The sequence below is a fragment of the Marmota monax genome, unplaced genomic scaffold, assembly GCF_021218885.2.
Source record: "Marmota monax isolate L192 unplaced genomic scaffold, Marmota_monax_Labrador192_F-V1.1 WCK01_AAM20220418_F8-fsc00215, whole genome shotgun sequence".
NCBI lineage: Eukaryota > Metazoa > Chordata > Mammalia > Rodentia > Sciuridae > Marmota > Marmota monax.
In genome coordinates, this window is record NW_026695214.1 from 2,481,078 (window position 1) to 2,548,204 (window position 67,127).

The window sequence follows — 67,127 nt, forward strand, 5'->3', positions numbered from 1 at the left end:
GCTCGGACCAGAGCTCCCCTCTGCGGTAGAAGCAGTGGTATTGCCCTGCTGTGCTGGAGGCCATGGTGGGGATGAAGAACTTGACTTTGTCCACGAGTCCAGGTGGTCTTGGTCTCTTCAGGGCAGCAACCCCTCCCTCAAAATGCAGCCGGTACTCCTCAGCCTCCCGGGTGCCCCAGCACCACAGGGTCACCGACTGTCCCTTTGGAACCATGAAGCTGGGCCTGGCTTGGATGACGGGTCTCGGGAGGCCCTCTGGAAGGGAAGCGAGGCTGTGGTGCAGGGGAGCCTCCGGCCTGCCCCCCGCTCCCGCCCACCTGCTGGCCCAAGCCCTCCCAGCACCGCGGAGCCTGCCTCCCCCGTGTTCTAGGTGGACGGCTGAACCCTGGGCGACTCTGGGCCTTAGGGGAGGACTCACCACTCTGGATGCTGGTCCTCAGGCTCAGGTGCAGCCCTGGAACGCAGGCAGTATGAGGACAGTGCCCACCACACCTGGCCCGGGGCCCTTCCACCAGAGACTCACCGAGGCACAGCAGGGCCACCGGTGTGGGTGGCATGGCACGATGCTGCAGGCCGATGCGGGGCAGCCAGACGGGGACTGGGCAGCCGGATGGGGACTGAGCCGGCAGTCCAGGGACAGGCACAGGATGTGGTAGGTGTGGCCGGCGCCCGTGCCCCGGGACTTCCACACCAAGGTTTGACCAGATGTTCACAGCTCTTCCTCCCCCTCTGGGCCTGGGCCTGGTTTTCTTTTTCTCTATTTTCTTCCCCACAGTGTCTAGACAATTTTGAAAGTGAGGTGTTCTGCCCTTGGGTTCCACCCCACGTGTCCTGGGAGACGCCCCTTTCTCCAGCCTGTGCCCTTTGTCTAATTTACCACCCTCTTCCTTACAGGGGAATGCTCACGGGGCGCTCCACTCCAGCAGCTCCGGTCAGTGCACGTGGTCATGGACCACGGTCCGGTCAAACGCAGAACGGCTCCAACCCAGACCATGGGAAAGTCCGTGCAGCGGTTTTGGGTGAGTGACAGGCACATGAGGGTGCTGCCTAGACGTAGCCACCTCTGGGGTGTCGGGGATGGGTCAGGGAGTTTCACACCCCGCCCAAGCTCAGGGTGGCCTGGGTGCTCTCTGTGGGCAGAGGGAGGGAGCTTCCCCAGACCCAGACGTGGTGCTGCTGGGTCCCCAGGGGTTCCCGCGCTGGCCAGCCTGGGAGAAGGGAAGGCAGGTTCCCCTGTTCCCCTCCTGAGTGTCCCATGGCCTGTGGGGACAACAGCCTGTGTCTCTGCTGTTTAAGGAGCCTTTTGTCCCCACGAGGGCAACTCGAGACTGGCTCTGTCTTCTTTGGGCCAACGCTGTGTTAACTCACACCGTGAGCAGCGTGCAGCTGGGCGTGCAGGCCTGAGGTGCTGGGTCTCCTGCCACCATCGCCTTTGGGCCACGGCAATGACCAGCACAGGGGACAGGACCCTCCCCAGGTGGAAGAGGTGTCTGCCCTCGCCCACCAGGTCCTGAAGAGGCGGCGTGCTCAGCCTGGGTCACCCCCCTAGGGTTGGCTTCTGGAAGGTGGAGCAGGAAGCCAGGCAGGGCTCACATTCAAGGACCAGGCGGAGTCCATCTGTGGGTGTGAAGGGCCCTGAGGGACAGGAGCAGAGTGTGCGTCCAGGATATGGGATCTTATGCGACCTGGCAGGGCTTCTCTCCCTCTGCTCCAGTGACATCGGGGTGGATGGTCCCTGGGCTGCCCTGTGGTTGGGTGGCTAGCGGCACCTGGGCTCCGCCCTGCTGCCCGGCTCCCCACGCACCCGGCTCTGTGTGTGGTGAGGGTCCCGTCCTCCCTGATTCCCAGCGCGGCCAGGGCCTCTGCGGCTGTGGCTGAACCTATGGGGTCTGGGGTCCTACACTGCTTACGAGTGGCCTTCCTCTTCTCGTGTCTTGGTTTTGTTATTGTCACATGACACACAACCGTGGGACTCGCTGTGCTCTTCACACACGTAACTGAACTGGCTGCGTCTCATGCCCCGGACGCGGTCTTCTCCCCATCTCCCCGTAGCTCACAGCAAACCCACCCGACGCTCGTCTTCCTGAAGGTCACTCTGATCTCCTTTCCACCTGAGCTCTGGTGTCACCTTGGGGACATGGCTCCCCAGGTGGCTGCTGTCCCTCCCTCTCCCTTCCTCCTATCAGCGATTTGGGGGTGTGGGGGTGGATTCCCCCAGTTCAGAGCCCCGACCCTCTATTCTGATCAAGACCCTGCCCAGGGCAGCTTCAGAGAGCGGCGCAGCCTGCTCCTCCCTGCCCTGACACACACAGGCGCAGAGCGCTTTACCAGATACGCTTATGTTCACTCTTTCTCCTTTTTTTTTTAATGGAGATGATACAAAAAGCCTATTCCGTAGTCGGACGCAGGAGGAGGAAAGAACAACCACTGTTGCATTCCTCCACGCTCCTCATCTGGGACCCCCTCCGTCTGGCCAGGGGTGCCCAGGTTTGTCCTCACTGGTCCCCTCCCCTGGGGTCACAGCCTGGACCAGCTCTTGTCAGGCCGACTCTTCCGCCCTCCTCTGGAGCTCCCCAGTGCTGACCTGGTGCTGGAGGACCCTCGTGGTGGGCGGGGGTGGGGGAGCTGGCTCCAGCACCGGGCAGAGACCTGGGCAGAGCTGCCTCGGGGCGGCTTGTGCTCACCAGACCTGAAAGACGCCTCCTATCGTCCAGCCCAGCTCTGAGCAGCTTCCAGTGGTGACCTTGAGTCCTCATGGTGACCCAGAGAGGTTGGCCACATTATTCTGCACTTCGCAAATAAGGGAACTGAGGCACTAAAAGGTGAGCCCATGCGGAGGTGTACCCGGCTACTGAGAGGCGTCTGGGGACCTCGGGATCCAGACAGTGCCTGCAGATGGGGCAGGAGGTGTACCCGGCTACTGAGAGGCGTCTGGGGACCTGGGATCCAGACGGTGCCTGCAGTTGGAGCAGGAGGTGTACCCAGCTACTGAGAGGCGTCTGGGGACCTCGGGATCCAGATGGTGCCTGCAGATGGGGCAGGAGGTGTACCCGGCTACTGAGAGGCGTCTGGGGACCTGGGATCCAGACGGTGCCTGCAGATGGGGCAGGAGGTGTACCCGGCTACTGAGAGGCGTCTGGGGACCTGGGATCCAGACGGTGCCTGCAGATGGGGCAGGAGGTGTACCCGGCTACTGAGAGGCGTCTGGGGACCTGGGATCCAGACGGTGCCTGCAGATGGAGCAGGAGGTGTACCCGGCTACTGAGAGGCGTCTGGGGACCTGGGATCCAGACGGTGCCTGCAGATGGGGCAGGAGGTGTACCCGGCTACTGAGAGGCGTCTGGGGACCTCGGGATCCAGATGGTGCCTGCAGATGGGGCAGGAGGTGTACCCGGCTACTGAGAGGCGTCTGGGGACCTGGGATCCAGACGGTGCCTGCAGATGGGGCAGGAGGTGTACCCGGCTACTGAGAGGCGTCTGGGGACCTGGGATCCAGACGGTGCCTGCAGATGGGGCAGGAGGTGTACCCGGCTACTGAGAGGCGTCTGGGGACCTGGGATCCAGACGGTGCCTGCAGATGGGAAGCATCTTCCCAGGACGCCGGGTGCTGAGGTGGAATGAACCCTCCCCTCCCCTCTGAGCTCCTCTCTGGGTCTTTCTGGGTCTCTGTATCTACTTAGTTCAGCTCCAGTTCTACCTCAGAGCACACCTGTACCCTAGGGAGGTCCAGAAGCAGGCTGCAAGGGACGGATTTCACGTCCTGAGTGACCACTTCAATCACAACTGACACAGGAGGTGGCTTTAGTGATTTCATTTTTTTTTTCTGTTCATTTCTGCCATTTATTTTTTCTAGTGCATTATGACCACACACAGTAGTGGGCTTCATCGTGACAGGTTTGTACGTACAGCATGATTTGGTCCATTTCATTAACCATGTCCCCTGTCCTTTCTACCCTGCTGTTGTGGTTTAGATGTGAGGTGTCCCCCAGAAGTTCATGTGACAAAGTGGGAAGGTTTAGAGGGGAATAATTGGGTGTGGGAGCCTCGACCTAATCAGGGCATTAACCGACTGTGGGTGGGTGGGGAGTGGCTGGAGGAGGGGCCGCGGGGGCGGCTGGGGTTGACATTCTGTCCTTGATGACCAGAGCTCTGTCTCTGCTTGCTGACTGTCATGTCCTGAGCGATTTTCCTCCAGCAAAAAAGCCGACTAAAATAACTGCTCTCCCTTCTGTTTTAGTGAGCTCTCCTCTCTCCCTTTTTAAAACTTTCTCTGACTTCCACATATGAGAGAAAACGCAGGACCCTTGACCTTCTTTTGACTTAACACGATGGTCTCTAGTTCCATCCATTATCCTGCAGATTTCCACAGTTTTGTTCTTGATGGGTGAATATAGCTCCGTGTGTGTAGACGGCATCCTCTTTATCTGGACACCTAGGCTGGCTCCGAGTCTGGTGGCTGTGAGCTGTGAACACGGCGTGTGTGACTCGCTGTAGTTGGACGACGTCCCATCCTCAGGGTAGATACCGAGCAGTGGTCCAGCTCCCATCCTCCTCCTCTCCTGAAAAACATAAAATGCCAGGAACAAGAAAAGCCAGTTAGGCGATTTACCTTGTGTGCCCTCAAACACCAAATTTGTGGCATCAGAGGGAGTTCACCCACCTGCCTCTTTCTGCAAGGACTCCTCCAGGTCTCGCAGCATGGTGTGCTCCATTGTGAGCCCCTGGGCATCCTCTGTAACACACAGAAGAAGCTGGACTGCGGGGCCATGGGTTCTCCTGCACCAACAGTCAAAGGAGGCAAAGAAGGCCTCCGGGACGGGGGTCTGCTTTATTGTGGCAAAATGCACAAGGACTGACCACTTTCAGGTTGGAGGGACAGCTCAGCAGGGGACTTGGGGTTCAGTCCCCAGCACCACGAAAGATGGAAACGTGTACAATTGGTACTTCCACAGTGTCGAGACCATCACCACCGTCTGTTCCCAAACTCCTTCCGATCCCTCACACCTAGAACCACCCATCACCCCTCCCCAGTTCCTGGTACATACTGACCCTCATCTCGTCTCTGGATTTATTTGGGGAGTTTTATATAAACAGGCTCCTGAGGGAATGGCCTTCTGTGACTCCCTTCCCTGAACAGCGCTGGCTGCCCTTCCAAGCTGCAGTGTCCTGCCCTCTGTGGCGGGGAATGCCCATGGCATGGACAGGGATTTCATTCGTCCACTCACCCACGGGGGACATCTGGTTGTGCCTACCTTCTGGGAATTGTGACTCATGCTGCCAACGTACACTCTCACATTTTCTTGTTTCAATACCCATCTTCAACCCTTTTGCACATATACCTAGGAGAATTGCCGAGTTAGACGTGATTCTATTCTTGTAGAACCACCGAACTGCCGGAAAACATGCTAATTAACCAGGAGAAAAATCAGAAGTCTACAGCAGGCACCACGGACTGAACTCTGTGCACCAGGGGTTGACCCTGAAGCCCTAACCCCAACACTCTGAAGACGAGAAGCCGTGGAGGACAAATGAGGCCGACGGGACGTGTGTCCTGGTAACAAGGGGCCCAGGAGGCACACAGAGAAGGCAGCTCTCCTGCAAGACGAGGAGAGGCCAGCCCGCAGACCTTGATCTGGCACATCCAGCCCCCAGAATGGTGAGAAAATAGCTTTTGCAGAAGGCACCGGGTCCGCGGTGTTCGGCGCTGGCAGCCCGCGCAGAGGAGACCAGCACCTCAGTAGCCACCAGAAGCACAGGCTCGGCACTGCTGGGCTTCCAGGAGGCTGGGTTCCCGCTCTCATGAGGCCTCTTGGTTTGATGAGGAACCAAGCCCCATGACACACAGGGGACACCATCAACTGTGGACGGTGGCGGCAGAGAGCACCGGAGCCTGGGCTGTCACTTATCACGCCGCCCCAGCCCCCGGTAACATGATCCCAGCCCATTGCTCCCTGGAGTCATCTTTGTTCTCCTGCAGAGGTTTCCAGAGTCTGGGGCCCAGGGAGCTCTGAAAGTGAGGGCAGTGGGGCTTTTTGTCACAGGACCCCTGAAACGCACACCAGGAAGACATCTTGAATCCGGCTCTGGGGGTCCGATCCCCTCCTGTTGCTGTGCCATGATACCCGAGGCTCAGTGATTGATACAGAATGGGACCTTCTCAGTTCTGGAGGCCAGAAAGTCCAAGAGGGAGGTGCTGGGAGGTCCCCTCACCTGGCGCCGGCTTCTGATGCTTCACCATGGCGCAAACGGGAGGACCAAAGCTGCTCCCTCCAGCCTTTATACAGCAGCTAATCCAGGCTCCAGGGACACCTGATACACAGTTGGGGGCAGTGTCACTGTGGCACCAGAGCCCATCACTGAGCCCCCAGCACGGGGTTCATGACTGCTGAAGATCAGAGCCGGAGGAACCCCGTTTCAGGGTTCCGTGGCGCCCTACTCTAGAGGGAGCCAGGAGGGAATGCACATGCCACTCAACACCAGGCTCGGCGCAAGGAGAAAAGGCCTCAGGGGTCCTCTCCACTTTCACAGAGAGGGACTGTGACCTGGGCCTGGGGAGGTGCAGGCGGCTGAGCACAGAGGGCAGAGGAGGCACACACCAGCGGGGTTTGATGGGGAAGAGTTGAACTTACCCTGGGACTGAGAGAATCACAGGAGCGGCCCCCTGCGAGAGAGGCCGCCTGCAGGGCCTGGGGAGGCATCAGGTAGCTCAATGAGAGATGGACTGGGACAAGGGCAGCAAAGCAGCCCGCTGGCCACCGTGCAAAGAACCTGCACGTCTGGAGATTAGGGAGCGTTCTACAGGGAGGAAGAGAACCAGGGGGCGGGGGGGGGGGAGGGGGAAGAGAAGGGGGGAGAAGGGGGGCGGGAGAGAAGCAGGGGGCGGGACTGGAAGAGAAACAGGGGGTGGGGGGAGAGAAGGGGGGTTGGGGGGGGTCGGGAAGAGAACCAGGGGGTGGGGGGAAGAGAACCAGGGGGCGGGACTGGAAGAGAACCAGGGGGGCGGGACTGGAAGAGAAGGGGGGGGAGAGAACCAGGGGGCAGGGGTGGGAAGAGAAGGGGGGGAAGGGGGGGAGAAAACCAGGGGGCGGGACTGGAAGAGAACCAGGTGAGGGGTGGTGGGGAACCAGGAGGTGGGAGGAGAGGGCAGGGGAGGGACTGGAAACAAACTGGCGGGTTGTGGTAGGTGCACCTACAAATGTCACAACGTATCCCACTATTGTGTAATTATAATGCCCCCATTTAAATAATTTAAATAATTTTTATATGATTTACATGTTGAAATGATCATATTTGGAACATTCTAACTTTTAAAAGTGTTCTATAGAAAGAATGAAGACAGGGTAATGGAGACAAAGTAGAAATAAAGATTAAGGGAAGAGGAAAAGACCAGCTGGTACCAAGTATCTGCTCAGCGGAAGCCCCAGGCCCTACAGAATGTCACATGGGAAATTGAGACTTCCCATTGGCTGGAAGAGGTCTTCCTGCTAAACAGGAGCAGGGAGCTGACGGTGTCCCAGCCCTAGGTAAGACGCACCTACCTGGAGCTGAGATTCCGTCTCACCCACACGTCAGCCCCACACAGGAGCTTTTAGCACTCAAATTCCCGGACTCCCCAGAATCTCTCTGGGTAGGACCAGAACAGTATTTAGGATTCTCTGATAGCCTGTGCAGATCAGCTGCCCGAGAGCGCGATTGGAAAACTGGCCACAGTCCAGGTGTGGTCTGCCTCTCGTTTTTACAGATAACATCTTATTGGTACAACGTTGCACCCATTTATCACCAAACGCAACAGCAGGGCCAGGGCAGCTCAGTGGTGGAGCACTTGCCTCACCCGGGAAGTCCCTAGGCTCCAACCCCAGCACCACAGAAGACAGAATCGTGCAGCGACTGCAACCCATAAGTGGTACAAGAATTAAGTTGTGCAGTTCTGTCATAGACCACACGGTCTGAGGCCTGAAATAATTTACTACTGGAACTTTACAGAAGAAATTCCCCTCCTACCCTGGAGGAGATGCTGAGTGGACTTTTTTCTTTCGAAGAAATAGAATTGGGTGGGTTTCTTCTATGTGGGAACTGGAAGATCCACAGAATGCCGATTTAAATGGAAGCTAATTAGGAACTCATTTTTCAAGGACGCTGAACACACAACTTGAAGGGCTGGGGTCAGCTCAGTGGTAGGTGCTTGCCTAGCATGCATGAGGCCCTGGGTCTGGTCCCCAGTACTGAAAAACAAAATAACAAACCCTAAAACCCCGCATAACTCGTGAAAGAGAGAAAGTGAGTACTCATGGCTGGGGAGACATCCTCTTCTAAATGCGCGGGGAGTTCCTGGTTTGGACCTGGAAACCAACACGATGTTATAGTTAAAGCTTCGTCACGGGGTTTCCTAAACTGACATCCAGACCACTCATGTATAATGGAATCAAGCCTTTATTGAAGCACACCAGTGGTGACTGACCAGAACAGAAAGCTGTTCCCCTGATCAGCCCCCAACAATTGCAAGGGCCCTCCTTATAAGCCTGAAAACCGCAATAGGGATGTTCGGGGGGTCCAGCCAATGCAAGCCAGCCAGGTTACAGAAGCAGGAGAGTGCAGTCAGGCGGAGGGAAGCCTAAGCAATCACAGTTAGCCCAGTCACCCCAGTTACAGAAACAGAGCCTGTTACCCTAGTTACAGAAACAATGCCCCATTAGGTAGTCCCGTGTTCTTAAAGGTTTCTATAGCAAAAGGAAAAGAACATCTTGCCCCAGTCACGACCCTTCTCCTTGGCCTGGTTGTTTTACAGGATGGAGTCACAAAACAAAATGGAGTCACCTTTGCTTTTACTCTCACAACGTTATTAGGGAGAGGCCAATGAATCTCTGTCTAGAGTTTCATTAACAGCACCATGAAGTTTACTTAGTTTGTGTGTTTCTTTAATTTTTGTTTTTAGTTGTTGACAGATCCTTATTTTATTTATGTATTTATATGTGGTGCTGAGAACTGAACCCAGTGCCTCACACATGCCAGACAAGTGCCTACTGCTGAGCCCCAGCCCCATACTTCTTAGTTTTGACCAAGGGGAGCTGCAGACATTAGGGGGCGCTGGGTGAAGGGTGCATGGGATCTCTTGGTACCGTCTTGGCAACTTTTCTATAAATATAAAATTATTCCCAAACAAAAAGGTTTAAAAATGTGGAACATGCCATCAAAGGAGGTAAAATAAAATCACAAATACTGGTGCAATACAGCCGCAATCATCAAGTTACCACAACAGGGAGAGCGGAGTGGGGAAAAGCCTGGGGTAGTCAGAAGAGGAGAGAAACACGTGTGGCAGGATCCCCCAGCGAGGTGGCCCTCACACCTCCTGACATCAGAGCAGGGGCTGCAAGTTGCAGCAACACTCCAGGCATCTCTGAACCCCCTGGGGACGACTGCTCTGGGTTACAAAAGCCCAGTGTCCTTACCTGGGATTGGAGACGATTCTGTGCAACTCATCTTTTCCAAGACGTGCAGGTCGCGTTCTGTAGCCAATTGTCTGGGAATCTGTGGATCAGAATTTGTCAGTTTTTTGCTGGTGGCCTCTTCCACTCACACCACAAGGGCCTCTGTAGGTCGTCCTCCGGCTCGGGAGGATCCTTAATGGAGATTAAAACTCCTTCATTCATCCTCGTTCAGGTCAGCTTCTGCAGAAGGGCCTGCAGGTTAAACTCTGGCTGCAAAGACGCAGGAAGCAACCTGGTTGCTCTAGCCTGGGATGGCAGGGCCCCTGGACAACACCTGGTTGCTCAGCCTTCCCCTTCCTGCAAGCACAGACCCGCAGGTGTGGGGCGTGGGACACAGACCTGTGACCTTCCTGAGCACAGGTCACCGCCCCCAGCCTCTGTGACACTCTACCCAAGTCCTGGGGGATCAAGATCTCACCATCCAAGTTGTAGACAGGGCACCAGCTCAAAACTACAGGCACAGGCCTCTGCCGCAGTGGCGGGGCCAAGGGACCTTCTCTGGGAGGTGCAAATGCTGCCCAATGAGGGGGGAGTTGAAGGGTATAGAAAATAAGTTTGAGGCCATTTTCCTAAGCTTTTGTCATTTAAAATCCCAGGCCTCAGCCCGAGCAAAGGAACACAGAGGAACGTCACCTGACTGGCACCAGACCCTCCACCCTAATGGGTCACTTGATGCTGCCAAGCCGCAGGGAACTCCCTATTCACATTCCTGTTCCACCCTAAAGGAAGCCTAGATAACCCAGACCCTGGCTTCAGCTGGCCGCCATTTTCTGCCCTGAAAATGAGCCATGCCAGGGTCCACGGTTGACTCTGCCACTAAATACAGAATAGAGAAAAGCCTGCTGACCCGAGGTTCGCTTCCCACCTCTGTCAGGAGTGCGCCCTTTGTCCTAACTCAGGTGGTATTTGCTTCACTGCATAAACCCAATCAAAGCTACTCTTCATCTAAAGTGGGTAAACTTAATGGGATAGAAATTTCACTTTACGGCTGTGGCTGAATGATAGAGTGATTGCCTAGCATGTGTGAGGCCCTGGGTTCGATTCTCAGCACCGCATATAAATAAATGAAATAGAGGTCCATCAATAACTAAAAATATTAGAAGAAAGTGCATTTTATAAAACTCAGACAAAACCAATGTTAGGAAAAACTACAGAATCACTGGGGGCTCTTCTCTCCAAATCTGTACTCACCAGGGGAGAGCTCAGCTCGAGGGCCCTCGCGAATCCTCCAAGGCTCACAGCAATGCTCCAGACTCAGAAGTTCGAGGGTGGAATCCCACCGGGAACTGCCGCTCCCCAGAGGAGATGAGGAGTTGACTCCCCAGGGCCAGGACCTGCTCCCACGTGCACCAGGGAGAGGATGGGTCTATATGAGGCGCTCCACCAGCCTGGCTCTGCGATTGGCCCTTGGGCGGGGTGGGCAGGATTCCTTCCCACCCCAGGCCTTGCTGCTGGGTGGTCCTCACCTCTGATGGGGACTCACAGGAGGCACCTGGCCTGCCCTGGGCCCATCTAACTTAATTGGCCTGGGGGACTGGGAATCAGGATCCTTGGTCCAAGCCCTTTTCTGGATCCCCTGGGTCCGGTGGGCGAGCAGGAGGAATTGGAGACATACACTTTGAGCTCTGTGCAGGGCCCCTGGCTCTCTCAAAAGCCCTTTTAGGATTTTTCTAATAGGTGTGTCTTTTGTTAAATATTTGACCTTTTGTCTCCCCCCTCCCAGAAACAGCTCCCGAGGTTGAACACAGTGAAAGAAGCTGGCCACAGGGGCACACGCCTATAATCCCAGCTACGCTGAGGCAGAGGCAGAGCTGAGGCAGGGGAATTGCAGGTTCAAGGCCAGCCTGAGCAACTCAGAGAGACCTGTAGCAAAGATCGAAAGGCCTGGGGAGCTGGGCGTGGTGGCGCTCTCCTGTAATCCCAGTGGCTTGAGAGGCTGAGGCAGGAGGATCACCAGTTCAAAGCCAGCCTCAGCAAAGGCGAGGTACTAAGCAACTCAGTGAGACCCTCTCTCTAAATTAAATACAAAATAGTGCTGGGGATGTGGCTCAGTGGTCGAGTGTCCCTGGGTTCAATCCCCAGTACCAAAAAAAAGGCCCGGGGATGTGGCTCAGCAGAAGAGCACTTGTCTAGTGTGCAGAGGGCCCTGGGTTGATCCCTGGTCAGTCACACACACAAAGTGGAGATGTCTGTTGCTCTTCGTGAACACGCTCTATCAAGCGCACCTGAGTTTGTGTTAATGGGTGCTATTTGGAAAGCCCCTAGATACACGTGCCACGGGAGGTGGGGTTATTACCAGGGAACCAGTGGTAGAAATTGGGAAATTCTGATGACCAATAATGTGGTTAACCAGGCCCACCTGAGGAAGCTCCCAAAACAGGCCTCCTTGCTGGAGAAAACACTCACATGTGTCCAGGAGCACGCAGCCCCCCAACTCCCTGAGCGCAGGGGAGCTCCAGGGAGCCCCTCCCAAGCACCTCGGCCTCCAGCTGTCCACCTGGACCTTAAAACAGCTTTGTAAGAAGTGGGTCTACGTGAGAACGTGTCCCGGAGCTCTGCGAGCCCATCCAGCCACTTAACTGAACACCAGGAAGTGTCACGGAAGCCCCCAGTTCAGAGGCAGGTGGTCAGATCCAGGGCAGAGCCTGGGGCACTCGACTGGCATCTGAACTGAGAAGGGGGATGGGAGGGTGGCAAAGATTCTCTGACCAAATTGTCAACCTTCCCCTAGGAACCTTCCCCTAGGCCCGTGTGTGCCTCCCGGGAAATCCAGTTGTAGCAACTCAGTATAGCCAGAACCCCACCGCCATACCTGCTCACACTCCATGTCCCATCCTCCACCCCCAGGTGACCGCTGGTCACCCCTGCCTTCAGCAAGAACCCCCAGCCCCACTTAGTGAGGACCCCATCCCTAATGCTGCTTCCTATTTTCCATCCATGCCCACCCCCTGGCTGGCTCTAACTGCCCCCTGCCCGGGCTGTGGTTAACCAGGCAGTGAACCTGGCAGTGGTCCCAGTGAAGGTCTTCCCATATTTTGTTTTTTCGTGCTGGGGATCAAACCAGGGCCTTGCACATGCTGGGCAAGTGCTCTACCACTGAGCTACACCCCAGCCCTTTTTAATTTTTGCTTTGACAGAGTTGCCCAGGCTGACCTAAAACTTGGGATCTCCTGTCTCAGCGTCCTTTGTCCCTAGGATCACAGATGCACTGGCAAAATTAGCCTTTTTAAAAAGACATTTTTATCTGTTACACTTTGTGGTGCTAGCAACCCGACCCAGGGCCTCGGCATGCTGGGCAGGCGCTCCACCGCTGAGCCCACCCCAGCCTGTGGAGGTTTTAAAATATACAAATGCGTGGAGATTGAGAAGTTATCTTTTGCTTCTTTCTGACTTCTGTTCTTCCCAGGAATCAGGACTGAAATGTCGGGTAGCATTCCCATGGTTACGTAATTCCCTGGGGAGGATGACAGATTGAAACAGACGTCTGTTGGGATGAGTGACCTGGGGTGGGTAGACAGAGCCTGCAAAGGTGACCGGCTGTGTGGAAGAGGAAGAGTGTGGCCTGAACAGAGCCCTTGAGGAACTGGTAAGAAGCCACAATCCAAAGCCATCCACGGGGCCGAGGGTGCTCAGCGGCAAAGGCTGGGTTTCCACGCCCGGGGGAGAGCAGGTCAGCAGAGTGCCCAGGCCACCAAGTTCCGCAAGCTCGGGGCTCCCAGCGCAGGCAGGGGGATGTCTGCCTCGGAGGACCCTGTCTGAACTGGCTGCCTCTAGACAGACTCCGGAAGCCAGGAGCCAGCTCACGGGGCCCCAGGAAAAGGCAGCAGCCGAGTGGGAGCCCCAAGCACAGCGTTCGGGTGAGACGAAGCTGTCCCCACTGCGTGCAGACAGGAGAGGTGTGGGCCGTGCCTGCCTCGTGGGTGACATGGCCCCCTGGTGACCGGTGTGGCAGTCGCTCTTCACTTGCGTGGCACTACTCTCTAGGACAAAGCGATGTCCTCGTGTCCTTAACTGTGTCCAAGCGCGTAGCAGGTGTGACGTGTTTGGGGGTAAACAATCAGGAGCACAGAGTCCTGAGGTTTTCTTTCCATGCTCTTCTTTGGGGTCTGGAAAGAGCCACTGAGAAGGTCAGAGCAGAACAGAGGACACCTGAGGAGACCTGCATCAGCAAGAGGAGGAAGCTGGCCGCGTGTCCCCTGGCTCAGAGCTTCTGGAGGGCAGAGCCGGTGCCTCAGCACGAGAGGTGTGCCACAGGCAGAAATGGACCTCAAGAGTGGCCACGTCATGATGTGGAACTGCCTCCTGGGGACCCCCAGTGCAGACCTTTGTTGTCCGGGATGTTTGTTTTATTTTGTGGGGCTGAGGATGGAACCCAGAGCCTCATGCATGCTAGGAAGGCACTCAGCCACTGAGCCACACCCCAGTCCTGTTTAGTTTTTTTTTTTTTTCCTTTTGAGATAGAGTCTCACTAAGTTGCTGAGGCTGGCCTTGAACTTGAAATCCTCCTGCTTCAGCCTCCTGAGTACCTGCGGTTACAGATGCACTCCACCACGCCCAGCTCCAGATCTTTAAAGAGCCACACAAATGCACACCTAAGACAAACACATGCACACACAAATAACACACACACCAAAGTGTACAAAAGTAGGCCTTGGAGATGATAGACGGTCATGTACTTGAGCAAACAGAAAACTTCCCTGAAATCGTGCATGTGGTGCGACTGTCACTCACGACTGCACACTTGTGTTCTGTGTCCATCTGTATATGGCGTTGTATATCCATACCTGCTAGACTAGGTGACACACAGCTGTGGACGGAGGACACATTCCTCACATGCAGGACCGAGGTGACTAGTTTTCACGTAATCCTATGCACGTCTCATGTCCGCGCTGTGTGTGGTCTTCCTGCCTTGAAGGTGGTTCTCACGTCACTCTCCCATGAGGACTTCCCTGCCCACTACTGAAGCCAGACAGGCAGTCAGTGTAGTGAGGTAAATAGGGTCAAATTGAGAAAACAGAGGCCAGTTTGAGTCTGGGAAGTTGGAAATCACCTCTGGGAGGCTGGACCATTTATGTCTCCGAAACCCTTTGCTATTCCGCCTGCCACTAAGGTAGTTAGTTAAGCATCTCGGAGCAGAGCGCTGCTGATCTATGCCCCCTGGGCTGCCCACCTGCTCCCCCAGGCCATCCCACACCTCCCCCAGTCACGGTGCAGGCTGAGGGGAAACGGACGAGGTAACAGACAAGAATCAGGAGAAGAGGGGGAACTGGGACGTGCCAAAGGGACAGGACTTCCTCACCCCACGGACTCCGCCTTGGGTCCTCGTCTTCCACTGGGAGAAGTCCGTTCACGATCTCTCCGAGCGTCTCACTTTCTACTCGACGCTTGCCTGGGTGAGCTCCTCTGGTGTTAAACTTCAACACTGGAGGAAGCAGGACTCGTCATGGTCACCGGCAACCGGCGGTCTCAGTGTAAGTAACACCGGTGGCCCTCTCTGGCCCACTCACCTGTTTTGTTCCAAGACCGTCCACGTCACCCCCCCACCCCAACCACGGAGCTGATCACCTGCCCCATTTGCTCCCGGCTGGATCCCAGGACAGCGTGTGCACCGGGCGGCACACTGGGTTCTGGTGGTGAGCAGCTCTCTGCCCTCCACAGGCTCTGGGGGTGCTCCCTCACCCCTCTGCACTGTCCGGAGCTGGCATCTGCCCTCGTGAGCAACCAGACGCTGGAGACTCTGGACCTGGGCCAGAACGCCTTGGGACTGAGCGGAGTGACCGTGCTCCTGGAGGCCCTGAGGGCCAGCAGCGGGCCCCTGAGGACGCTCAGGTATGGTCTTCCTGCTCCACACGCGGGCTTCCCTCGAAGAGATCAGTGCTGCCCAGGAAGGGGAGGCGGGGGTGACACCCCTTTCCCAGCAGCCCCTCGCCTGGGGGATTCCGTCCACTGCCCCCTTCTCCTAAGCGCTTCTCTTGGATTCGAGTGTTGTGCAGTGTTGTCCAGCACACGCGGTACTGGGCACGCGGATGCTCAGACCCCCTGGGGCACAGGCTGGAGCTTGCCTGTGGGTGCGCAGGACTGGCGTGGGCGCACCGCACACCCAGCCAGGACTCGTGGTTCCTGCTTTTGCCGTCTCCGGGGTCCCAGGGTTGCCTGGGTCCCCGCTGAGCGAAGCTGGTTCTCCAGGGGTTTCCCTGACGGGGAAACATCTGCAGCCCTCCAGTACCTTGACCCGTCTTTGGCTTCCTCGGGCCTTTCCCCAAAGCCCTCGCAGACGGCTCCTCCCTTCCAGCAGAGCAGACCCACGTTTCCTGCTCTCGGGCCACAGGTGTGCACACTGTATCCAGAGGCCCAGGGAGAGGAGAGCGGGCCGTCCCCACCTGCCAGGTGGAGCAAGGCAGAGGAGGAGGGCTTTATTTAAGATACAGGCAGGACAGGATCTGGCCGGGAGCTGGCCCACCCTGCTCTGGTCCTCTGTGCACCGTCCCCACCTCCACTGCCATCTCTTTTCGGGGAGGATTGGGGTAGGGACCAGGAAGCGGTGTTCCTATTTCTCACCCCTTGTAAAAGTTGTGGAACCTGTGACATCCCCGGTGGCCAGCCCACTGTCATTCGCTCCAGGAATGCAACTCCTGCTTCCACAGGAATGTCCAAGCTGGCCTCATTCCGGGGCTGTGAGTTGTAGACATGGCGACCACTCAACCTGGTTTGCAGTGCAGGGGTGTGTCCGGGGCTGGAGCAAGCCATAATGCCACCAAGAAGTATGGTGGGACCTCGAGCCCTGTGGCCTCCCGCCTCATGTTGTGGTCTGGACCTATTTCTGTCCCCTGTTATCCCTCAGCGACACCCTCCGCCATCCCACCTCACATGAGCGGGGCTGGACATGGCGGCCACGTGGATCCAAGTTGATGTTTCACCCTGGGGTTCGCTTTGGCATTCTTGGTTCTATGAGCGTCCCCCCACCACTGGGACTCGGGACCAGGGCCCTTGTCCACGAGCCACACCCCCTGCCCTGTTCATTTCCTATTTTGAGACAAGTTCTCACTAAGTTGCTTAGGGCCTGGCTAAGTTGCCCAGGCTGGCCTTGAACTTGTGATTCTCCTGCTTCCGCCTCCCCAGCTGCTGGGATTAGAAGCATGCCCCAGCGTGTCCGGCTCTACTGAATGTTTGACTATCCAATATCTTCTTGGCTTTAGAAAAAATGTATTCATTCACTCAAATATTTTGTATTTTAGTAGCACGTGGGTATGGGGCACAGTATGATAACTGGATATATGTATAGAGTGTGTGCTGATCACATCAGGGTCTTTAATAATTCTATCTCCTTGAACATTTAAAAATGATTTTAATTGACCTGTAATAATTGCATGTATTTATGGGGTACAGTGATCATATTTTTTGAGGTGCTGGGGATCAGACCCAGAGGTGCTCTACCACTGAGCTGCACCCCAGCCCTTTGTCTTTTATTTTGAAGCGGGGTCTTCCCAAGTTTCCCCGGTTGGCCGTGTGAGTAGCTGGGATCGCAGGTGCGCCCGCCCTGGCTGGCATGACGCTGCACTACACGTATACAGTGAGTGCTGACCCAGTGGGCACGGTTCACGTTTCCGTCTCCTTATTACCTTGTGGAGCCTTTGGGCTCCTCTTCTAGTGACTCAGGATGTACACTAGCCGCTGTGAACCACGGTGCCCTCCCTGTGCCGTGGAACCCCAGGGCTGTGCCTTCTGTTTGGTGCTGTTCAGTCTCCTCTGTCCTCCTGCACCTTCCCACCCTCTGGGAATCTCTACTCTGCATCCAGATGGACTTCCAGCCTCTGCGCTGGGGAGACGCGTGGACTTGTCTGTCTTAGCCATCTTTCTTGGGAGGTCATCTGGCTGGGGTGAGCGCCTGTCTCTCCAGTGGGCAGCACCTGGGCTGCTCCCACCTGGCTGGACAGGAAGGTCAGTGGGAGGGGCTGCCTGAGGACAGGTGTGCCAGCAGAGGGGACGGGAGCGAGGCTCTGTGTGGTGATTACAGAAACGACTGCGGCTGGGGGAGCCCGTGGCTGGGTTCTTGAGGTCTTTGCAGGACGTGTGTCTGCACTTGGACGTTTCTCAGGATCACTATTTTGTGGATCCAAAAATGTCTCCCGCCGCAAATGTCCTGAAACCTTCCTGGGCACTTGGGCTGTTTGCAGTGAATTTGGGGACAACAGAACTAGCTTTTCTGTTAGTGCCGATGTCCTCTGGTCCCCCAGGTTGAAGATGGACAAGTGGAACGCGAAGGTCCAGGAGGTGCTGAGGGAGGTGAAGGAGAGCAACCCTGGCCTGACCCTGGACAGTGCCGTGGGGACGAAGGCTCCCTCCTGCTGCCAGTTCTTTTTCTCGACACCCTGAGTCTCTCTCCCTCCTGGCTGTGTGTCCCAGGGGGGTCTGGTCTTGCTCTCATGGTGGAGGTCAAGGGGCCAGGTGGTGGTGGTCCCTGGGCTGGGGGTCAAACGTAGGCTTGAGCATCGATTTCTTTCTTCACAGTGAGTTCTGATCACGGGCACCTCGGGGGGTAATAAAGGGAAGGTCCTGAGCTTGGAGCTGCCTTTGTCCATGTGCTTGGGGGGGGGGGGGTCACAGGGGCGTGGGTGGCGTATTAGCTGGGAAAAGGGTGGCCTGGGAGTGTGCTCAGGACAGTCCATTCCTCTGTCCTTGGCCTGATTCAGTCGCTGCCTGGTGACTACAGGATTGGTGTATGTATGTATTGTTTTGGTTGTAGATGGACACAATACCTTTCTTTTTGTGTGGTGCTGAGGATCGAACCCAGTGCCCCACGTGTGCCAGGCAAGCGCTCCACCCCTGAGCGGCAGCCACAGGGTCAGTATTGTTTTTATATCCTAACTTGGGATTTGGCAGATTTTTTCCCCAAAGGGCCAGATAGTCACTTTTAGGCACTGAAGGCCACGTAGACCCCGCCACGCTGCTCAGCCCTGCGCTCAGAGCAGGGAAGTGGCCACATGGGTCAACAGGTGGGCAGGACTCTGTGCCAACAGGGGCTTGGCCCTGGGCCACAGTGCTCCAAACCCCCCGTGCACTTGGGTGACATATCTACATATCGTGCAGTGCTGGGGATCACACCCAGGGTCTCGTGTGCGGGGCGAACCTCTACCACTGAGCTGCATCCCTAGCCCTTTAAATATATTTTAGTGAAACTTGGCAGAGATTTCCCCAAAGAGATTTATTTATTTCATAAGCAAAGGAGGACCAGCACAGAGCCCCTTTGAGGCGGGTGTCCTTGGAGTGTGAACTGATGCCCTCTGGACCGTGGGCAGTGCTGAGAGAACTTGCTGTTTGTCACCTGAGGAGGAGCTGCTGGCGTCTTGCAAAGATCAGAAAGGCATGCCCACCCCCAGCCCAGAGAGGTCCTGCCCTGCTGTCCTGGTGCTGAGGAGGCACAGGATGTGGGACAGGGGCTCTGGACATCCTGGGGCTGAGGTTTTAACAGCTCCTCTCTTGTAGGTGAGAAAAACCTCCTGCCCGGTCTTTATTTACCCAGTGGGGAGACTGGGGGAGGGGACCTTACCCTGGGGACTGTTCAGGCAAGACCCCCTCACAGGCTTCAGCCCCAGAATGGCTGACACCTAGGGTCAGACCCTCTCAAGGTGGGGTCCCCTGTGCACCGGGGGTACAGCTGTATCCCTGTTTCCTGCCCACTGGGGCCAGCAAGACCAGTGAGATTTAAAAAGAGAATAGAAAATAGTGAAATGCGTAGGGACAGATGGGTGTTTCCGGGGCCGGGGGAGGGGACGCAGAGTGACTTGCTCCGTGGCTGCGGAATGTCCCTCGGTGACTTAAGCTCTGAAAGTCGCTGCCTGTGATTGTGAGGGTCAGGTCCCAGCCCCGTTCCTCCCCTGAGAAGGTCACAGTGGGAAGTGGGATGTGTGTGTGTTGCCACCGCAGCGAGGGCTCAGGCATCCCAGGTGTGCCCAGGGGCAGAACCCCCAGTGCTTACTGCACCTGTGAAAGTGGACTTTGAAGTAGGAGTGACTCCTACAGGTGTAGAGGTCGCAGCAGGAGAGGAGGTGGCACGGAAAGAGGAGGGTGCAGAGTGGGAGAGATGGGGTTCAGACTGGGGAGGCAGGGGCCACAGCACCACGACAGAGGGAGGGGCCATCCTCGGGTGTCACTGCGGGGGCTTCGCTTACCTCAGCCAGGAGGGAGGTGGGTGGTGGGGTGAGGTTGGAAGCACCCCTTCTTTTCCTGAACAGGTGAGAGCACAGTAACTGGGTGAATGTCTGCATTTACAGCCATCCCAAGCCCCAGTGTGGCATGAAGTGTGGCTGCTACCCATCCCCATGTGGTCTCCCTGTGCCTGCAGCTCTAGAGAAAGCTGAGTTTATACGTCGGGCCCAGTAGGACTGGCAACCATAAAGCAATCCTGAGGCATGCTGGGTGAGTGCAACGGCCTCAAACCGCCGTTGCACCATAGTGATATTGTGGTTGCCTGCAGGTAACTTGGACCCTGGGAATGAAGCCGAGGACCAGGGTGCTGTGATTATCTGAGGGCCACACTGGCCTTCATCTACGGGGGACAGGGTGGTTTATGGAACAGCTTGTGTTTCCATAGCTGGTTTTCTTTTTCTTTCTTTTATTTTTTTGTGGGGGGACCAGGTATTGAACTCAGGGGCACCTGACCACTGAGCCCCATCCCCAGCCCTATTTTGTATTTGATTTAGAGACAGGGTCTCACTGAGTTGCTTAGCACCTTGCTGTTGCTGAGGCTGGCTTTGAACTTGAGATCCTCCTGCCTCAGCCTCCTGGGGTGCAGGGATTACAGGCGTGTGCACCTTATGCCCGGCCATAATTGGTTTTCCCTATGGAAGAAAATGAAACAACTTCTAAACATGAACTCACGATAAAATAGGCAGAGAGCACCCAGTTAAACAGGAGGGATGAAGATGCCGCTGGGTTGGAGAGAGGTTTTAAAGGATATGAGGGAACTCAGAAGCCTAAAGTGCTTGGTGGGGCCGGGGAGCTGCTCCTCCGTGGAGCCTCACATGGCACATGTGGGCCCTGGTTTCCAGCCCCGGCACCGGGAAAAAACGTGTTCACCAATGACTGCGCACAGAACGTGAGTTGGTATTCCTACCATCTACAAAAGATGCACGGAAGTTACCCGTGTCTGTCTGCCCGTCACGTAAGAGTCAAACAAGCCGTGAAAATCTTTACCTAGAAGACATTTGCCCAGGTTGGAGTTTCAAGGTCCCAGCAGACATGACTTGTCAGGAAACAGACACCTGTGTCCCTCTGTAAAGTCCTGTGATCGGTGCATCATGATCAGTGGGGTTCACGGCAGGTCATGTGACGACACACGCACACTGTGGTCAGTTTCATTTCCCTGTCCCCCTTTCCCTCTCATCCTACCCACTGTGCTATTTTATGAAAACCACTTCCCTCCTCGTTTCCAACTTCCACAGATGAGAGAGCACGATCGACCCTGACTTTCTGCTTCACATTTCACTCAGCATGATGTTCCCCAATTCCCGCCACGTACCAACAGGGATATGGTTTCACTCTCCTATGTAGCTGAGTGGAACCACTAATGCACACACACATGCACACACACGCACATGCATGCACATGCACACACGCACACGCACACACATGCACACACGCACACACATGCACATGCACACACGCACACGCACATGCACACATGCACACCCACGCACACCACATCTTCTTCATCCGCTCATCTGCTGAAGGACGCCTGGGCTGGTTCCATGACTTGGCTGTGTGACTTGTGTCACTACAGGATGTGGATTTGGGTAAGTACCCAGGAGTGCACGTGGGTCACCTGGAGTCCCACTCCCTATGCACACGACGTGCCACCTGGCCTCTGGTTCGTGTGGCTGGTTTGTGTGGGACCTCCCAGCAGTGGTGTGAGCAGGTGGGTGGTGGAGAGAGCAGGTGTCACGAGCAGGTGTGGCATCGTCCCGCTGGTGAGTCCAGTTGAACGAGGGAAGTGGACGAAGGGCTCTGAGGGCTCAGAGAGCAGCTCGGGGCTTCAGTCTTAGAGAAGCGGAAGGCCGGGCGTTGGGTGCCGCGAGCCCATCCCGGGCGGCTGGACTCAGAACCCCGAAGACCTGCAGTGCACCTGTGGCCACCATAGAGCCCAGGCAGCGGGAGGGCTGAGAGCCCGCGAGGTGTCCGCGAGGAGGAAGTGGTCAGAGGGCGGATCTGCTGATGGAGGGGGTGGTGACAGCGGAGGAGGCTGCTGCGCCTTCCAGGAAACCCTGCGGTGCTGGCCACAGGAAGGGCACCAAGGAAGCAAGTGCAGGGCCAAGACCCAGGCTGGGGTGGGCACGGGTGGGCACAGGGGTCAGCCAGGGCGGGCGACCCCGGGCAGGGTGGGGTGGGGCGAGGTGGGCCTTCTTCCCAGAGTGCCTCCTGGTCTGGAATCCCAGCCCCTCTCAGCCTGCGGTGGATCACCTGCTCATCTCAGTTGACGCCAGGATGGCCCAGCGGGAGGTGGAGGTTGGGGTGTCTGACCCCGGGAAGGCAGCTGTCCCAGGGCGGACTTTGGGTCTTGGTCCTTACCTCCTGCCTCTGTGGTGGACCTGTGGCGTGGAACGGGAAGATTTCCTGTCCTGGTCTCCCCTGCGGCATGGCTCAGGACCACCAAGACTCAGAGGCAACCTGTGGCCCGTCAGCGGGCCAGTGAAGAGAGAGCGGCGGCGTGTCCCTGCAAGGGGTGCAATCAGCTAAGGCGGAGCGTTCGCCGCAGCACTGCTGGGCTGGAGATGACGGCCGGGTGGACAAGCCACTCGAGGACCCTGCAGCTGTCCGCCTTCACCCAGGAACAGGCTTGTGTCAGATTCACCCACGGGGTCCCTGAGCTCCAGACCCCCCATCCCAGGTCCCCACCACCCCAAGAACTTTCAAAACTAGGAGAAGAATAAGGGAGGAATGTTCTATGAGCCTGTGACAGGCAGTGCGCACGTTCCTGTGCACAGAGGCTGCGTGATCTCGCACGGGGGATCCGAGCAGCCAAGCTCACAGAGCAGAGTGGGGTGGTGGCAGGGGACTGGGGCTGGGTGGGTCACGGGCACAACTTCAGTTGTAAGAGGAACAAGTCCTGGGACCGCAAGTATAGCCTGGCGGCTGATGAGCAGCACCACGCAGTTCCCTTGGACCGTGCAGAGCCGATTCCTGGTGTGCCCTCCTCTCCCAGTCCGACGGTCACCTGTGAGGTGCCGGCATGCTGATTGGTGGTATCACTAGAGTGTGTGTGTGTATCCAGTCACCTCATCGCACACCTTGAGAAGGTACAGTTGCTTTCCCGTCCTGGGGGTCCAGTCCAGGGCCTTCATGTGCCCGGCGAGTGCCCTCCACTGAGCCGCCCAGCCTGACACAATTTGCACTTGTCCATCATTCTCCACTCAGCTGGGGTGAAGCTCAAGGGCAGTGTGTGAAGAGGGGCCGCTAGCTGTGCTCTCTGCCGGCAGGTCCCCTTCTGCGCCTGTCAGGGTTCCTCACGACATCCACACCAATGGGCAGCAGGAGGGGAGGTCAGGTCCCCTTTGTCTGCCCAGAGGTCCACTCTGTTAGCTCCAGGGACCCTGCCACCTCCTCAGCCGTCCCTCCAAACAATAAAATATGGTTTCTGTGCCTAAACAGTGTCAAAGGTAACACTTCTCTGTGCGGTCCCCAACTTCTCCTGGAATAACGCAGGAGCCTCCTAACAGTCTCAGCGAATTTGTCCTCCTCTTCCAAGTGTCCCACGTCACCTGAGGGATCACCCCCCCCATGCCTACATGCAAACATGTGTGACCCTATCTGTCCCTAGAGCCCCTGGTGGCCCCTGTCTGCCCTCAGGAGGAGGCCTAGGCCTTGCCGAGGTCTCGCTGCCCTGGGTGATCTGCTCTCCACGCATGGTCACACTCCTCCTGCCCGTGGTAACCTCCTGGTGGTGGCTGCGTGAGTCCCCTCTCATCTCCACAGGATCACGAGCACACTGTTCTTTCATGTGCCCACAGAACTAGCTCCGGATACGTTCCTTCCTCACTCTTCCGCTCGTTTTGAAAGTTCACGGGTGGCGGGACCTGGGATGGGGGGCTCTGGAGCTCAGGAACCCGCCGGCTTCAGAGGTGAATGTGACACAAGCCCGTTCCTGGGTGAAGGCAGAGAGCTTTGGGGTCCTTAATTCCCTGAAAGAGCTGTGTCTCTCACCCCCGTTCTGTGACTTTTCAGGATGCTGTGACCTGGGGGCAGCCCCCAGCCCATGACTTGGGCACCCAGCCTGGTGTCCGGCCAGCAGGAGTGGGGCAGCTACTCTTCCTCACAGGGCCAGGGCTGGGGAGGGCCGGTGGGTCAAGGCCAGGCAGGTTCAGGGTCAGGTCCTCTGACGGCTGAGTTGTGGCCCCTCCCCACCCCAATGTGGCCCCCCAGGTTACTTGGAAAAGTGATTAAGGTTAATGAGGCTGCTGAAGAGGCCTGCTGCTATGTATGTCCTCATGTCCTCAAGAGATCAGGACAAGGGACGAACTTGTGAGGCCACAGGGAGCCCCAGAGGGGCCTTGGGAGGAGCCAGCCCTGCCTGACCTTGACTTTGGACTTTGGTCCTCGGAGCTGAGAGCTAAGGTGTTGCTGACCGGCCACCTCCCTGCCGTGACAACCCTAACAGACTAACGCGCATCGTCATTTACAGTTCTGAGATTTTGTTCATCATGGACATTGTCGGCATTCATTTTGAATTTTAATTTAATTTTATTGAATATTATCTAGCTTGGCAACAGAGGTTTTTGGTGCTCTTCCTCCTCACCCTTCATTTTCTGCTGGGATATAGAATATGTTCAGGATTTCAAAATGCGTCACGCAACTGTGGCAATTGGGCTCACCCTGTGAGGTTTGGGGAGAGATTTTGGTGGGACTGGAGGGGACACAGGCCTTGGTGGTCAGGGCCCACATGTAAGCCTCGGGACATAAAACTTGTACCTTATTTTCCCAAGAGTCTCTCCCTGCCGTAAATTAGGATATGAAACATCCGAGTCTCACAAACTCACTCCAACAAGTCCCTCTCAGCTCGGGATGAAGTTGGTGTGGGGAGACTGCAGTTTGATAAGAATTTAGAAATTCTTGGACCTTAGGACACCTGGTCAACAGGGATGGAGGAGCGGAGGTTCAGAATGGGGACCTAGGAGTGAAGAGAGCGGGTCCCAGCCCCATCTCCATGGTACAGAGAATAGCATCGTGGCCACCGGGGGTAATGTGACGCCGGAGCTCCGGCTGGGCTGTCTGTCAGCCCGGACTTGACATCTCCTGATATTCCACAGAAAACTCAGATTTAAAAATTCCCTGGGTCCTCTCGAGGTGCCTGAACATCTGCCTGCGGAGAGCTCCGGGTGGTCTAGGGGGGCGTCCAGCGTCTCCGCCCCACTGCCTGCCTCCCCTGGGATGCCTTGCCAAACCCTGTGCAGTCACCTCCTTGGTGCCCAATTCCCGCCATGACCTGTCCTCTAGGGGTCAGGCAGAGCTCACATGGCTTGAGGCCGAGGAGCCAGCTTCAGTGCCACCTGTGGGCAGTGTCCCTCGGCCCCTCTTCCAGGAGCTCTGCGTTCTCGGCCTCCGGCCTTCCCAGCTGCAGCCCTCCTCCTGCCCAGCCAGTCTTCAGCCAGGAGCCACGCCAGAGCCACCAGCACCAGGAACGCCAGGCCCATCCGGAGGAGGTTCTGGGCTGTGTGGTCCCAGCGGGTGGGGTCTGGGGGAGAAGAGCAGCGGCTGCTGGAGCAGTGCAGGCCCCTCCCTTCCTCCCTCCTCCTCCTCCTCCTCCTCCTCCTCCAGGGCGTGGCCGTGCCCCTCCCTCCTCCTCCTCCTCCTCCAGGGCGTGGCCGTGCCCCTCCCTCCTCCTCCTCCTCCAGGGCGTGGCCGTGCCCCTCCCTCCTCCTCCTCCTCCAGGGCGTGGCCGTGCCCCTCCCTCCTCCTCCTCCTCCTCCAGGGCGTGGCCGTGCCCCTTCCCCCTCCTCCTCCTCCTCCTCCTCCTCCTCCTCCTCCTCCTCCTCCTCCAGGGCGTGGCCGTGCCCCTCCCTCCTCCTCCTCCAGGGCGTGGCCGTGCCCCTCCCTCCTCCTCCTCCTCCAGGGCGTGGCCGTGCCCCTCCCTCCTCCTCCTCCTCCAGGGCGTGGCCGTGCCCCTCCCTCCTCCTCCTCCAGGGCGTGGCTGTGCCCCTCCCTCCTCCTCCTCCTCCTCCAGGGCGTGGCCGTGCCCCTCCCTCCTCCTCCTCCAGGGCGTGGCTGTGCCCCTCCCCCCTCCTCCTCCTCCTCCAGGGCGTGGCCGTGCCCCTCCCTCCTCCTCCTTCTCCTCCTCCAGGGCGTGGCCGTGCCCCTCCCTCCTCCTCCTCCAGGGCGTGGCTGTGCCCCTCCCCCCTCCTCCTCCTCCTCCAGGGCGTGGCCGTGCCCCTCCCTCCTCCTCCTCCTCCTCCAGGGCGTGGCCGTGCCCCTCCCTCCTCCTCCTCCTCCTCCTCCAGGGCGTGGCCGTGCCCCTCCCTCCTCCTTCTCCAGGGTGTGGCTGTGCCCCTCCCCCTCCAGGGCATGGCCGTGTCCCTCCCTCCTCCTCCTCCAGGGCGTGGCTGTGCCCCCCCCCCCCCTTTGATCACCTTTCTGGGACCCCGACTCTGTGGTCACCAGGTAGGGGTCACAGGAATCTGTAGGTGACAGGCAAGGGGAGGCGTGAGGTTGGTGGCTGTGCAGGTCCTTTGCTTCCCAGGCCCCTCCCTGCTGGAGACCCAGTGGCTTCATCTGGCAGGTGGAGCGGAGGAGGACGGACACCCCTGGACGAGTTCAGCCGTCCTCTGCCAGGAGCTCCTCCGGGGTGCCTGGCCTCCTGGTGAAGGCAACGTCACCTCGCCGCACACAGGCAGGTGCCAACCCACCCTTTCTGCCCCTGGTGAGTGAGCTGCCCGTCCCTGTCCCCCGCGCCTCCTTAGGTCCTTCCCAATCCTGACCCCATTGCACTTCCTCCATCACCCTGGCCACCTTCCAGCCCGGAGCTGCGGCCATCCCCTCTCCCTCCACAGAGCTCGCGACCCTCTCCGTCCACTCTTTGGGCATTTCCTCAAAGGCCTCCCTCTGTGGGGCCCCCTGGGCTGTCCTACTCCATCTCGCCACGCCCCCCCCCCCCCAGTGGCTTTTAACTCGGCCTCTGCACACCCTCTTCTCCTCCAGGGGTTATAAGGAATTCCTGATCCATCCTGACTCCCTTCAAAGGATCCCTGGGCCAGGGCCACCCAGGCAAGGCTGTTTGTCCCGGGCTCAGTGGACACCTCGACATGTGCCAGGTGCAGAAGCCTTCCGCCTCCCCTTTGCTCAGAAGTGCCGCCACATACCCGGGGAATCCGCCGGGTCTGTGGGTGCAAGACTGCTGTTCCCCGCACCTCCTGGAGAGGGAAGGTGAAAGGTTAGGGGTCTTCCCCTCTGCAGTCCCGGTCATTGACCAGCTGGGTCGCTGAGATATGGAGGTCCCGTGCACATGGCTCCGTCTCTACCTGCGGTTCCCTAGGCTCCAGAAGAGAGGGGAGGTTGGGTGTCCTCACCTGTCACCAGGAGCATCACCGGATTGCTGGGGAAGGACCACGCGTGGTTGTTGTAGGAGCCAAAGCATCTGTAGGTCCCCTGGTGGGCCACGGTCACCGGGCCCACAGGGAACTCTGCCTGTGTGCTCCCGAGGCTACGCTGTGTGCTGCTGGACCTCCCTTCTTTGAGCAGAAAGAAAGTGCTGGTTGCTGTCGCTAGGTGGCAAAAGAAGGTCACGCTGTCCCCCAGGGCCACCTCAGGTCCGGGATGAACAGAGAGGGTGGGTGTGTCATACATTCCTGGGAGAAAAGGTGGCTGGTGGGAGGACAGCACGCTGACCCTGCTCCCCCACCTCCTGTCTCAAAGTCCTCAAGGCCACAGGCCACTCTCGGGAATCTGTCCCCCTTCCCCTGTCCCAGATCTGCCCTGGTCACAGCCATGTCCTACCAAGCACTCCTTCAAGACCGAGGCTCTCAGTGCCCGGCTTCCAGGACTGAGTAGGAATGTCTCTGGGAGTGGCCCTCGGCCTGTGCTCCTCAGGGCTGAGGGTAGGATCGGCAGCATGATGCCATACCACAGTCCCCTCCAGAGCCACCACCGCAGACACCCAGGGACGGGACACTCTGTGGTGTTTTTAAAACATATTACTTTCCCACTGTGGCCAGACGCGCACAGTGTGACCTTTCCACCTGAGCCACCTCCGTGGACAGTTAGAGCCACTGGTTGCTCACCGCCCAGGCAGTGCTCACCGCCCAGGCAGTGCTCACCGCCACCACCTGTCACCACCAGGTCCTGCTAGGAGTGGGTCAGTCACCTGTCACCACCAGGTCCTGCTAGGAGTGGGTCAGTCACCTGTCACCACCAGGTCCTGCTAGGAGTGGGTGGGTCACCTGTCACCACCAGGTCCTGCTAGGAGTGGGTGGGTCACCTGTCACCACCAGGTCCTGCTAGGAGTGGGTGGGTCACCTGTCACCACCAGGTCCTACTAGGAGTGGGTGGGTCACCTGTCACCACCAGGTCCTGCTAGGAGTGGGTGGGTTACCTGTCACCACCAGGTCCAGGGAGCTGCTGGGCTCGGACCAGAGCTCCCCTCTGCGGTAGAAGCAGTGGTATTGCCCTGCTGTGCTGGAGGCCATGGTGGGGATGAGGAACTTGACTTTGTCCACGAGTCCAGGTGGTCTTGGTCTCTTCAGGGCAGCAACCCCTCCCTCAAAATGCAGCCGGTACTCCTCAGCCTCCCGGGTGCCCCAGCACCACAGGGTCACCGACTGTCCCTTTGGAACCATGAAGCTGGGCCTGGCTTGGATGACGGGTCTCGGGAGGCCCTCTGGAAGGGAAGCGAGGCTGTGGTGCAGGGGAGCCTCCGGCCTGCCCCCCGCTCCCGCCCACCTGCTGGCCCAAGCCCTCCCAGCACCGCGGAGCCTGCCTCCCCCGTGTTCTAGGTGGACGGCTGAACCCTGGGCGACTCTGGGCCTTAGGGGAGGACTCACCACTCTGGATGCTGGTCCTCAGGCTCAGGTGCAGCCCTGGAACGCAGGCAGTATGAGGACAGTGCCCACCACACCTGGCCCGGGGCCCTTCCACCAGAGACTCACCGAGGCACAGCAGGGCCACCGGTGTGGGTGGCATGGCACGATGCTGCAGGCCGATGCGGGGCAGCCAGACGGGGACTGGGCAGCCGGATGGGGACTGAGCCGGCAGTCCAGGGACAGGCACAGGATGTGGTAGGTGTGGCCGGCGCCCGTGCCCCGGGACTTCCACACCAAGGTTTGACCAGATGTTCACAGCTCTTCCTCCCCCTCTGGGCCTGGGCCTGGTTTTCTTTTTCTCTATTTTCTTCCCCACAGTGTCTAGACAATTTTGAAAGTGAGGTGTTCTGCCCTTGGGTTCCACCCCACGTGTCCTGGGAGACGCCCCTTTCTCCAGCCTGTGCCCTTTGTCTAATTTACCACCCTCTTCCTTACAGGGGAATGCTCACGGGGCGCTCCACTCCAGCAGCTCCGGTCAGTGCACGTGGTCATGGACCACGGTCCGGTCAAACGCAGAACGGCTCCAACCCAGACCATGGGAAAGTCCGTGCAGCGGTTTTGGGTGAGTGACAGGCACATGAGGGTGCTGCCTAGACGTAGCCACCTCTGGGGTGTCGGGGATGGGTCAGGGAGTTTCACACCCCGCCCAAGCTCAGGGTGGCCTGGGTGCTCTCTGTGGGCAGAGGGAGGGAGCTTCCCCAGACCCAGACGTGGTGCTGCTGGGTCCCCAGGGGTTCCCGCGCTGGCCAGCCTGGGAGAAGGGAAGGCAGGTTCCCCTGTTCCCCTCCTGAGTGTCCCATGGCCTGTGGGGACAACAGCCTGTGTCTCTGCTGTTTAAGGAGCCTTTTGTCCCCACGAGGGCAACTCGAGACTGGCTCTGTCTTCTTTGGGCCAACGCTGTGTTAACTCACACCGTGAGCAGCGTGCAGCTGGGCGTGCAGGCCTGAGGTGCTGGGTCTCCTGCCACCATCGCCTTTGGGCCATGGCAATGACCAGCACAGGGGACAGGACCCTCCCCAGGTGGAAGAGGTGTCTGCTCTCGCCCACCAGGTCCTGAAGAGGTGGCGTGCTCAGCCTGGGTCACCCCCCTAGGGTTGGCTTCTGGAAGGTGGAGCAGGAAGCCAGGCAGGGCTCACATTCAAGGACCAGGCGGAGCCCATCTGTGGGTGTGAAGGGCCCTGAGGGACAGGAGCAGAGTGTGCGTCCAGGATATGGGATCTTATGCGACCTGGCAGGGCTTCTCTCCCTCTGCTCCAGTGACATCGGGGTGGATGGTCCCTGGGCTGCCCTGTGGTTGGGTGGCTAGCGGCACCTGGGCTCCGCCCTGCTGCCTGGCTCCCCATGCACCCGGCTCTGTGTGTGGTGAGGGTCCCGTCCTCCCTGATTCCCAGCGCGGCCAGGGCCTCTGCGGCTGTGGCTGAACCTATGGGGTCTGGGGTCCTACACTGCTTACGAGTGGCCTTCCTCTTCTCGTGTCTTGGTTTTGTTATTGTCACATGACACACAACCGTGGGACTCGCTGTGCTCTTCACACACGTAACTGAACTGACTGCGTCTCATGCCCCGGATCTCGCCTGCCCCCTGGTCCCCTGCCCCGGCTCCCCTGCCCTTCCTCTACTGGTCTCCCTTCTGTTTTCCTGAGGCCCCCTTCCCGCGTTTTTCTCTCCAGCTCCCACACACGAGAGAAAACCCAGGACCCTCGACCTTCTTTCTGAGCCTGGCTCAGTTCACTTAGCGTACGTTTCTGGTGGGTTTTGGGGTCTTCTAGACACAGGATCCTGTCGTCAGCCAGCAGGTAGTTTGGCCTCTTCCTTTTGTGTTTGGGTCCCTTTGAGTCCCTCCTCGGGCCCTCGGGCTGGCCTTTCAAGGCCTGGGTTGGGTTGGAGTGGTGGAGTGGGCGCCCCGTGGATCCCTGATTCAGGGAGAAGCTTCCGTTTTTCCCTGTTCACAGGTGGGTTTTGCACCAGCCCTGCTAGCTCCAGGGTCCCCTCTCGTGAAGGAAGCCCTTCCCGAGGCGCAGCCCCCTTCCGAGCTTCTCCTCCACAGCAGCGGCTCCTGTTTAAGGTGCTGAAACCACGTCCCCAGGCCCTTAGAGATGACAGGTGGCCGCCCACTGACAGGCACCTGTGTTATCAGTTTCATCAGAAAGGTTTCACGCTCAGCTTTCAGTTCTAGGGTGATTTTTGTCCCTTGAGAGCAGACAGTTATTCACTCTAACTCTGCGTCCCATCCGGGCACGGAGCGTCTGCCCAGGCCAGGGTCACGGTCAGCGAGCTTCAGCCGCTGTGGGAACCTCGTCAGGCCCCTGGAGCCTCTCAGAGGGCGGATGGAGATGCGAGGTCAGCACCCAGGCGTCCTCAGGGCAGTGTCCTCTCGGGTTCATTACTAGGATACCCCTACCGCCCTGGCCTCCTCGGGTCCTGCCTGGAGGTGTCTAGGATGGATCCTGTCGCCTCGGCCCCTGCTCCGCTTAGTTTGCAGACGTCCTTGGACCCCAAGGGTCCTCTGGTTACACAGACCCGTCCTTCCCGACGCCTGACCCTGATGTGTGATGGCCCCGGACGCGGTCTTCTCCCCATCTCCCCGTAGCTCACAGCAAACCCACCCGACGCTCGTCTTCCTGAAGGTCACTCTGATCTCCTTTCCACCTGAGCTCTGGTGTCACCTTGGGGACATGGCTCCCCAGGTGGCTGCTGTCCCTCCCTCTCCCTTCCTCCTATCAGCGATTTGGGGGTGTGGGGGTGGATTCCCCCAGTTCAGAGCCCCGACCCTCTATTCTGATCAAGACCCTGCCCAGGGCAGCTTCAGAGAGCGGCGCAGCCTGCTCCTCCCTGCCCTGACACACACAGGCGCAGAGCGCTTTACCAGATACGCTTATGTTCACTCTTTCTCCTTTTTTTTTAATGGAGATGATACAAAAAGCCTATTCCGTAGTCGGACGCAGGAGGAGGAAAGAACAACCACTGTTGCATTCCTCCACGCTCCTCATCTGGGACCCCCTCCGTCTGGCCAGGGGTGCCCAGGTTTGTCCTCACTGGTCCCCTCCCCTGGGGTCACAGCCTGGACCAGCTCTTGTCAGGCCGACTCTTCCGCCCTCCTCTGGAGCTCCCCAGTGCTGACCTGGTGCTGGAGGACCCTCGTGGTGGGCGGGGGTGGGGGAGCTGGCTCCAGCACCGGGCAGAGACCTGGGCAGAGCTGCCTCGGCAGCTTGTGCTCACCAGACCTGAAAGACGTCTCCTGTTGTCCAGCCCAGCTCTGAGCAGCTTCCAGTGGTGACCTTGAGTCCTCATGGTGACCCAGAGAGGTTGGCCACATTATTCTGCACTTCGCAAATAAGGGAACTGAGGCACTAAAAGGTGAGCCCATGCGGAGGTGTACCCGGCTACTGAGAGGCGTCTGGGGACCTCGGGATCCAGACAGTGCCTGCAGATGGGGCAGGAGGTGTACCCGGCTACTGAGAGGCGTCTGGGGACCTGGGATCCAGACGGTGCCTGCAGTTGGAGCAGGAGGTGTACCCAGCTACTGAGAGGCGTCTGGGGACCTCGGGATCCAGACGGTGCCTGCAGATGGGGCAGGAGGTGTACCCGGCTACTGAGAGGCGTCTGGGGACCTGGGATCCAGACGGTGCCTGCAGATGGAGCAGGAGGTGTACCCGGCTACTGAGAGGCGTCTGGGGACCTGGGATCCAGACGGTGCCTGCAGATGGGAAGCATCTTCCCAGGACGCCGGGTGCTGAGGTGGAATGAACCCTCCCCTCCCCTCTGAGCTCCTCTCTGGGTCTTTCTGGGTCTCTGTATCTACTTAGTTCAGCTCCAGTTCTACCTCAGAGCACACCTGTACCCTAGGGAGGTCCAGAAGCAGGCTGCAAGGGACGGATTTCACGTCCTGAGTGACCACTTCAATCACAACTGACACAGGAGGTGGCTTTGGTGATTTCATTTTTTTTTTCTGTTCATTTCTGCCATTTATTTTTTCTAGTGCATTATGACCACACACAGTAGTGGGCTTCATCGTGACAGGTTTGTACGTACAGCATGATTTGGTCCATTTCATTAACCATGTCCCCTGTCCTTTCTACCCTGCTGTTGTGGTTTAGATGTGAGGTGTCCCCCAGAAGTTCATGTGACAAAGTGGGAAGGTTTAGAGGGGAATAATTGGGTGTGGGAGCCTCGACCTAATCAGGGCATTAACCGACTGTGGGTGGGTGGGGAGTGGCTGGAGGAGGGGCCGCGGGGGCGGCTGGGGTTGACATTCTGTCCTTGATGACCAGAGCTCTGTCTCTGCTTGCTGACTGTCATGTCCTGAGCGATTTTCCTCCAGCAAAAAAGCCGACTAAAATAACTGCTCTCCCTTCTGTTTTAGTGAGCTCTCCTCTCTCCCTTTTTAAAACTTTCTCTGACTTCCACATATGAGAGAAAACGCAGGACCCTTGACCTTCTTTTGACTTAACACGATGGTCTCTAGTTCCATCCATTATCCTGCAGATTTCCACAGTTTTGTTCTTGATGGGTGAATATAGCTCCGTGTGTGTAGACGGCATCCTCTTTATCTGGACACCTAGGCTGGCTCCGAGTCTGGTGGCTGTGAGCTGTGAACACGGCGTGTGTGACTCGCTGTAGTTAGACGACGTCCCGTCCTCAGGGTAGATACCGAGCAGTGGTCCAGCTGTCGCATGGGGGCTCTGCGCCCCGTCCTTTGGGCGCCTCAGCTGATGTCCGTAGTGACTGCACTAATTTTCAGCCCCACCAACCGTGTGACAGGGTCCCTTTCCCTACCTTGGTCACTGGCATTTTATTTTGTTTAATTTTTCAGGACTCGGGATTGAACCCAGGGCTGCTCTGCCCTGAGCTGCATCCCCAGCCTTTTAGAAAATTTGATTTTGAGACAGGGTCTCACTAAGTCGTGCAAGCTGCCCTGGAACTTGGGATCCTCCTGCCTCAGCCTCCCAGTGGCTGGGATTACGGTGCCTGGCCTTGGTGTTTTTACAAATGTGACTTTAATGGGGAGGACATCCACCTGCATTGCACTCTGCCCGTCCACAGTGCGGAGCGTGATGGCTGCACCGTGTGTCCAGAGCCACAGAGCCGCAGCCACGTCTACGTTAGGGTGTTGCCGGCTGCAGTGGGTCCCCCATGTCAGAGCCCCAGGTAGCCACCGGTCTCCCTTTTTCTTGTAGACCACAATGAACTCTTAACAACTGTGAAATACGCAGAAATATACATAAGATTTGCCATATAATCACTTTTAAAATTTCAGTTAAGTTTATTTTAAACAGGTACACTCAGGACACGAAGTTGTGTGCATTCTGGGGTGACGTGTCCGTGTGCGAGGTCCAGATCAGGTTAGGGAACTGTCTCCTCATGCGCTTGCCAATTCTTTATGGTAGAAACATTCGAAGCCTGTTCTTCCAGTTTCTGAGGTTCCAAGCTGACACTGAGTGTGGCCCAGGGGGGCTCGGAGTCCTTACCTGCTATGAGGCGGATGCCCGGGACTTTTTCCTCTTGCCAACTGAAGCTCTGTACCCCAACAGGGAGTGGTTTAACATGCACTGAAGGCCGGGCGTGGTGAATGCTTGACTATGGGAGCTCAATCATTATCATCACTTTCCCGGTTTCTTTTGATGGACAGAAATGTTAAAACTTTAACATTGAGTGTGAATGTTACACATGGACCTGTGATCCCAGAGGCTCAGGAGGCCGAGGCAGGAGGATTGTGAGTTCAAGGCCAGCCTCAGAAACTGAGCAAGGCCCTGAACAACTTAGTGAGACCCCTGTTTCAAAATAAAAAATGAAAAGGGCTTGGAATGTGGCTCAATCCTTAATCCTTAAATTTTTGTGGCCAGAGCTCTTGTACCCTGGGCAATTTTCAAACACAAGATACATTGTTGTCAAGGGCAGCGAGATCCTGACGGCCAATAGTTCTCTGAAGCTTTTTCCTCCTGAGCCAGTGAAGTTGGTGTCCTGGATGGGCGCCCGGTGCCTGCACTAGATAGCCTCCCGGGTCGTGCACTGAGTGAGTTCACAGGGGAGCGGGAGCCACAAACTGTCTCTCAGTGCTTGGCTGGCCTGCCTGACGTCCTCCCCGGGCTCACCCATGCAGCAGGGAAGGACAGGATAGCCTCCCTGTTCATCGGCTCTGTCCCCGTGAGTGTACCCCTGTCCTGCAGACGCATCCCTGGACAGACCCCTGGACGATTCCCTGCCGGGCTGCCCAGGAGTACTGATGTCACAGCCTCTCTTTACCCTCTGTCTCCTCCCTGTTGCCTCTGTGCGGGGGATGGGAGCTGCCGCGGGCCGGGAGCGGGGTCCACACTCTGCTGCAGACAAGTCCCAGCACCCCCGTGAGCTCCGGAGAGACGCCATCCCTAAGGGGTGAGCTCGGGTCTCCAACAAGAAAGCAGGTGGTGTCCACGTCTGTGGAGCCACAGCAGTGGCCACGGGAGACACTGCATGGTGGACGATGGTCATCCAGATCTGGGCCTGTGTGACATTCGTGGCTGTGTTTGCGCAGGGAGCTGCCTTGTGATGGATGGTGCAGGTCGAGAGGCCCCAGTGGCCATAATGACGCCAGCCCTGGGGCCACGTGGGCAGGCTCAGGTCGAGAGGCCCCAGTGGCCGTGGTGACGCCAGCCCTGGGGCCATGTGGGCAGGCTCAGGTCGAGAGGCCCCAGTGGCTGTGGTGACGCCAGCCCTGGGGCCACGTGGAAGGTGCGTGGCTGTATCAGTTTCCACTGGGTCCGGCACCAGCTCCCAGGATAGAGTTCTGAGCACAGTGGGACGACCCTGCTGCCTCTCTGGCGCTGTGTCCTGCAGATCGTCACCATGGCTGAGACGCCCACAGTTCACCGTGGGATGAAGAACCTGCTCAATCGGCCTGCTTGGCCAGCGCCGGGTGGCCAGCCTGCCCAGGCCTGGGCGTGTGTCTGTTGGTCTTTTCTCCATCCCACGGGCCCCTTCTCTACTGCCTCCTTATTAGGACCGCGGCTGCCGAGAGCAGAGACAAGAGCCGTCCCACTGTGTGGTGGCCGACGGACCCAGAGTCCCACCACCCGAGCTTCAAGCAGGCCTGGCTGCAATGGGGGCGGAGTCCCCACCCGGGTCTTGTTGAGGTGACCCGGGGCCCAGCAGCCTCCCCCAGGAGTGGGGAGTCCTGGGGGCCCTGGGCCCAGCTGTCTCGATGGCTGGGACGGGGCTGAGACGCAGCCCCGGGGGCTGCAGAGGTGACAGCCTGCAGCGAGAGCCTGGGGAGGTCCCGGGGCAGGACCTGTAGGAGCTGAGGACATCCACGCCCGCGTGGGCCCTGGCCAAGGGCCAGCCGCCATCAGGAAGGAGCCGCGGGGCGCAGTCGGGCGGAGCTCGTGCTGGGGCAGGGAGCCTGACAGCGGCCCCTCAGCGAGTCTGCGAGTCTCTAAAACAGTCGGCTCCTTACCTGTCACCACCAGCTCCAGGGCTGGGCTCCCTCTGACCAGGGTACATTTCCTGTACTGGCACTGGTGGCGCCCGGCAGAGCTCACGTCCACTCGGGGAGGGGGACCTCGGCTCCCACCGGGCACGGGGCGTTCCCCAGCTGGTACGGGAAGGACCCCGTGTTCCCTGGCAGCCGGGCCTCACGCTCCCGTTCCTGGCCACCGCGGAAAGTCCCCTGCAGAACCCAGAGCCCTGTCAGAGCCAGCCGTGGACGCCGCCTCCTCCCTTCACTCTGGGGACGCAGGTGGATGGAAGGGGGAGGACCTGACAGCATTTCCTGTCTAAAATATTTTTTGGAGTATTTTTATACATAAAATATACATGAAATAAAAATTGCCACTTTAAACATTAATTCAAGGACATCAATGACATTCACCGCGCTGGGTGACCATCACACCATCTATTTATATAGCATTTCTTTTCTTTTTTTTATTGGCATTTAAAATTTTTTTAATTTGTTATATGTGGCCACAATTCAAATCACACGTATAGGGCTCGATTTTTCCTGTCTCTGGCTGTACACAAAGTAGAGTCACTCCGTTTGTGTCTTCACACATGTGCTCAGGGTAATGATGTCCATCTCATTCCACTGTCTTTCCTCCCCTATGTCCCCTCCCCCCTCCCCCTTTCCCCTTTGCTCTGTCTAGAGTTCATTTCACCCTCTCCCCTGCCTCCAGCATATTATGGATCAGCATCCTTAAATCAGAGAAGTCATTTAGCATTTGTTTTTTGGGGATTGGCTAATTTCACTTAGCATTATCTTCTCCAACTCCATCCATTTACCTGCAAATGCCATGATTTTGCTCTCTTTTATTGCTGAGTAATATTCCATTGTGTATAAATGCCACATTTTCTTTATCCATTCATCCACTGAGGGGCATCTAGGTTGGCTCCACAGTTTAGCTATTGTGAACTGTGCTGCTATAAACATCGATGTGGCTGTGTCCCTGTAGGGATAGCTGGGTCAAATGGAGGTTCCATTCCTAGATTTCCAAGGAGTCTCCATACTGCTTTCCATGTTGGCTGCACCAGCTTGCAGTCCCACCAGCAGTGTGTGATTGTGCCTTTTCCCCACATCCTCACCTACATTTATTGCTGTTTGTCTCCATAATAGCTGCCATTCTGACTGGAGTGAGATGGAATCTTAGAGAAGTTTTGATTTACATTTCTCTGATTGCTAGAGATGATGAGCATTTTTTTCATATGATTCCTTTATCTCAGGAGCATTGTCTATTTATAGCATTATTATTACCCCAAACAGAAACCCTGAATTTTTGTGTGTGAGGTCCTGGGGATTGAACCCAGGCCTTGCGTATACTAGGCAGGCACTACTACACCACTGAGCTACACCCCCAGCCCTTTTTAATTTTTATTTTAAGACAGGGTCTTGCTAAATTGTTGAGGTTGACCTGAAATTCGTGACCAGACTAACCCTGTAATCGTGAAGCCGTAACTCGCCACTCTTCCTCCCACAGTCTCAGATTACCTCTAATCTCTAAAAACTGACTCCGCTAGGTGCCTAATAAAGGCAGACTCATTCGTTGTTTGTCTTTTTGCTCGTTTCCTTAACAAGTCTCTCCAAGGTTTGTTGGTTTTGAAGCTCGGGTGGGAACTCCACTCCTTTTCACAGCTGAGTAGTATTCCGTTGTGTGTATAAACCATCATCTGTCGGCCGACACCTGGCTTATTTCCACCTCTGGGCTGCTGGGCGCGCTGCTGCTGTGACTGTGCCTTCTTGCGATCCCTGTGGCCGTCCCCACGTGTGGTGGACAGGAGGACCACGGGGCAGTTCTGTGCCCGGCTCTTCAAGGCACTAAACCCCTTCCTGGCCGGGGCTTGTTTTTTATTGAGGTGAATCTCACGTGACGTGAAGTCAACCCCTTCAAAGGGCACCACTCGGGGCATTGGGCCTTCTCCCTGCGCTGCGGTCACCTCTGTGTCCCGTTCCTCTCCGTCCTCCCAGGGCCCCGCCTGCCCACTGAGCTGTCACCCGCACTCCCCTGCTACCCCTGACCTCAGGGACGTTGCTGCTGGCATCTGCTTCCTGGTGTCCTCGTCACAGTAATCCTGTGACGCACTCTGCAGTGTGTGTGGACGCCCAGGGGCCAGTCAGCTCAGGATGGAGGAGCGGGCCTGGGGGGGGACACCCACTCGGCCCCACTCTGCCCTGCGCCAGGGGTGGCTCCCCGGGCAGGGGGGGGCCTCGGGACCGAGGATGATGTCCCCGCGGGAACCGCTCAGGCGGGGTGCTGAGGAAGGTTCCGGGAGCCTCCTGGCCTTGGTGCCTCTGTGCTGACCGCCCTGGACCAAGAGGGTTGGGGTCTTGGCGCTCCGCCTGCTGGCCACCTTTGTCCAGGTGAGCTGTCCAGCAGCGTGGCCACCTGGTGCTCCGAGAAGGGTGGGGGGCGCCAGCTGCACAGGGAGGGGGTCCAGTGGCTGCCGAGGGCGCCCCCCACACTCGGAGAAGCTCCCGCAGTCCTAATGTTAGAGCCGCTCCCACCAACACACCCATCCTTGTCATTGCAACGCTCTTGGGCCAGCCGCGCCTGAGCTGGGGACAGACGGAGATGTCTGGAGAGGTTTTGGTCGTCACAGCTGGGTGGTGGGACCCCTGGCCTCCAGTGACAGAGGCCGGAAGGCTGCTGAGCGCCCTGCGACAAAGCCCCAGCAGCTGTGTGAGGCGGGGCCCGGCTGGGACAGGGCTTGGTGCCTGGGAGGAGGGAGGTGCCACCTCCCAGGAGGCCGGAGCCCGCGAGGGCCGTGTCTCTCTCATGGTGGACGTCGCAGAACTGGCACGTGGAACCGGGGTCACCATGGGGTCGGAGGAGGTGGGTGGCGGGGACCAAGAACTCGAGGTAGAGCACCCGGTCAGTGTCCCACACGGGGGACGGGGACGCGGCTCGCAGCCCAGCACGTCCTAGGACGGGCTTGATGGGGGGGGGCTCGAGGTCTCCAGGCCCAAGGAGAAGCCGTCCCCTGGCCAAACCAGCGCGTCACAGGGAGAGGACTCAGCCGTGGAGATGGGCGTGTGCAGGGTTTAGAGGTGTTCTAGGGACGTGTGACCACCACATCAGATGGCCACACTGCACCCAACTGACTCTGCACAATTAAAGTCCTGCAAGTATACGGTGGGACTCGGACCTCACGGAGAGGACGGGGAGAGGGAGCACATGGACACTGTGGGGGACTGCGAATCAGCACAGCCACCGTGAAGTCGCACCAGGCTCCTCAAGGCACAGGCGTGGAGCCGCCTGTGACCCAGCGAGACCACTCCTCGAATTTACCCTCAAGAGGGAAAATCCTCACACTGAGAGAGAGACTCGCACCCAGGTGTACAGCCGCACAACCCCATCAGGGGAGGGAGGAGGGGAGGAGGGGAGGGAGGAGGGGAGGAGGGGGAGGGAGAGGGGAGGAGGGGGGAGGGAGAGGGGGAGGGGAGGGAGGAGGGGAGGAGGGGGAGGGAGAGGGGAGGAGGGGGAGGGAGAGGGGAGGAGGGGGAGGGAGGGGGGAGGGGAGGGATGAGGGAGGCAGGGGGAGGAGGGGAAAGGGAGGAGGAGGGAGGAGGAGGGGAGGGAGGAGGAGAGCAAGGGAGGAGGGGAGGGAGGAGGAGGGGAGCAGGGGAGGAGGGGAGGAGGCCTTGGAAAGCTCCCGGCTCTGGGGACGAGCCTTCACAGTGGCCTGAGTGCCCTGTGGCTTCTAGAAGGAACCGACACTTGCAAGCGCTCTGCTGCAAGAGGACATGGAGGTGGCCAGCCTGCCCTTGGGGTGCAGCCGGTGGGGTTCCTCTCACTGCACAAGGGCAGAAGGAAGAGCTCCCCTCAGCACCATACCAGCCCCAGGCACAGGGACACAGCCCCGTGCTCAGTCACTCCCCCAAGTCCCCCCCCCCACCCCCCCATGGTGACCTCTTACCACATGGGTTTGGAGGGACCTTAGATATGAAGACCCATATGTCCTGCCTGTGTCCACTGCTACATCTGGGCCTAGTTCTGTGTAGAGAGAGAGCCCCACAGAAGGTGACACTGCAGGGGACCTCTCCAGGCTGCTCGTCACCCATGCTCAGGACAGCAGCCACACCCGGCAGGGGAGGTGACCCTGGAGCAGCTCACTGCCACATCAGGTGTGCTCATGTCCTCACCCAGGGTGGCATGGCCGCCTGACCCATCCACTGTGGGGCAGCCGGGGACCTTTAAGTTAGCAGGACATTCTGGGTCCTCACACAGACCAGGAGCCAGGGGCTCCTGTCCCTTGCTCAGCCCATGAAGGGGGCGTGCTGCCACCTCCTGGTGGACCTGCTCTATGCATCAGGACCCCCCAGGTGGCTGCAGGTCACCCAGCCAGGCCTCCCAGCTGCTCAGCTGCTCACAGGTTGTGTTTACAGCAATGTTGGTGGCCCGAGGCTACCTCTGTGTGGTGGTTTGGAGAGGGATTTCTTGGTGTCCTCCCCCACCCAGGGGACAGACCTGTAGTGCTGTTGTGTGGGACACAGGACAGTTCCCTGTGACAGCTCTGCCTGCCTTTGTCCTGGTGGGTGGGATTCTATCTTAAATCATTTGACTCTTAAGAGCCCACTCCTGTCACACGGTGACTCTATCTGGATTTGAGTGGGACACTCTCCCCAGGGCTGATTCCTGAGCCCCAGGACCCTTCTCCTCCTGTTAACCAGCCAGCACCAGCACCCTCTCTTGGTTACCTAGGCCAGCCTCACTCTCCACAGAGTGCTGGGACGTCACAGCCCCCATTCTCACCCCACAAGGCGGCTGCTGCCTGGCTCCTGGTCTCACGGATGTTGGCATCACAATTTTATTGAAATGCACCAACTAATTGGGAGAACAATTATCACGACCTCTACGTGAAGGCAGCGTAGGTGCCCGGTGCACGCTGAGGCCAGCCTGGTTGTGGCAGAGTGGGCTCCCCGTCCCTCATGACGTCCCACCCACGGCCTCCCACCCATATCCAAGAGGAAGACTGGCACCAACAGTTGGCTGGCAGGGAGTGTGCACCCTACGGTAACTAGCAAAGGAACAACTTGGGACGCTCTTCATTTCACAGGGCAATGGACCAGCACCACCTGGCTGTCCCTCCAATACCGGGTGCCAATGTCAAGCAATGGTGTGTCTGGGGAACCAAGAGTGACACGTGGCGAAGTTCAGGGCCTCTGGGCCCACGGCAGGTGCCACATGTGAGCGTGGACTCCTCTTGGGAAGTCAGGCATCTTTCGCTCTTCTGTTCAGTTACTACAAACCCATGCTGAGAGAGAGAGGATCAAGACTTCATACCAGGAGGGGACTGTGGTCATTAATATTTAATGATGTTTCACAGGATCGTGGCCCAGAGACTGAGGACAAGAAACATGTGGGGTTCCTGGGCTGTGAGTGCACCCAGTGTCCTGGGGTGAGAGGAGGAGGGGCCAAGGCAGGCTCTACCCCTACCTCCTGGAGGAGGGTCCACGCCTCAGTCCAGACGTCTTGGAAGCCACGTCCACCCAGCGTTCAGCCAACCCTCCTGATGCACACCCCACTTCCTCCCTGTCTCCTGGGAGCATCAGGTGTGTTCCCCCAGCTCCGTTTTGCAGGGAGATGCACTGCTCCCTCCATGTTCACCTCCTGCCTGCATCTTGGGTCCCTCTCTGGCTGTGCCGAGTCACAAACAGCAGGATCCCGAGGACCAGCAGGACCAGGCCAGCCAGGCCCATGTGGATGACGTTCTCCACGGTATGGTCCCCGTGGGGTGAGGCTGCAATGGGGTCCAAGGGGTCACGGAGGTCAGTGCAGGCCCAGGTTACCCCAGGGACCCCTCAGGTCCACAGATGGCCCACCCATCTTGATGGGACTGACCCCTGAGCACAGCCCATAACCCAGTGCCCCTTACTCCCCAGTGCTGGGGTCTGACAGGATGTGGGAGGGGCTGGTGGCACCAGCTGCTTCTAAGAAACAGGAAAACAGCAGGAGGTTGAAGGGCTCAGAGAGCTGAGCCAGCACCCCTGGGTCTGCTCACTGCCTCTACCGCCCATGGCCACTAGGTGGTCCACCCCAGGGTCACAGACACACATGCAGCTTAAATGTGCATGTTCCCAAATGACATGTGCTCCTACAGAGTGTAGATGTTTAAATATTGGTGTATGAGTCGATTCCTATGTTTGTACATGAAATGAGAACAATGTGACTTAGAGATCCATAAATAAACCTTTCATTTTCCCAGAGTTAATCATGCTTCACTGATAAGTAAGAAGATGAGGTCCAGAAATGAAGCCAAGAATCAATAAGTAGAACGGCATCAGATTTTAACCTTCCCATGAAGTAAACAGTGAAGGGCACGAAGAGAGCCTACGGAGTACGGCAAGTCTTGCCAACTGCTCCTTCAGCTGGGCTTCAGCCTCCAGAGTGTAGGGAGAGCCCCAAAGGCTTGAACCAGACAGACACGTGGAGGCCCAAATAACGGAGCAGGCGCCTGTGACAGTGAGAAACGCAAAGGGACAGAAGTCTATGAATAAAAGGTTGAACGTCTCCAGAAATCAGGAAGATCCTATTAAAACTCCGCTGAGATTCCCCCTCGCTGCAGACAGAAAGGCCGGTATGAGGAGCACAATGATCATCTGTGCTGGGAGGAGGGAAAAGTGCACCCGCACACTGTTGTGGGGCTGAATCAGTACGACCACTTTGTAAAGTCTGTGGAGACGCCTCCAGACTAGAATGGACCCCGTGTGACCAAGTCACGGGATGGAGCAGCCCAGGTGCCCGTCCACAGCTGCATGGACAAAGAAAATGCGCCATCACATACATGAGCTCCCCTCAGCCGTAAGGAAGAGGAAATTCTGTCATTTGCTGGTGAACGGGTGGGAGGGGAGAAGTCACCAGCCTGACTCAGAAAATCAAATCAAAACCTGGTCTCTCCCCCGTGGGAGCTAGAGATAAAAAGGGGGAGAAGGGAGACTCATAAACACAGAAGGGAGACCAGTTGCCGTGAGGGAGGGCACTGGTGGAGGGCAGGAGGGACAGGAAGAGGGAGGAGGGAAAGGAATTGGCCACATCATGCAGGTACTCATGACCTGACCCAGGGGGTGTCACCTTGTGCAGATCCATGAAGAATGACTTACAGAGCTCTGAAGGAACAGGAGGGGGAGCAGGGAGCATCCTAGGAAGTAACAGCAGACGATGTCAACACCCAGGTCAGTCCCTTTTACCTCCTTGTCAACTATTTTAGAAGGTGGGAAGGAACAAAGAACCGACTCATGAATCATTAAAGCAGAAACTTTGTTCAGAGTGGCCGTGGATGGACACGTTGTACGAGTAAGACGACAAAGAAGGCTGGATTTTCCACGTTTGAGGCTGAGGCAATACTAACAAGAAGTCGTCGGTGTTGGACCTTAGGTTCTGTGTAGAAAGAGGTCGCAGCTGTTCACAAATGAAAAGAGAAAGGAAGGAAGCGGGTGAAACAGAGGCTCTCCAAATCACAAGGGAAGACGGGAGGGTGGGCGAGAGGAGCCGAGGGAGACCAAGGAACCGAGAAACACGACCAGAGGTCAGAGCCGGCCTCAGCACCGTGGTGACCTGGAGTTCATGGAAGGGACTCTCCAGTTAAAAACATGGAGGGTCTAGGTGGACCACAGCAAGGCCCGAGTGTGTGCTGCGTACAGGACACTCGTCTCACCTGAGGACACAGGGGGTGACAGCCAGGGCATGACCGTGGTGTCCCCGCAAACAGGAGCCACGGAAAGCAGGGACTGTCACCTCAGGGTTAGAATTCAGACTTCAAGGTAGAAGGGGTGGAAAGGGACAGAATGACCACTGCCACAGCCCAGGGGTCTCTTCCACAAGATGCGGTTGTGAAAACATCTCCCAACCGCAGAGCAAGCTTCCCTGTGAAGGAAACATGGCCGGAGCAAGGTGAGACCCTGAGTGGTAAGAAGAGGGGAGTCCAAGACCTGTCCCACAGTGGACTGGTCATCCGTGCAGAAAGCAGCCAACAAGCAGGGATTTCACGGAACCTCAGCCAGACGGACGTCTCAGCATTCACAGGATGCTTCACCCTACAGAGTGCACGTTCCTCTCAACTGCGCATGGCTGGTCTCCAGGAAGAGCATGTTGGGCCCCAAGGACAGCCTCAGAGATGGAGGAGACAGAGATCCCAGCACCAGCTGCTGCACACAGTGGGACAACATGCGACCTCAGGTCAGGAGGAACTTGACGTTTTACAAATACAGGAACCAGACAGCAGGCTGCTGAATACCCAGCAGTCAAGGAGGAATTGAAAAAGGGAAATCCAAGTCCTTCGAGAGAAACCCCAAATGGATGCCCAGCCTACGCAGCTGCGCCTTGCATCTCAGGGGCGCTTACAGGACCAGCACCACGGTCAGCCCTCGGCCACGCCATCGGCCACCCACCTCAAGAACCAGAAAAGAGGAGCAACCAAAGCCACAATTAGTAATGGGAGGAAACTGAAATCAGGGAGCGGCAGATGAGTCAGACAACGACAACCTGCACACAGGGAAGAGTCAGGGTGTTGGGAAACACACTGGGCCCACCCTAGTAAGCTACGTAGGGAAACAGCAGACACTCAGCCCATGCCAATGAGCTGTGAAAAGGGGGACCAGGAGGACCCCCCAGGATGCAAAGCTGAGACGTGCACCTGCAGGACGGGCTCTCTCCCACACACGTGCACCTGCCCAGGCTCAGTCAGGACCAATATGGGAGACGGGGCCGGTCCTTGCTGAGGACACTGATTAGCCATGTGGACGTCCTGTTCAGATAACAGGACGGTCGGGATGGCTTCGCTACCTTCCAGACATTTAGAGAGCAGCTAGAATGGCGTCTCCAGCTATTCCAGAAGAGAGGAGAGCAAACACCTCAGGGGCACTCCATGAGGCCAGCGTCACCCTGCTGCAGAGGCCACACAGTAAAAGGGGAGTGAGGAGCAGGTGCAGGACCTTCCCACGTCCCAGGTGGGCAGTGACATGGGCCACCAGGTGAGCTCAGCAGGGCCCTGCCAAGGGCCACCCCAGCCTGGGTCTGGTGGCCATAGGAGTGGGTGCTGGGGGTGGACACCCTCAGGTTTTGATTCTGAGATGGAGACTCACTCAGGAGGGGAGGGTGGGGTCTCTCTCCTATCCCCAGTCTCCATCCTGCCCCCTCTGAGGGTCACCAGGTCTCCTTCCATCCCTCCTGCTCCTAGTTCTGCCTGACCTTGAGCAGTGGACATGCCACAGTGGGAGGTCCCCACTCTCTACCTCCTCTGGGGGCAGGACCCTCCCCAGGATCCTCCACTCTCCTCCCCTCTTGTCTTCATGTCACAGAGCTGTCCTGGGCAGGGCCCTGAGGGAATCCTTGAGCTCACAGAGGATGGGGTCAGGGTCACTCACCTGAGACCCCCAGGTCCAGGGGGGCACTGGGCCGTGACAGCAGGTAGGGGGATGAGCTGTGAGAGCCATAGCACCTGTAGGTCCCCCCGAGGGCTGGGGTCACAGCTCTCATGGAGAACTCTGCCTGGTACCATGGGGCTCGGTACTCTGCTCTCAGACGCAGGGGGGGATCAGCTGCCCCCTCCTTGCACAGGAGGAAAGTGTCCATCTTGATCAGTGACTGACACAGCAGGGTCATGTTCTCCCCTGAGGACACTGTGGGACCAGGCTGCACTGAGAGGGAGGGTGTGCCAGGGAGCTGTCCTAGAGAGAGGAAGGAGGGTGAGGGTGGCCCCAGCTTGTTCTGAGCTGAGACCTCCCCAGGGCCTCTCTCTGAGGACCCTGTGCTCTCTGTCTGTTTCATTGTCTCTGATTCTTCCTGTCCCTGTGTCCCCCTGTCTCTGTCCTCTCTGCCCCTCCCTGTCTCTCTCCCTCCTGAGACCCCTCACCTCACCCTGGCCGTTACCTCCTGGGGCTCCCCAACAGGACTGTGCAGAGTCTTGTCCCTGACGGCACCCTCTGGGCTCTTCACTTGTGACCCAGATATACAGGGGGTCACTGGGGAACCAACCACTCAGAGGAGAGGCCTTGTCCACCATAGCACCTGTACTGACCACCAGGGGATATTGCTGAGAGGCCCAGCCTGAAGTGGGTCTGATAGAGCCGCGCCTTGAGCTGTTGGGAACAGCATTTGGGGGTGCTGTCTCACCTCCTTGGACAGAGTGAATCTGCCATAGGTGACTTCTGAGTGACACTCGAGCCTGTGCTGTTCGTCCTTAAATTCTCAAGACACAGGTCTGGAAATTGTGTTGTCCCCCAGAGCTGCAGTCTCTACAGGTGGGTGACAGTCCCTGGCCAGGTCAGTAAAGCTCTCTTTGATTTGAGCTTGGACTAGAGTGTTTTCGGAAGCGGCTCCTCATAAGAGACCCCTCCCTGCCTCCTCGGCTCCAGTCTCCTTCCAGGGGACGCTCTTCCCACCCGTGTCCTGCCTTCCACCTGAGGGACGATGATTGGGTCCACATCTGATTCTGGGGGAAAGCTGGCTTTATTTGAATGTCCATCTATTGTCCCCTGTGTGACCTTGAGCAGGGCCTTCCTTCCCCGAGAGCTCACGTGTGGAGACACACAGCTCTGCGAGTGCTGAGCGCCTCCTGGGTACATAGGACCCTCCCTCCCTGAAGGACGGGGCCGTGACCCTTGCTCCAGGTGTCTCCCCTCAGACCCACGTGCAGGGCTGTCCCACAGATCCCAGCCAGGGCCGCCAGGCTGGACCCCGCCCTGAGAGGCTCCCAGGAGGGAAGAAAGAAGAGACCCCCGAGGCCTTGTCTGTGGAGATCCCTCAAGACTCCGTCAGAAGGACCGTAGACCTGGCCAACAGCTCAGAGAAGGGCAGGTGCGGGGTCGACGCAGCGCACACGCATCCTTCCCTGTCTGCGTTGCTGGGATCCCGCCGGGGCTCAGGTGCGCTTGGCGGACCCTCTGCAGAGCCACGGCCCCATCCTGAGCAGGGAGACTGGTGCACACCAACAGGAAGCTGTCCAAAGGGACATCAAGGGGACCACTCCATGCACAGTGGTGTCAGAAAGGAAAATGCGAGGACATTTAACACAGGACGAAAAACAGGTGTCCGCTGAAAGCCTCGGAGTGCCCCGGCAGAACCGAAGAGGACACAGACGTCCAGAGGTGCCCAGGCCCAGGGACTGCAGGAAATGAGGTGGAAAGGCCACAGTTCCCAAAGCCATGGACAGAACGTGCTGTCCCCTGGGAATGCCAAGATTTTTTGTTTTCACAGAAATAGGAAAACTGTTGAAAATTCTCCTGGAGTCACAAGAATAGCCGGACCCCCTGGAGCAAGGGGAGGGAAGGTGGAGGCCTTGCTGGCGGGCCTGGCCATCGGCAGGGCTGTGCCACAGGAGCTGCTGTGTGACACGGGCACAGAAACAGACCCTCGAGCCCAGAGGTGGGGCCATGCGGTCGGGACGGAGTGACTTTTCCAGCCCTGGGATTGGCCCCAGGGTCCCTTGAGCACCGAGCCACATCCCGGCCTTTTATGATGGTTTGGAGAGAGGGTCTTGCTAGGACGCTCACATCTCGCTAAGTTGCTGAGGCTGGCTTTGACCTTTGGATGCTCCCGTCTCAGCCTGACATTGATTGACTCTTGACCAAACTGGCAGGAACTCACAGTCGGGGAAGGACCTCTTCATTAATGGTGCTGGGAAAGCTGGACACCCCCACGCAGAAGAATGAGGCAAACCCCCGAGACTCCCCGCACAGATCTCCTTCTCCACACACATCCCAGAGCCACACAGAAGGGCTGGGCCAGCCGCAGTGGCTCCCTGGGGGCTGAGGCAGGTGGACCTCAAGTCTAAGGCCAGACTGGCCACGCAGCAAACTCCATCTCAAGGTACAGAATAAAGTGGGTGGGCTTGCGGCTCATTGGCAGACCCCCCCGGATTCAGTGCCAAGTATCGAGGGCAAAGATCTGAACTGCAGGACTCTTGGGTGAACACGTTGGGAAACTGCGGGACATGGATCTGGGTGGGGACGCCTTAGAGGTGAGCTCAAGGGCGCAGATGACATGAAAACACACAGGCAGGGTGACATGAGATGAGATCAAGCACAGCAAGGAATCAGCCAGCAGAGGAGGGAGACACCCAGGGTCTGAGAAAAAAATATCTGCCTGCAAACATTTGCAAAGGGGTTAATTTCCAAAATATGTAAAGATGTCAGACAATTTAATAACAGGAAACCAAATAAGTGAAAATTAGCTGAAGAACCTGAAGAAACATTTTTCAGGGGTAGATGTACAATGATGGATGGCACATGAAAATGCTCAGAGAGGTTTGCTGGCAACTACTGATGCCGCAGTCTGGCTGGGCACAAAATCACAAGCCACCACACAGCTTGTAGATTCAAACAGCAACTCTTTATTCCCGAACTCACACCAGCCGTCTACAATCACGTTCTGGGGAAATCCACGTTCTCTGCCCAAATCCACCCCCACTGGGCTTCTGTCTCCCAAAAAATACTGTCTGAATCTCATGAGAACTCAAGGGGAACTCAGGCAGCAGGATATGCCCTATTCCCAGCAGGAATAATCTTAAACCTGGAACCACCCTAAACCCGGATCTGCCTTGGTCGTTGAGCAAGGTCACCTACATGCAATGTCACTGCAAAATGTCCTATTTCCACGAGTCCTTCCACTAAGCAACATGGGGTACGCTGGCAAGGAAATTGTCATACCTACTTGGCTAATGGCTCCCAGCATCTCCCCCCTTCTGATTAATTAAACAAAAGCAATGTGGCTTAAGGACCGTGCCTGGTAGGTTGTCCAATTCAACATATGGTTCTTACCCGTCATCGGAAAACTGACCTTTAGGCGTCAGCCTCCTGTCTTAGGTTGATACCACTGCAATTGGATCATACCCGTCACTGACTACCGGTCCAGCATACAGCCATACTTGTGGATAGGTCCATGCACCAGTGTGGGGGGGTGAGGTTCTTTGCCTCACCTCTGTTGGCCCCCAAATTTGGCCTTGGTGCCATTGGGGGAGTGAGGTTAATGTGGCTTAAGGACCGTGCCTGGTAGGTTGTCCAATTCAACATATGGTTCTTACCCGTCATCGGAAAACTGATCTTTAGGCGTCAGCCTCCTGTCTTAGGTTGATACCACTGCAATTGGATCATACCCGTCACTGACTACCGGTCCAGCATATAGCCATTGGCCCCCAAATTTTAGAGCATCACAGGCAGAAGGGAGGAGGATACAGAAATGCCACGACACCAAGCCAATTGACAGCTCCTTGGGAAAAATTGCATCACTGGTGACACCATCAGCAAAGATATGCCAGCACTATCACAATTAACATGGGGTGCACTGGCAAGGAAATAAAAATTGCATCACTGGTGACACCATCAGCAAAGATATGCCAGCATTACCACAATTCGCTGCACCAAACGATAGTTACATAGTCCAGGCAAGTTCTGCAAGCAGTTCAAAGTGGAGGAATCTATCAATATGTCCATTTCCTCCCAAAATCCGTTTCCTCCCAAAGTAAGTTGACTCCTTGATTGAGCATTACTTGTTGAGTTATATTCATTGATGCATCAGTTTATACAGTTTACTGTGATAGCTATCATAGAAGCTGTAGTTTGGTTTTATCTTTGTCTTCACCGGCACTGGGATGAAGATAGGAATTCTGGCAATGATGCTAAATAGACATTATCCTGAAAAGAATTATTAAATATAATGAAAAGGAAAGGTGAAAGTAAACAAACAGATCTGTTAACCTCCTTTAAAAACAATCCTTAACAGCTGTTTACCTAATTTAAATTAGTAAACAAACAGATCTGTTAACCACCTTTAAAAACAATCCTTAACAGCTGTTTACCTAATTTAAATTGAACCATTTAAATCACGTGAATAAAAAAAAATAATAATAATTCGGATCCATTTTTTCATGAGCGCTCCTCATGTAAGAAATATGGACATACGCACATACAGACATACAACACAAAACACAAGAGTGCACACAAACGTACAACACATAAGAAAATAGTAAAGGCCTTGTAGCTTTACCTGGGTGAAATCTCCATTGCAATGTTTAAAAACTCCACAGTCAAAAAATAAAACTGATCAGAAAAACATTAACCTAGGTTTGTATGAGCTCAAAAAATAAAAATAGAACCTTATGATGTGGCCTGGTTAATCACTGTCGCAGATGTAAGAATGGCCAAGCTGGAGCTCTGGATATCAGCTGTTATGGATTTGAGTCAAATCATCTTCTTTTTGATCTGTAGAAACTGTTTTAGTTAATCTCTCTGGAATCCAAATCGGCTGCTGTTCTCCCTGTGGAAAAACACAAACAGACCCCCGACTCCAGACAATCACTGGGTCAGGACCTTTCCATTGTCCTGTTAGAATATCTTTCCAAAGTACCTTAGGCTTATGTACATTTTTTGGACACATATGCCTTTCCACAGCACTAAGTCCTGATGAATCCAAATTTAAAAAGTTTAGAGTAAAAAGTGTTATTTTAAGTTTATCTTTGGGGGATATATATCCCCTTCCAATTCCCTCTTTTTGCTTTAATAAGTATATGTCTGTATCTAATAGTTGTCTTAGCTTTTGCATTTTTTATCTGAAATACCTTTATTTGACATTTTTAACCATTTTATCTTGTTTCTATCTTCTAGTTTTCCTTTAAGGTTAGTACATTCACCCTTAGTTGCTTTTTTTCCTCCTATTTTTATTTTTTTTTATTTTTGGGGTTTAAAATTCTTGTCTTTCTACATCTTTTTTATCTTCCTACATCTTTTCTACCTTTTTTTCTTTTTAACTTTCTATACTTCTGTCTTTAAAGTTTTTCACTTCAAATTTTTAATCTTCTTTATCTAAGTATCTTTTATCCTATTATCTTCCCATTTTTTTTAAGTAATGCCTTTACGATTAACTAGGCTTCGAATGACGCAGTCTTTCCTCCGTCATGAAGGCATTTTAACCACCTTCAATTTAGCCTTTTAAAGACTTTTGCAACTTACTTAGACATTTTACAACTTTTTACTTTACCACACAAAGATTATCTCATCTAGAAACATTTCTTTTTCTTTTAACCTTCCATATTAAAATATATTTCCACATCTTGAATCTTTTTATATCTCTTTTTTCTTTTTTCCGCCATGAAGGTATCTCGACCACCTTCAATTTAACCTTTAAAAGCCTTTTAATTATCATCTATACTGTACTTTTAAATGTACTTTTTCACCACCTACAACTTCACTCTTTTAAACGAGGCTCAGATTCTGTTTAAATCGCTTTAATGTTAGTTTACATGCTGCCCTTCAACCAAAGGCTTTTTTTTTTTTTCCATTAAGATGCTTTGTCTCAATCTGCCATGTACAAATACCTTTTTCTTCTTTCTTCCTTTCTCAAGCTTTTAAAGTAAGTCTAGTTTCCTCAAAATCTTTTTAAATGGCATTTTACAACTTTTTACTTTACCACACAGAGATTATCTCATCTAGAAACATTTCTTTCCATTTTTTTTTAACCTTTATATTAAAATATATTTCCACATCTTGAATCTTTTTATATCTCTTTTGTAGCTGTTAACCCTTTTTATAAATTCACATTTTGAAACAACCCTTATAAAATTTCTGATTTAGACAAATTACTCCACTTTAATAAGGTGAAATACTTTCATGTTTTTATGGTACTATAATAATATAATTGAAACCCAACTGAAACTTCTTACACTCTTCGTATATAAATTACACATGATAGAATCTTAACATTTAGTAACCTTTTTTCAGCAAAGACACAGACCAAAGCAATATTAAACCTTTTTTCCATTCACTGATTTATGAAAACACACATAATGTTTAAATATATTACCTTATGGAACTTAATAAGTAAAGAGTGGTTGATGTTTCAACACTTTAGCATTGTAAATTAATCAGATATCTGTAAAAACCAAGATCTTAGACAAGTGTAGTAAACAGAACTAGCCATCTCTTTCTTGTTGAAGAAAAATCCTTCTACAGGATACCATGATGGTCCCATTGATATATTTAACAAATCATCTTTAAAAAGCCATGTGCTACATTTTTGTATTGTATCAACATATGTCCTAACTGTTCTTGGTCTTACTGGGGTGCCTGTTTCCTGTAACAATTTCTCTTCCTCAGAGGCGAACAACTTCAAACCTTGAGTCAACCATTTTCCCCAGTTTGCCTGAGAAATTCTGGGAACAGGCAACTTGAAATAAAAACAAAATAAATCAAAACAATAACACATTGTTTTTTGAATTGGTCACCCATTCTTTCGCTCTTCCTCAGGCATGAGAAATTTCACTTACCTCTAAGCTTCAGAAGTTCCCCGCACGGGATGCCAAATGCCGAAGTCTGGCTGGGCACACAATCACGAGCCACCACACAGCTTGTAGATTCAAACAGCAACTCTTTATTCCCGAACTCACAGCAGCCGTCTACAATCACGTTCTGGGGAAATCCACGTTCTCTGCCCAAATCCACCCCCACTGGGCTTCTGTCTCCCAAAAAATACTGTCTGAATCCCGTGAGAACTCAAGGGGAACTCAGGCAGCAGGATATGCCCTATTCCCAGCAGGAATAATCTTAAACCTGGAACCACCCTAAACCCGGATAGTCCTAAACCGGGAACGCCCTAAACTCGGATCATCCTAAACCGGGAACACCCTAAACCCGGATCCGCCTTGGTCCTTGAGCAAGGTCACCTACATGCAATGTCACTGCAAAATGTCCTATTTCCACGAGTCCTTCCACTAAGCAACATGGGGTACGCTGGCAAGGAAATTGTCATACCTACTTGGCTAATGGCTCCCAGCATACTGAGATGAACATTTTTCTTTATTCTGCCATTGGATGCTCCTGGTTGATGTTTTGAATATTGTGACCCTTGCCTTCCACCAGCCAAAAACCACCAGCCAGCCCAGCGTGCTCATGAGGGCTCCTTTTGAGTAGGAACAGGTCCTGTTTGTGAGTATGTGTCAGGCTTGCCTCGGGCTCAGGGGACACATCTTCAATGTCTTTGAATTCTGACCTTTCCTTGCCAGGGTTTGAAGTCAGCATTTTCAATGTCAGAGGAAACGTGTCTGGTCTACTTCCTTTTCTGATCTCAGAAGAAGCGTCAGTGTGGGGTGGGTAGCTGTGTGTGTATCTGCTGGTGCATTCCATAAAGGCAGAGTGACAGGAATCGGTCTCTGCCTTCTCTTCTGCAGACTGGGATGGCCCCAGGTGGGCTGCACCACTGAGTCGCCCCAACAGCCCCGCCTCCCCTCCCCCACTGCTTCTTTTTTTTTAAATTTTTTTATTGTTGGTTGTTCAGAACATTACATAGTTCTTGATATATCATATTTCACACTTTGATTCAAGTGGGTTATGAACTCCCATTTTTACCCCGTATATAGATTGCAGAATCACATAGGCAGCAGAATACAACAGACACTAGTATCCCCCACTGCTTCTTTCCCTTGCTTTGACACGGGGCCTTGCTAGGTTGCTGAGGGGCCTGGACCGCCAGCTCCTCCCGCCTGGCCTCCTGTGTAGCTAGGTTTCAGGGGGGCACCATGCCACAGGCCCAGCTCAGCCACCTTCTCTGTTTGGACATTGTGGACACACAGTGCCTGCCACTGTGCTGCGTCATCCCCAGTCCTCAGGACAGCCAGCTGAGGGCCACTCCCACACTCCCTGGGGGCTCAGTGGGCCTGGCCATCTAGCTGTGGTGGCTGCTGACACTGTGACAAAGTGGGCTGAGGACTCCCCCTCACAGCAGGGCTCGCAGTGCTCAGGGCGTGGGATAGTCCCAACCGTCTCTGTGCGCGTGTCCCTCCTGAACGGTGTAGACTGGGGGTGCTGCCCTTCATCTGCATTTTCTAGGCTGCTGGAAGATGGCACACATGTTCCGTCATTCTGTCTGAGGCTCTGGATAGGCCACTTCCGTGCCCTCACCTGGGCCAGGTGCAGCTGCCCTCTCTCTGCTGGGGTCACTGTGACTGAGATTTGTAAATGTCCTCAGTGTCTTCAAGATCAGGGAGGTCAGTGGACTAGAAAGAGGGACCAAGGGAATGGAGTGGGGAGGGGAGGGCAGGGGGAAGTGCTGGGGATCCAAATGGAGAAACCTGTCACAGACAGTCATGGATATGCCCAACCAACCCCTGCTGGGTGACTGTCATGCACCATCAAAAACACCGAGTGCAGGTTTGCACTTACTCATTTATCGCACTTCTTTCTCTTTTCCCCCTCAGTAGGAACTGCGGTTACCTGTGTCTTCATTTGGAATAAGTTGACACACTCTCTCTATGTCTCCATAGGATCACAGAGGTCCGTGGTTTGAAGACTACTTCTCTCATTCATCTGCTCATGGCTGTGAATGCCCTGGGTTCAGGGTCATGGCTGTGCTCATGGCTGTGAATGTCCTGGGTCAGGGTCTTGTCTGTGCTCATGGCTGTGAATGCCCTGGGTCAGGGTCATGGCTGTGCTCATGGCTGTGAATGCCCTAGGTTCAAGGTCATTGGTGGTGCTTCATTCCCCTCTGTTCCCACCCTCTCTCCCTTTTCTGGTGTTCCTCTCCCCACTCCTGTATCACTGACAACTCCTTGTTTATTTGGAGGATCATGGTGTCACTTATCTACAGCTGCAGAACAAGGGGCCCCAAGTCCCCAGAGTCCCCTGAGTTTTCCTGAGGTGTCTGTGGAGGCTGGGCCACTAGTGAGTGTCCTTGGGGGCAGCTCCGGGGTGAGCAGGGGCCAGAGCAGCGTACACACTGGGCTCCGCTGGGGGCTGCTCTGCCTGGGAGGAGGGAGGGGCAGCGGCCCCCCGTCTGAGTGTCCATCTGCACAGCTGGGCGTAGGTCACGTCCTGGGGACCTTCAGATGCAGCAGCCTGGAGTGGGAGATGGTGAGAGGGAGGGTGTGTGCTTGGCACGGGGAAGCCGGGGGCCTGGAGAGGACAGCACCCACCTGAGTGTCCGTCTGTCTGTCCTCTGCGTCCTCTGTGCCCAGGAACTGCCCCAACAGCGGGGGGAGAGGGGAGCTCCCACCCCGCCTGAGTCCTGAGTGCTCCACCTGGGCGTATGTCACTCCCTGGGGGTCTCCGTCAGGTGGGCCCTGCAGCAGGGACACAGTGAGACAGACGAGTCCCCTGAGGTCCACTGGGGCTCTCCTCCAGCCACTTTGCACTGTGGCCAGAGTGACCCCTCAACAATCTCAGATTACGTCACTGCTCATGGGGTCTCCAGGGGCTTCCAGCCTAGAGGCCTGGAGGCTCCTCCTGCAGCTCTGAGCTCTTACCCCACACGCCCAGCCCTGCTCACTGGCTCCAGCCCCACTCCCCCCTTCCTGAAAGAGCCTGCTGCTGCCTCAGGACCTTGGCACCTGCCGCGTCCCCTGCTGCGGCTGCTCGTCAGGCACCTGTGGCCCTGTGCCCCCGGCTCATCAGGGCCCTCCCGGCCCCGTCCCTTTCTCTGCTTTAGTTCCCTTGTGGCTCTGCTCTCCTGAGGCTGCGTTTACTTCATGTCGGGGCCCAGGTGAGCTCAGGGGGCGGGGCTCTGCTGGCTCCTGCACCTGCAGCCGACCTGGAGCCGGTCAGGAGGGAGCTCCCTGAGAACAGCTGGACGGAGTGTGGGGGAGCCTCGGGGACGGTGGCTCATGTATTCCTGGTCCTCGGAGGCCCCAGGAGACGCCAACAGCCAGGCCCAGGAAGGGCACCCGAGTGGCCACAGGGAGGGAGGGGGCAGCCTGGTCATCACTGAGGGTCAGCGGTGGAGGACAGGGACATGGCCGCTGGGCTGAGCGGGAACAGGGAGTTCTTGGTGCCTGGGGGGGGTCTCACCCGACTGTCCAGCTCCACCCCGTCCTCAGGCTGAGGGTCCTTCACAGAAGCATCTGTGGGGACAGAACGGGGTCGTCTCCTGGCCAGAGCTGCTGGGGCCTCTCAGTCCCCCAGGCCCTGCCCTGTCCCAGATGGGGACACAGAGCCAGGGAGCCGTGGTGATGTCCCCAGGTCCCCAGTGTGGGTCAGCCACTCAGCCTGAGCCCCAGGCCCTCCCGCCTGCCCCTCCTGCCCCCACTGGGAGGTGCTGGGACCTGGGCTCCCCCTCCCACCCCAGCCCCCTTCCCTCACAGAGGGCTTCTTCCTGGGCCGCAGGGGCAGCCGCTGGACGGGATCTGGGGAGACAAGGGGGTGTCAGGTGGCAGTGAGGGACAGTGGGGGAGACAAGGGGGTGTCAGGTGGCAGTGAGGGACAGTGGGGGGAACAAGAGGTGTCAGGTGGCAGTGAGGGACAGTGAGGGGGGGACAAGGAGGTGTCGGTGGCAGTGAGGGACAGTGGGGAGAGCAAGGGGGTGTCAGGTGGCAGTGAGGGACAGTGAGGGGGGGACAAAGAGGTGTCAGGTGGCAGTGAGGGACAGTGGGGAGAGCAAGGGGTTGTCAGGTGGCAGTGAGGGACAGTGGGGAGAGCAAGGGGGTGTCAGGTGGCAGTGAGGGATGGTGGGGGGGACAAGGGGCTGTCAGGTGGCAGTGAAGGACAGTGGGGGGACCAGGGGATGTCAGGTGGCAGTGAGGGACGGTGTGTGTGGGGTCCAGGTCTGGAGCAGGAATCACCTCTTCTGCTGGCCTCTGTCCTGGGGCCCTGGCTCTGTGTCCCCTGCAGGTCCCTGGAAGCCAGCCTCTGTCTGGGCTGCATGAGGGGACAGTCTCAGCCCCAGGGGGAACCGCTGGCCCCCACAGGCCACCGCAGGGGTGTGAAGACCCCCTCCTGTCCCCTGAGAGGGAAAGGGTGCACACCTGCCGACATTGGTCTAGAAGCCGCGAGCAGGGGACTGCTCCTCTCTATTTCCTGGGGAGTGTTTCCAAGTGACCTGTCCCAGCGGGCAGGTTTCCCTGGGGCTGCTGCCCTGAGCCCACCCTCGCCTGGCCCATGGGGAGGCCACCGCCTGCTGAGAGCCAGGTCACCCAGTGCCACTCACCTGCCTTCCTGCGTCTGCTGTGACGCCAGAGGAGGAGGAGGACGAGGAGGAGGAACAGCAGGAGGAAGGCCACTGAGACCCCGACCAGAACCGGCAGGTGCCTTCCCAGTCCTGGGCACAGGTGTGGACGAGGAGCCACGCTGCTTACCTGAGCACCTACTGTGTGCCAGCCTGCTGGTCTTTCCACCTGTCACCTCCAGCCCTGTCACTCAGGCATCATGGCCCTGCCACCCACTCCCCAGGCACAAACGAGGAAACTGAGGCTCAGAGGGGGGTCCCCTGCCCAGTCACCCAGCAGGAGGCAGCAGAGCGGGGCCTGAATTGGGGGAGTCTGACTCCCAGTCTCCTTCTCTCCACCAGAGCTCAGCCCTGAGCTGGAGGGAAAGAGCCTGACACCCCGATGGCCCTGAGCCCCTCCCCTGCTCAGTGTCACTGTCACTGCACAGAGGGGACAGGGCCCTGCAGATTCAGGTCCTGGAGGCTTCCCTGGAGGCCCCTCTCCCAGCAGGGCACAGCCAAGGTCAGCCCTGAGAGGCACTTGAAGGTCAGGGCCAGGCCTCTCCTCTGCCCTGGGAGAAACTGAGGCCCAGACGGGAGGGGCTGGTCCCCGTCAGCATCTCCAGAGGGGGCTGCTCCCCCCTCAGCTCAGCCCCTGCCCTGGACCCCACCTCCCACCAGAGCCCCTCACTCACCACTCTGGGGTCCTGGGTCCGTGGGGGTGAGAGGCTGGTCCTCAGGGCCTCCTGGGGTGGGTGGGAGGTGAGGGCTGGGCTGCCTGCCCCCCACTTCAGCTGGCTGCTCCTCCCCAGGCTGGGCCCAGAGTCTCCTTTGCCTGGACCTCACCCTCATGCCTCCCAGCCCTGAGCCCCGGGGCCTGGAGTCCCCACCCACCTCTCCACCCCACCCAGCTCTAGGAACACCAGCCAGGCTGAGAATTAGATGACTGGAAGATGGCTTGGAGTCCAGCCCCCAGGAGACTCAGGAAACCCTAGGTTGGTGCCCTGAGACTCACCAGCTGGTGACCTGGGTCCTGAGGGTGGAGGGCTGGGTCCCCCAGAGGGTCCTGGGAATGAGGAGAACAGGAGGGTGAGGGGTGCAGGCTGCCCCTGGGGACTGTCTCTGCCCATCCTCCTACACCTGCCTGGCCTCCCCAGGACCCTCCTGTGCCCACCTGCACCTTCCTGATTCCAGTGGTGGGTGGGTGCACAGGCTGGAGGACCCCGTTGGCCCCTCCTCTCTGAGGGGTGAGTCCCACTGGCCGACCCTCCCTAGGGCCCCTCACTCCCATCCCACCCAGAGCTGTCCTGGGCAGGGCCCTGAGGGAATCCTTGAGCTCACAGAGGATGGGGTCAGGGTCACTCACCTGAGACCCCCAGGTCCAGGGGGGCACTGGGCCGTGACAGCAGGTAGGGGGATGAGCTGTGAGAGCCATAGCACCTGTAGGTTCCCCCGAGGGCTGGGGTCACAGCTGTCATGGAGAACTCTGCCTGGTGCCATGGGGCTCGGTACTCTGCTCTCAGATGCAGGGGGGGATCAGCTGCCCCCTCCTTGCACAGGAGGAAAGTGTCCATCTTGATCTGTGACTGACACAGCAGGGTCACGTTCTCCCCTGAGGACACTGTGGGACCTGGCTGCACTGAGAGGGAGGGTGTGACAGGGAGCTGTCCTAGAGAGAGGAAGGAGGGTGAGGGTGGCCCCAGCTTGTTCTGAGCTGAGACCTCCCCAGGGCCTCTCTCTGAGGACCCTGTGCTCTCTGTCTGTCTCATTGTCTCTGATTCTTCCTGTCCCTGTGTCCCCCTGTCTCTGTCCTCTCTGCCCCTCCCTGTCTCTCTCCCTCCTGGGACCCCACATCACCCTGGCCATCACCTCCTGGGGCTCCCCAACAGGGCTGTGCAGAGGCTGGGTCCCTGACTGCACCCTCTGTGCTCCTCACCTGAGACCAGGATGTCCAGGGGGTCACTGGGGGCTGACCACTCAGAGGAGAGGCTGTGTCCACCGTAGCACCTGTACCGACCCCCGTGGGAGCTGCTCACAGGGCCCAGCAGGAAGTCGGCCTGAGAGAGCCCAGCCTGGGGCTGCTGGGCAGGGCGCTGGGGGAGGTCCTGTGCCCCCTCCTTGGACAGAGCGAATCTGTCATAGGTGACGTCTGAGTGACACTGGAGGGTCAGGGTCTCTCCAGGGACCAGGACAGGGCCCTGCTGGGTCAGGAGGGAGGGCTTCCTGGACACCCCTGGAGGAAGAGGAGCCTGGGCTGAGGGCTGGACCCTGCCAACCCCCTGCCTCCCCCCGTCCTGCCTGCAGGTCACCCTCTCACTCCTGGGGACTCTGGTGAGGAGACCCTGATTCTCTCCCCTTTCTCTCACCTGGGGCCGTCCTAAGGAAGAGGCCCCCAAGTCCCTGCTTAATGTCCCCAACTGTGTCAGGGGAAGATGGAGCTTCCTCACCTGAGACCAGGAGTTCCAGAGGGTCACTGGGTCCTGACCACAACTGCGGGTTGCTCCTGAAATAGCCGTAGCATGTGAATGTCCACCTGTGGGTGGGGTTAACAGTTCCCACTGGGAACTGGGCCTGATACTGCCCACTGGGGTGTCGCTGTGAGTCCAGGGTCCAGGTGAGGTGGTGTCCTCCTTCCTTGGCAAGAACAAACCTGCCATATCCCTGCCATGAGCCACACTGGAGGGTCACCTTCCCTCCTGAGGTCACCACAGGGCTGGGCAGGGCTGAGATCCAGGGTTTGCTGTAGGTTCCTAGGAGAGAAGGAGGCAGGTGTTCATGGCTCCCTCCTCCCACACCACCCCCAGCTGGGCTGTGAGAGGGACACTCTGGGAGCAGACCCCCTCCCTGAGGGCAGAGCCTGGGGCTGGGACCCCTGAGTGTCCTCTCACCTATCATTACCACCAGCTCCAGGGGGTCACTATGCTCTGACCACCCAGCAGGGCTGAGATAGAGGCATTGATATCTCCCTGCACGGTGCTCAGTCATGTGCGGGATGGAGAACTTGGCCTTGTTCCTGGGGCCCAGTGGGCTCTGTCTGTCCCAGGGCCCTGAGATTCCCTCTTTACCCAGACGGAACTCCTGGGCCTCCAGGGGCCCCTCACACCAGATGGTCACTGGCCTTCCCCAGGAGATCACAGAGCCTGGCTCAGCCCACAGGGTGGGCTTGGGGAGGGTCCCTGCAAGGGAATCAGAGGCTGGGTCCCAGCACACCCCTCAGATCCCAGCCCTCAGCCCAGCCCCCTCCAGGCTCCCCAGCCTCAGCCCCCAACTCTGTTCACCCCACTGCCCAGGGTGGCTCCTGGTCCCCAGGAGGAGGACCTGGACAGCTGGGGACACTCACCTGCCTGCCCTCGGGTCCCGGGGCCCAGACTCAGCCCTGGAAGAGAGTTCCTGTGAGAGGGGAGCCCCTGAGGCCTGAGCAGGCCCTGTCCCCCCACAGCCTCCTGGGCCCTGGGTCTCCTGATGGCCAGGGCCTGGCTGTGGGCTGACCTCCCAGAACAGGGTGTCCCCTCCCTCCGTCACATCTCACCCAGGCAGAGCAGGGCCGTGAGGGTGGGGGTCATGGTGTGTCCTCCCCGTGGTCCCAGGGTCCAGATGGAGGAGGTCACAGAGCTGGAGGACAGACACACACAGGGCGTGGCCACTTGGAGGCCGGGTTCTGCCTGTCATAGGGCTGTCACATCAGCTGCCCACAGGAAGGGGAACTGCCCCCCCCCAGAGCCTGGCTCTTGTCCCCAGGACTGGGTGGGGTGGGCCTGGGCCCCCTGCAGGCGGCTCAGATGGGTGTGCGCGTCCCCTGAGAGCTGGCTGCTGGCCCGAGGTCCTTTCCACCCAGGAGTGGACACACATTTCTTGCACGTCACTGAGAAGGAGAGGTCGGACCCCAGTTTTAGAGCACGGATGCTCCCAGCTCTCAGCTACCAGCACATCAGCTTTCTATTTCTGTGGGGACAAATGGTGGCATGAAGAAATACAGATTCCAATGACATGGACAGACCAGGAAGCCTAGGGTCTCTCCCATGTGGAAGCCCGAGAGGGAAAGGGGCGAGGAGTTTCCGGGAAGCTCGTGTTGGGGAAGTCAGTGGGGGAGGGGCCAAGGACTGTGACTGACATTGAGTCACGCTGTGTGCCTGCGGGAATAGTCCCAGCAGCCCCTGTTGTGCACGATGACATTGCACCAATCACATGTCGGGTTCACTGTCTCACAGCCCAGGTCATCTTGAGTCCCAGGTGGCCCCTGGCTTATGTCAAGCTCTCTGTGGGCTGTGGCCCTCTGTGGCCCGTGGCCGGCTCTGCTCGAGGTCCTCTCCCGGCTTCTCCACGCCCTGCTCCTGGGCCTCTGCATCCCCTTCCTCCTCAAAGCCCGCAGCCACGCTGACCTCTGATCCTGCTCCGTCCATCTCTTGTGCTGACCTCTGCCTGCTTCTTCCTCTTATGAGGACTTGGGGTTGTGTGGGGCCCACTTGGGCCATCACCCTTGAGCACCTTTGCCACGTCCCTTGGTGCCCATAAGGTAAGGCAGTCACGGTTCTGATAATGGGGAGTGGACACCTTTGGGTGCTCGCCATTCTGTCCTCCCGTGCCTTCAGGAACCTATTGAGCCACGTGTTGGATGAGCCACTTCAGCGTGATCGATGGAGGCCTCTGGGCGCTGGTCAGGCAATGCCCAGCTCAGGAGGGGCCTGATGACGGGGCAACCGATGGCCAAGTGGTCAGTCTCTCCTGGGGCCCAGTAGGAATCCAGAAGGTGTTTCCCAGAGAAAGACCAGCGCTCTGCAGATACGGCACTGGCACCGTGCGGCTCTGACGCCCCAACGCCTGGGCTGTGGCTCCTCAGCTCCTGCCGACGCCGTGTCTGTCGCAGGTGTCCAGCGCCGTGCCTCTGCCGGGCCCTTGGCTGCGCTTTCTGCAGCTGCACAGTTGCCGAGTCTTCTCTTGCTCTGAGTCCCACCAGTGGGAGCTGAAGCCTCGGCCTTTCAGACACCCAAGGAGGGGCTGGGACAGACCCCCGACGCGGCCTGGGCACGTTCTTCCTGTAGGAGAGCTGACGGAGCGCGAGTCCCCACCTGCATGGGAAATGCGAGGCGCCTCCGGCAGCTGCGTTCCTAGGAGCTGGGTCAGGAGCAAAAACCGGCAGGGGGTGACATCTTGCCCACGTCGTCCTCTGAACCACCTAGAATGACTGTGCCCTCCTGGAGGTCCAGCCAGCACGTCATCAGCCTAGTGGACCGTAGGGTGTCCTGGTCACCCCTGTAATCCCAGCGACTCCAGCTGGGGCAAGAGGACCTCAAGTTTGAGGCCAGCCTGGGCCACGTAGAGGGGTTCTAAGCAACTTAGCAGGACCTCGTCTCAAAATAGGAAATCACTGATGGCCAGGGTCTGGCTCAGTGTAGAGGCCCCGGATCCAAGATGAGACAGAGACACCCCGTGCAGTAGCGGGAAGTCGTCCTGTGGGGGACGGGGGTCAGGGCTGCAGAGTGACCAACTGAGGTGGGACAGAGGAGATGCTGCTGACCCCGGGAGCCCTTGCTCGAGGACCACAGAAACAGGGCCCCACCTCAGTAGCCGTGGGGCTGGGGCCCGCCACCCCCCAGTGACCGAGTCCCCTCAGAGCAGGCCTCAACGGGAACCACACTGACTGGCAGCCCTGCCCGGCGCAGGGTTCCGGCTTCTGCACACAGGTGAGTGGAGCAGGAGGGGTCCAGCCGTCCCTCATGACAGCAGTGGTCTCTGTCCAGCTGCTCGGCCGGGAGGGGCCTTCCCAGGGCCTCCTCCTGCCTTTCCTTCTGCCCAGTCTCCCACCCCAGGGCTCAGGAAACCAGCACCAGCCACCAAGGAACCTCTTCATCCCGTCCATCCCAGAGTGAGCTCAACACCTGCGTGTAGGTTCAGCACCACGCCAGGCCACACACCTCCTGACCTCCACAGCCTCCACGCTGACCCACAGCCTCCACACTGACCCTACAACCTCCACGCTGACCCCACAGCCTCCACGCTGACCCACAGCCTCCATGCTGACCCCACAGCCTCCACGCTGACCCACAGCCTCCACACTGACCCTACAACCTCCACGCTGACCCACAGCCTCCACGCTGACCCACAGCCTCCACACTGACCCTACAACCTCCACGCTGACCCCACAGCCTCCATGCTGACCCACAGCCTCCATGCTGACCCCACAGCCTCCATGCTGACCCACAGCCTCCACAGTCTCCATGCTGTTCCCACAACCTCCACAGTCTCCACAGCCTCCAAGCTGACCCACAGCCTCCACAACCTCCATGCTGACCCACAACCTCCACCATCTCACAGACTCCATGCTGACCCCACAACTTCCAGACTTCCACAGCCTCCATAGCCTCCACAATGACCAACAGGCTTCAGGGCCACAGTGGACCAGGGCCCCAGAAGTGACCCTGCAGGACATTGAACAAACTGGTGTAGACAGCAGTGAGCACTGTGATGGGGAGTCCACAGGACGCGTCTCTGGGTCACCACTTTACCAGGAAGATCTGCGTCCAGGCTATTCAAGAAGAGACGAACCCCGCGGTCCCACCGATTCTGTTACCAACACTCAGTGTCCCCCAGGCCTGCAAACGCAATTGCCATGCTGGTCCTTGGGGGGAAGGACAGTTGTCCTCCCATCGTGATGCAGCATGAAAAAGGAGATAAAGGAACCTTCACAGGTAGATTATTAATGATGAACGACCATAACTGGTTAATCGATCTCCAGCACTTAGTTTAAGAACACTGGTCAGTGCGTAGCACTCTGACCACAGCCCGGGGAGAGGACAACGCACGGCCACTTTCCTCGTAGGGAAATAGTGACGGGTGGGTGGCTTGCTGTTGGCACTGCAGGGACCTAGCCTGGCCTGACCGCGGCCATCTCCAGTGGCCAGCACCACCATTGCCTGAGCGAGCCTCCCGCTGCCCGCAGGATGGGCCAGCGCAGTTTGCCGGCAGGACTGCTGAGACGCGGGTGGCTCAGTGTGGCCCGACGCTGGGGCCCTCAGCACCAGGCTGCACCTGAGTCTTGGTGTTGGCTTGAGGTAAGCCAGGTGCTGTCAGGCTTGGATGAGCCACTGTCCTGGCCACTGTAGAAGCCCTGCCACTGACCAGGGCACAGGGATCTGCTGGTCTGGCCACGGCCCAGGACCTCACTTCTGCCTGTGACCCCCACTAATTGCTCTGTGCGGTCCTGGTCCCTGGTCTCACTGTACCTTATGTCAGTCCTTATAACTGAATCTGGGATTTTGGGGACAAATGATTAATTTCAGATAATTACAAGTGATGAAGAGCCACACCCCTGCGAGGGGACTAATGAGGGGCTGTAAATTACAACAGGGGGACCCAGGGCTCCTCCTAAGAGTCCAGGACGCTCACAAGGACGCAACGTCGTGTCCTTCTGTGTCCTGGGCACACTCGGACTTCCCCGCCTGCCCGAGGCCACCCAGGCTGAGTGGAGGCCGTGGGTGGACACCCGCCGCCCCAGCCTGGGTTTCAACACTGAAGGTTTCTGGGGAAGCCAAGCAGCTCTACCCAGCACATTGGCCTCTGAAGGACACACGTCCTCTTTCTCAGGAACCACTTCTGCCCTCGAAGCCCAGTCCTCCAGCTGCCTTCCAAACGCCCCGGAGCCAAGAGAGCCCTGTCCACGGTGCCCGCCCTGCCTCCCCTCGATGGCAGTGTCCATCTCCACGCCTGCCCGGGTCCAGGAATCCCTGGGGGTTGACTGTGTAAAGCAAGAGCGGGAACGGGGACCACGGGGACCTCGGCCCGGTGCTGATGAGTGGAGGTGGGGGACGGACATGCTGAGGGGAGGTCTGGAGACAGTCACGCAGCGGGGGGATTAGTCCAAGGACACCTCAGGGCTGGGTGCGGGCTGCGTCCTTGGCTGGACCTGTGACCTCCATGTGCTCTGTGGATAGCTGCTCAGTGGACCTCGGGTGCCTTGGGTCTCCCCTGTGTGGGTGCCAGGCACCTCCCGGAAGCCCACCTCTTTAGCGTTTTCCAAGTTAGTTTTACACTTTTATTTTCCTTACGGACTTTAGTATATACTTGTCTAGTTCCAAAAGAAAAGCCTGTTGGCATACTTTGGGGACAGAGGACATTCCCGACAGGGTACGGGCTTGTCCTGTCCAACGCCAGGCCTGGCTCCCTGCTGGTCTGGGCTGGCTTTGTGTTGGAAAAAGACATGCTCCTGGGCAGACACATTTCTCGTACGTGTGAACTGAGAATTGTTCTTTCTTGGTTTTTATTGATATTCAACACGAGGCTCAGAGCTCCTCCCTGAGTTTTCTGCCTGCTGTGTAGCTGCGAGCTGTTGGGGTGCAGAGTCAGCTCTGTGACGGCCTCTGAGATTGCTTCACTGTGGAGGGACTTCTGTACCCTCCACTCTGCTGCAAGGAACCCTCCAGCCCACGCCCAGGCCGGGCCAGCTTCCTCAGAGCTGTGAACTCAGAGCCTCCTGGTGTTAGGGTCGTCCATGGCTCAGCCTGCTTTGCAGCCCTGAACCTGCCCGTGTCCCCAGCAGAGCAGGTCAGCTGCAGCCCGGGGAGCACGGGGTCTCACACTGCAAGGACCCACGAATGCAAAAATTCGGCTGTAACTGGTTCCGAGTCTTTCAGTATTACACAATTTTCTTCTTCTTTTGCAACCCGTTCTGGCTTCCTGGCACATGAAGAGCAGTGAAAAAAATCCTGAAAATGCAGAAATGGAGGGAAGCCGTCAAATTCAGAGGATGATAACGACAGAAAACAAGGACCTTATTAGAAATTGTAAATTGGTTTAAATTTTAATTGACAATAGTTTTATAAGTTCATGGGGTAAGGTGTGATGTCTTGATATGTGTTTACAGCATGAATAAATCAGGTTAATTAACAAAATGAGAATCTTAAAGTACAAAATAGCAAGAAAAGCAGTAGGCGTAAGCCTTTCCTCCCCAGCAGGGTTTCCGGAGGATTCTTGAAGAGCTGATGGAACCCAATGACAGACCTTGGCGGTCACCCTCCTATCCCTGGGTCTCCCAGAACATTCTCCCATGTGGCTCTCTAGCGTCCAGCTGTCTCCACCTCTGGCCAGTCTCACCTGTGCTCTTGGCCCTTCCTGACCCTTTCCTACCCCTCACCCGCCACCTTCAGAAGTGAGAGAGCAGAGCCCAGACGCAAATGCCGCGAGTCCCTTACAGGTGAGCATCTAAAACCAAACCCAAGGCAGGGAGTGGGCAGGGGTCACAGGGGCCTTGAGGGGCCACAGGGGGTGAATGGTGGCCAAAGACCAGGGTTTCAGTGAGAAAGAAGGCATCCCCCTGGGATCCTCCTTCACCGGGAGGATCATTGCTAGTGACAAGCGTCTTTCAAAGTCCCAAGTGTAGCTTTGAGCCCTCTCACCTCAGGGAAAGGATCGGCACCAGGCGATGGGTGGGTTGGTCCCCTTGGTTTAACGGTGCTGCGGGGTTCGCAGCATAACTTCACACTGTGCCCCACAAATGTGCATAATTACTCGCCAATGAACAGTCAAATAAAACAGAAAAGATATTTCAAAAATGACATGCCATGAAGACACAGGGAATGGCCAAAGGCCAGGGTGGTCTCCACGCTGCTGGCTGCCCGTGCTGGGACTGTGAACGCCGGCTCACCGGGTTCCCTGGGCGTGGCCCGGGTGGTCTGGGACTGTGGTGACCTGAGTGTGGCCACCCATTTCCTCGGCTTCTTCTCTTTAGAAGATGAGAGGAGCTCCTGATTTCAGAACTGAAACGTGGGGTGGGCAGGGAAGGGGAAGAGGGATTGAAGCAGATGTCACTTCAAGTTCACCTTCTGGGGCAGCACCAGAGAAGCAGAGGATGGCCGAGGAGCAGGAAGTCCAGTTGCAGATGCTGCAGCAGGTCCGCGGAATCGCTGGGCTGAGGGGCTTCTGCTGCTGTCTCTTGGTGGGTCGGCTTGTTTCGTGGTGCTGGGGACGGACCCCAGGGCTGCAGCCTGCCGTGGACACCCTCCCACCCAGCTGCACCCAGCCCAGGTCGGGTATGAAGCACATGCTTTTAGCCCTGGGTTGGGCGTCTCTCTGGGTCACTGCCGACTCATGTGAGCTACCGCTGGCCATTCTCTAGGTCTCAGAATCAGGTGGACGGACGTCCCTGCAAGGCCACCCACGTCTTCTCCACCTCTGTGTGTAAGGACCTTCTCAGAAGTCATTTCAGCCCAGCACAGGGAGAATCAGACC

The 67,127-nt window shown here is 57.0% G+C and overlaps 4 protein-coding genes, 2 long non-coding RNA genes and 1 pseudogene across 21 annotated transcripts in view; 2 read left to right on the forward strand and 5 right to left on the reverse strand.

Annotated features, from left to right (window-relative positions):
- The window catches only part of LOC124084017 (natural cytotoxicity triggering receptor 1), a 5,962-nt gene extending 3,991 nt beyond the window's left edge, over window positions 1–1,971 (reverse strand). Inside the window, exons 1-3 of one of the 3 annotated variants that reach the window (XM_046430832.2) lie at window positions 893–1,971; window positions 419–778; window positions 1–255 (exon numbers count right to left, since the gene is read on the reverse strand). The exon at window positions 1–255 is cut by the window's left edge and continues 30 nt beyond it. In XM_046430832.2, the coding sequence (XP_046286788.1) occupies window positions 1–255; window positions 419–557 (394 nt within the window). In that variant the 5' untranslated portion in view covers window positions 558–778; window positions 893–1,971. Of the gene's footprint in view, window positions 256–418 lie in introns of all 3 variants that reach the window. The other 2 variants (XM_046430834.2, XM_046430831.2) reach the window with 2 other exon arrangements.
- The window catches only part of LOC124084020 (uncharacterized), a 7,247-nt gene extending 3,178 nt beyond the window's left edge, over window positions 1–4,069 (forward strand). Inside the window, exons 3-5 of the long non-coding RNA XR_006849002.2 lie at window positions 1–2,089; window positions 2,374–2,487; window positions 2,715–4,069. The exon at window positions 1–2,089 is cut by the window's left edge and continues 1,458 nt beyond it. This is a non-coding gene — a long non-coding RNA (uncharacterized LOC124084020). The remainder of the gene's footprint in view (window positions 2,090–2,373; window positions 2,488–2,714) is intronic.
- Window positions 4,070–18,668: 14,599 nt separating this feature from the next.
- LOC124084025 (uncharacterized) lies at window positions 18,669–21,117 on the reverse strand. The gene is made up of 4 exons (XR_006849009.2): window positions 20,679–21,117; window positions 20,215–20,323; window positions 19,655–19,709; window positions 18,669–19,466 (listed from the first exon to the last, which is right to left on the reverse strand). It is a non-coding gene; the product is annotated as an uncharacterized LOC124084025 (long non-coding RNA).
- A 3,081-nt stretch (window positions 21,118–24,198) lies between these two features.
- LOC124084016 (natural cytotoxicity triggering receptor 1-like) lies at window positions 24,199–29,512 on the reverse strand. 4 transcript variants are annotated; one of them, XM_046430827.2, is made up of 7 exons: window positions 28,982–29,506; window positions 28,508–28,867; window positions 28,060–28,344; window positions 27,038–27,316; window positions 26,831–26,881; window positions 26,102–26,149; window positions 24,199–25,209 (listed from the first exon to the last, which is right to left on the reverse strand). In XM_046430827.2, exons 2-7 carry the CDS (start codon window positions 28,644–28,646, stop codon window positions 24,986–24,988), a joined length of 1,026 nt encoding a protein of 341 aa, XP_046286783.1. In that variant the 5' UTR covers window positions 28,647–28,867; window positions 28,982–29,506; the 3' UTR covers window positions 24,199–24,985. The 4 variants fall into 4 exon arrangements, with proteins under 4 accessions (XP_046286783.1, XP_046286786.1, XP_046286782.1 ...); XM_046430830.2 differs by having other exon boundaries at window positions 28,508–28,543; window positions 28,613–29,503; XM_046430826.2 differs by having other exon boundaries at window positions 28,508–29,506.
- LOC124084018 (uncharacterized) lies at window positions 26,252–32,740 on the forward strand. Of its 2 annotated transcripts, XR_009225588.1 has the most exons (4): window positions 26,252–26,391; window positions 26,670–28,883; window positions 28,984–29,108; window positions 30,216–32,740. XR_009225588.1 is itself a non-coding variant. In XM_046430835.2 (3 exons), exons 1-3 carry the CDS (start codon window positions 28,700–28,702, stop codon window positions 31,083–31,085), a joined length of 954 nt encoding a protein of 317 aa, XP_046286791.1. In that variant the 5' UTR covers window positions 28,339–28,699; the 3' UTR covers window positions 31,086–32,740. The 2 variants fall into 2 exon arrangements, 1 of the variants encoding a protein (XP_046286791.1); XM_046430835.2 differs by lacking the exon at window positions 26,252–26,391 and having other exon boundaries at window positions 28,339–29,108; window positions 30,216–30,610; window positions 30,936–32,740.
- Window positions 32,741–45,324: 12,584 nt separating this feature from the next.
- On the reverse strand, window positions 45,325–47,379 carry LOC131423166 (leukocyte immunoglobulin-like receptor subfamily A member 6; annotated as a pseudogene).
- Window positions 47,380–54,526: 7,147 nt separating this feature from the next.
- On the reverse strand, window positions 54,527–60,620 carry LOC131423135 (leukocyte immunoglobulin-like receptor subfamily A member 6). Of its 10 annotated transcripts, none has more exons than XM_046430790.2 (14): window positions 60,436–60,617; window positions 60,247–60,282; window positions 59,972–60,082; window positions 59,354–59,656; window positions 58,843–59,139; window positions 58,273–58,575; window positions 57,922–57,972; window positions 57,602–57,652; window positions 56,910–57,020; window positions 56,545–56,620; window positions 56,066–56,109; window positions 55,775–55,827; window positions 54,904–55,050; window positions 54,527–54,826 (listed from the first exon to the last, which is right to left on the reverse strand). In XM_046430790.2, exons 1-14 carry the CDS (start codon window positions 60,467–60,469, stop codon window positions 54,650–54,652), a joined length of 1,794 nt encoding a protein of 597 aa, XP_046286746.1. In that variant the 5' UTR covers window positions 60,470–60,617; the 3' UTR covers window positions 54,527–54,649. The 10 variants fall into 10 exon arrangements, 8 of the variants coding, with proteins under 8 accessions (XP_046286746.1, XP_046286738.1, XP_046286750.1 ...); XM_046430782.2 differs by having other exon boundaries at window positions 59,795–60,082; window positions 60,436–60,615; XM_046430794.2 differs by lacking the exon at window positions 59,972–60,082.
- Window positions 60,621–67,127: the final 6,507 nt, after the last annotated feature.

Coding starts and splice junctions, on each gene's coding strand:
- LOC124084016 (XM_046430827.2), bottom strand. CDS start 28,646: ATGCCACCCACACCGGTGGCCCTGCTGTGCCTCGGTGAGTCTCTGGTG. Junction 27,317..28,059: donor CCTGGACCTGGTGGTGACAG/GTAACCCACCCA, acceptor CTTTTCTCCCAG/GAATGTATGACACACCCACC. Junction 26,882..27,037: donor GGTGATGCTCCTGGTGACAG/GTGAGGACACCC, acceptor TTCCCTCTCCAG/GAGGTGCGGGGAACAGCAGT.
- LOC124084018 (XM_046430835.2), top strand. CDS start 28,700: ATGGGGACTGAGCCGGCAGTCCAGGGACAGGCACAGGATGTGGTAGGT. Junction 29,109..30,215: donor AGTCCGTGCAGCGGTTTTGG/GTGAGTGACAGG, acceptor TTTTCTCTCCAG/CTCCCACACACGAGAGAAAA. Junction 30,611..30,935: donor AGCAGCGGCTCCTGTTTAAG/GTGCTGAAACCA, acceptor GTTCATTACTAG/GATACCCCTACCGCCCTGGC.
- LOC131423135 (XM_046430782.2), bottom strand. CDS start 60,469: ATGACCCCCACCCTCACGGCCCTGCTCTGCCTGG. Junction 57,021..57,601: donor GGACCCAGGACCCCAGAGTG/GTGAGTGAGGGG, acceptor ACCTGTGCCCAG/GACTGGGAAGGCACCTGCCG. Junction 55,051..55,774: donor GGGTGGAGCTGGACAGTCGG/GTGAGACCCCCC, acceptor TCCCTGCTGCAG/GGCCCACCTGACGGAGACCC.